The sequence below is a fragment of the Tasmannia lanceolata genome, unplaced genomic scaffold (genome assembly GCF_043159265.1).
Source record: "Tasmannia lanceolata isolate RefF3 unplaced genomic scaffold, GAP_Taslan_0.1 ptg000044l, whole genome shotgun sequence".
NCBI lineage: Eukaryota > Viridiplantae > Streptophyta > Magnoliopsida > Canellales > Winteraceae > Tasmannia > Tasmannia lanceolata.
In genome coordinates, this window is record NW_027518721.1 from 3,281,965 (window position 1) to 3,354,053 (window position 72,089).

General features: G+C 39.1%; 3 protein-coding genes across 4 annotated transcripts; 1 reads left to right on the forward strand and 2 right to left on the reverse strand.

Moving 5' to 3' along the window:
* Positions 1–1,130: 1,130 nt before the first annotated feature.
* Positions 1,131–31,132, forward strand: ALY4 (ALWAYS EARLY 4). 2 transcript variants are annotated; one of them, XM_077374168.1, is made up of 7 exons: positions 1,131–1,671; positions 2,483–2,721; positions 3,300–3,443; positions 3,549–3,617; positions 22,668–22,858; positions 29,941–29,991; positions 30,735–31,132. In XM_077374168.1, the coding sequence occupies exons 2-7, from the start codon at positions 2,506–2,508 to the stop codon at positions 30,907–30,909; spliced, it is 846 nt and encodes a 281-aa protein (XP_077230283.1). In that variant the 5' UTR covers positions 1,131–1,671; positions 2,483–2,505; the 3' UTR covers positions 30,910–31,132. The 2 variants fall into 2 exon arrangements, with proteins under 2 accessions (XP_077230283.1, XP_077230284.1); XM_077374169.1 differs by having other exon boundaries at positions 30,738–31,132.
* A 1,631-nt stretch (positions 31,133–32,763) lies between these two features.
* LOC143863957 (uncharacterized) lies at positions 32,764–45,585 on the reverse strand. Its single transcript, XM_077374765.1, has 5 exons — positions 44,803–45,585; positions 36,221–36,279; positions 35,951–36,079; positions 34,104–34,239; positions 32,764–33,334 (listed from the first exon to the last, which is right to left on the reverse strand). Exons 1-5 carry the CDS (start codon positions 45,499–45,501, stop codon positions 33,020–33,022), a joined length of 1,338 nt encoding a protein of 445 aa, XP_077230880.1. The 5' UTR covers positions 45,502–45,585; the 3' UTR covers positions 32,764–33,019.
* Positions 45,586–56,850: 11,265 nt separating this feature from the next.
* On the reverse strand, positions 56,851–57,750 carry LOC143864031 (uncharacterized). Its single transcript, XM_077374847.1, has one exon. The coding sequence runs from the start codon at positions 57,748–57,750 to the stop codon at positions 56,851–56,853; it is 900 nt and encodes a 299-aa protein (XP_077230962.1).
* Between the last annotated feature and the right edge of the window lie 14,339 nt (positions 57,751–72,089).

Genomic DNA, 72,089 nt, shown 5'->3' on the forward strand with positions numbered 1-72,089 from the left:
AGCTTGTGGAGGCCGACAATGGCATATTGGCATTGAAAGGAGGAAGATAATGGCTGTTTTTGTGTTTTTTTGTTGTGTTGGGGTTCCTTGTGTTTTTTTTTGTCTTGGCATTCCTTGTGAAAGCAAAGCGGAGATAGTTGGAGTCCCGCGCAAAAGAAAATAGTCCCACATCAGATAAGTGAAGTGGATGGGGATGCGTTATAAGGGAATGGGCACCATCCCTCTAACGGCTAGCTTTTATGGATGAGTTCTAGAGGCATTTCGTGGACTAGTGCCTTTGATGGTCGCTAGCGAAGCAAATGGGCCGTTTCCGTCTCCTTTGCTGCCCAAGTAGTGCAACAGAATGGACCTTGTGTTTTTTTTTGGGCCCTGATATCTCCCCCCCCCCCCCCCCCCCCCCCCTAAACGGGTAAAATCCCCCTTGTAACGTTTTTCTTTGCCTTTTGGGCGCTGATATTCCCCCCCTTAAACGGATAAAATCCCCCCCCTTTAACATCTTTCTTTGCCTTTAAAACCTAACGAATAACGTTTCGGAGGAATTTTATCCATCAGAGGGGGATATCATTTCCCTTTTTTTCTTCTTCAATACAATAGCCTCTGAAAAGTAGACAATAGCCCCTGAAAAGTAAGAGGGAGGCTACTTATGGGAGATTTTACATGGTTTAAGCCCTTATAGTCCTATATTTTTTAAAAAGTATTGTATGAACCACATCATAGCATGATCCAAACCGTCCATGTGAAGGAACACAACGTAAATATGTTGTGCCCAAAAGTGATTTCCCATAGGATGATCCTAGCCCTATGATCTATAAGGTTTCCATAATATGCAGTTACTCTACAGATCGGAGGGCTAGGATCATCCTATAGAAATGATTATTTTAGGCGCAACCTATTTACATTGTGGCCATTCACATGGATGGTTCATACCGTACTTTTTGAAAAATACGGACCATAAGGACTTACACGATAAAAAAAAAACTCCTAGATAAGGTTAAGATGATATCAACACCCACCGCATTGTCTCTTTTTTGATATTTTCAACCCTCTGCAGTATGGGCAACTTTTACGCTTTTTGACGTCAAGTCACATTAAAAGGGGGAGAACACCCTTTGTTTTTTCCCCTTCTATACAATAGCCCCTGAAAAGTAAGAGGGCGGCTCCTTTTGGTTAAAGATGATATCAACACCCATCGCATAGTTTCCCTTTCGAGTCACCTTCTAAGCGAGCGGTCGAGACTCAAGAGAAGCTACTATGGAAAAGACGGGTGCACATATCAAATAGATTAGTCCTTTTCTTTAGTTGATTGATTTTTCTACTTCGCATTCCTCTCAATTTTCACATCAAACCCTAGAAAAGCCTTCAGAGTTACATCTCTCCCGTCAAAAACGCTAGAAAAATTCGGTGACTAAAACCCTAGCAAATAAATTTGTCCCTTTTCCAGTGATTCTACTTCGCATTCCTCTCTATTTTTTCAATCGAACCCTAGAAAAATCTCTGCCAAACTTTTTTTTCAAATCCACCTAGGGTTTCTTCCGAATCTTCTCTTTCTCGCAGCTCTCTTCTTTTGGAACTCTAAATCTTTTACCATATTCTCTTATTCGCTTCGAAAAGATCACGTTCGGATGCTTCTTTCTCTCTTTAACCTGTGAAAAAATCTACAATATCAGTCAGGTATATCTTATTTCTTTCCTTTTTCTTTGATCGATCTATGAATGTTGCTCCGTCATAATCAGTTGTGTTTGGATTTTTTTTTTTTGAGGCTTTGATTTCGCAAAAATTGTTGATTCGAGTAAAGGCGGGTTAGGGTTTTACAGCTAGGTTTGGGGGTTTTGATGGAATTAGGGTTTTCTAGTCTTTTTCTTAACCGAAATAAGGTTTTATCGGTCCGTATCTTTAATCTTACTTTTTATTTTACGTTTTTATCCATGCTGTAGTAAAAATTTCTACCACTGGTGCTTTTCAGAGATGGGTTTTTCTTGCTTTTTGATGTCTTTCTTTTGACCCGTACAAAATTTTTAAGCCATTGTCTTCGTGTCTTCATTAACAGGGTTCTTGTACTGTTGCTCTAACAGAATCAGTTGTGGTTGGACTTTCTTTTTTTGCGGTTTTGATTTTGGGAATCAGTTGTGGTTGGATTTTCTTCTTCGCGGTATTGATTTTGGAAAAAAAGAATTGATTCGAGTAACGGTGGGTTAGGGTTAGGGTTTTACAGCTAGGTTAGGGGTTTTTGTTGCTTGAAATGGAATCGAGGCTGAATGGTGGGGTTTTCTAGTCTTTTCTTAACCGAAATAAGGTTTTATCCGTCTTTATCTTTAATTTTATCTCTTATTTCAGTTTTTTATTCATACTGTAGTAAAAATTTCTACCATTAATGCCTTTCAGAGATAGGTTTTTCTTGGTTTTATAGGCTTTTTGATGTCTTTCTTTTTATCCATACAAATTTCTAAGAATGCCCCCTCCGTCTTTGTGCTTTCGTTAACAGGGTTCTTGTAATCTCCCTATTCAATGGCAACTTCTTTGGACATGTCTTTGGATGATATAATAAAGAACAGAAGCAATGGTGATAGTGGTCGAGGCCGCGGCCGGGGTCGTGGCCGGGACAGGGCCTGGCGCCGAGGCCGTGGGCGTGGCAGCACTTTTGGACGTGGAAGGGGGGTGGGAATGCTCCGTCGAGGGCCTCTCAGTGTGAACACTCGGCCATCACCTTTCAGAACTGCCAAGGCAAGCTCAAAACTATTCCTGTTTTTTGCATATGTTCCAGAAACTGAATTGCATTAGAAACCCAAACATGAAAGAGAGGAATTCTTCACTTATTATGTACACGGAGAAGTTCAATCTGAAGTGCCACTTAAGAAGTCTTGGTTACAGACTCCATATTTCAATGGGTTGTTTAAAGGGGGAAATTCCGAGGGATCCTCCTGATAAGTGCGAGATTTTCACAGTGCGGGCCTCCGATTGTATGCTAGTTCATGGTGGTCTTATATGTGGAGGAGCTTCCCCTGTCAAATATCAAAACTGGAGCTCTCACTAGTAGCATATCCCCACCATGTGCATAATGGGTGGAATTTTCTTCTTCCATTTATTATCCGTAATCTTTAGTTGAGAACATTTTAGGGTTTGCTTATTGGATCATATGAGAATTTGAATATTAGTCGCTACTCTATTAGAAGTTTCTCTTTCGTTTTATGGAATTATGCTGATCTCTGATTGACTCGTGAAGAGGGCTGGGTTGTTGTGTTTCCTGGTTGTGTGCTGACACATTCTCCTAATCTGGATTTTTGTTCGCGTACTTTTATCAGTCTTTCAGCAGAGCCAAGGATTTGATTTGGAAACATGATTTGTTTGACGATAGCATGATAGCCGCTGGGCTTACAGGAATAGAAACTGGCACAAAGTTGTATGTTTCCAACCTGGATTATGCAGTTTCCAATAAAGACATAAAGGTGTTCGTTGCAACAGACCTGATTTCTATTTCAGTTGTCTCTGGATGCCTCGCATTTTTCTTGTATAACGGGCTTTATAATTTTAATACTTTGAATTGTATTCAGGAACTTTTCTCTGAGATTGGAGAGCTCAAGCGTTGTGCAGTTCATTATGATAGAAATGGGCGCTCAAGTGTAAGCATTCTTGTTTGATGGATTTAGTGCTTAACCATCTAGTATTTATTTCATTTTAATATAAATACACCTATTGCTTCCGAATTTCCTTCTGAGTTTTCATGAAGTGTGCTCGATTGTTGGCGTTCTTGTTTGATACATTTAATGCCTATTGACTAGTATTAAGTTTATTCCTACCTGAGATAACGATTGTATGGATATTTTTCCAATTGCCTCTGAATTTCCTTGTGACTTTCGAAAAGCTGTTGTTATCATTCGGATTGGTTCTTTGGTGAATGTAGTTACAATTGCATGTTCTTGCTTATTTCAAACCCACTTGGGAGAACTTGTAGGGTTGAAGGGAGAATCTGTTATATATTATAAAATTCTACAGGGAAATGATATCTGCGCCAAGGTGTTTCAATAAACAGGCGCTCCACTCGTTTGTCGTGTAGTATTTAAAGAGCTTTAAATACTACACGAGAAACAATTGGAGCGCCTGTTTATTGAAACACCTTGGCGCAGATATCATTTCCCATTCTATATTGTTAAAAAAGTGTGGTAGGGCACGTGTTTATTTTTTATATTTAAAAATATTTATTAGAAAGACTGGGAAGTAGGAAAAGTAAAGCGTACAAAGCCACAAAGAGAAATGTACCTCAAATGTCAAGTTTTCAGCCCACACAAAAAGAGAAAAAGAAGCCGCTATCTAACAGTAACAATGATCCTACAAAAAAATTGAGCAATTGACCCCGTCTATTACATCATTGATTGCCATGTTAACCTTTCAGTGTAAATAAGTGATATCCATTTGATAGCAGAGATCTAATATGTCAGTTAAATCAATTATTCTCCTTGGAAAAGGATCGACTTTCCGTGCTGGTGCTTATTGTTCACAGATGAATTTCTGAAAATTTTGGAGCAATATATGGTTTTTAACTTTTAACTCAACAAGAAAACAACGTGCTTCCCAAATTAGCATAAACTGATCATAAAATAATCACCTACAACATGATTTTTCAAGAAAATGCTAATATTAAGGGTTCAACCATTAAAGAAATTGAAGTCATCCAAATCTTGTTCCACACAACAATTCCAGTAAGAGAAAACAATTGTCTAATGAATAAAAATCAGATCTCAGTCAAATATGCCCTAGAAAATCTGATACGGAATAAAATACCTAAGGCCCAAACAATGCTAAGATATTAAGAAAGTAATGGGGGTGACGAAAGCATCTAGGGTAGGGTGTATGGGTGATAAGGGTAGTGCTAATTGGGTTAAATCAGGGTGTAAAAAGTGATGTGAAAAGAGTGGGTTATGTGGAAAAGAAAAGGAAAGGATGAGATTGCAAGAGAAATAAGTTATAGATAGTAAAGGAGAAATGGAATTAGTTTCTTGGCGGCATGCCGGGTATGCCTTGATCATCCGTTATAGGCAATGTCTGAGAGGAGGAAGAGCAGGTCACAAAAAATGAAAGAAGGGCTACTCACAACCAAGAAAAAGAGAGAGAAAAGAATAGAGAATTAACATTAAAAATAGAATCAAGGTCAATAAAGAAACTAAGATAAAAAAAGAAATCAAGATCAGGAAAAGAGAAAGATATGTGGCTTTCCTAGCTACAATATGGGTTCTTTGGAATGAGCAAAGCGCTCGCATTTTCAATGGTCAGGCAAAGAGTTCATCGTATCTCCATCTTAGAGAAATAGCCCTAACGATTTCATGGGTGAGGGCCACTCTATCCTTCAAGTTTGGGCTGGCTTTTGACCTCTGGAACGGGTGGAAGGAGATTTGCTTTAGCACTGAGCAAAGATCTAATATAGTGCAGGATTGGAAACCTCCTGCTCAAGGGCTCTTCTTTCACTTCGACGTGCCCAGCTTAGGAAACCCAGGTCCAACAGGAATCGGCGGGGTCCTAGGAGATTAGATGGGGCTAGTAAAATGGGCATTCTTAGGTCCTGTTGGGATTACAAACTCTAGTGAGGTGGAGGTGTGAGTGGTCCACCAAGGTATCAAATTATTGGAGATGAATGCCATGGACAAAGTGCTGGGGGACGGTGACTCAATAAATATTATCCGATGGCTAAAGGGTTCTCATTTCTCCTGAGATTCACTCCTTTCCTTGATTAGAGACAATATCGTGTGAGAGGAAAGCAGTATAGCCGCTTTGCCTCTATCGGTACTCACTTTACATTTTCAATCCGTTTTGTTACAGCCATCGTCATTCTTTATGTAATATTATAGCATTTCCGTTTTGTTGATCTATAGCTGGTTCGTATCATACTTGATAGTGAAAATCCTAAACCAAAAGGTGAAAGGAAGGTTGGGAAGAAAGGAGGGGATGGCATGCAAAAGGAACCTATCATGATTGATAGTCAAGACGCCCCACTTAAAAAGGAGTGAAAGAAGAAAAAGACTACAGAGAAAGAGGAGAATTGGGAGAATGGACAAATTATGAGCATTGGAAAAATGTGAAGCGTGATCTAAGGCAATAAAAACCAAGCAAGGTCAAGAAGTCACCATACGGTCCTACTAGGCAAATGACCAGGAACATTTTGAAGAAAGTCACCGGACCGCAATCCGACAAGATGGATGTATTGAAAGCACTTGAAGCTTCATAAGGATTCTAATAACTTTACCTAATGGACAGTAATATTTCTATGCAACAGAAAATTATTAATTCTGTTGTTTTGTAGTGACAAAGTAATTGTAAGCGATGGTTATTACATGTGTAAAGAAGATTTGCTGACATTTGCGATCCTATAGGATGGTTAAGTTCTCCGGTAAGTGACAAGTGACGCATTAATTTTTGGATGTAGTATATTGAGTATTGAATTTTACTCCACACCAATTGTGTTTTGTAGGTTATTAATGTATATACAGATTATTTGAACTTGCGTGAAGAGACTACCAGAAAAGAAGGAAAATGAGTGTGCGTTTGCATTTGTAGCCATCTATACGCAAGAGTAAATTGATTTCTATTTATTTATTTTTATATCTTAACTTCCATAATGTTTTGACATTTGATTTCATTATTGTATCAAAATATATCTGATATCAGCTATTCGGGTCCCACATCGGTTTCCAAATACGTACATCGTCTAGAGCTGATCCCAACTGCAGATATAAAAATAGTATTTATTTCAATTTGCATCCTGAATCATTGGATTCTTCTTGTCATGGATATGGTTCAGAAATCCTTCGTCCGGTACAATTCTCTTGCAGAATGCACGTTTTTTCCATATGCGCAACCCCTGTAATTGCTTACTGACTTAGCTTAACTCATTAGAACATAGAAAATTAGAACGTACTAATGATTGATCCGTAGGTTCGATACCTTATTCAGTTTTTCGAAAGTGTAAAGAAGGTAGATATAAGTGCGTTCTAATTTAACGAACATGCTATTCAGCCCATACAAGCAAATATGTGATGTTGCTCATCAGCGTACTTGATGTTATTCACCAGTGCGTCTTTGTTATTTATCAATACTCCATGAACTCGTCTTGTTTTACATCAATGACTGTGGGTTGTTTGCTTTAAAGGAAATTGAATGCCTCACCTGTGATGTTGCTCTAAAGATCTCGGAGGAAGATATTACGTCCATGAGAACTACTCTATTATGTGAACTTTTAGAAGGGGTATATGGGAGGGTAAATTTGCGGAAATCAGATGTGTCAACGCTCGATTAGCAATAGATAATGTAGATTCAAGTTTGAAAAACTTGTGGATGGAAAAATTTGAATGTCCTGTGTAATTAAGTTAACAAGTCCTGTGGATGAAAACATTATTTTTTCAATGTCTTGTGTAATTAAGTAATCATGTTCATCAATTTTGACTTTACAGGTTCATTAGTTTTGCATCGAATGAAGAAAATTTGCAGTTTTAGGTTCAATGCTCTGAATGAAATCATCTTACACTCCACTACTGTAATTTTTTTTTGAATGTCGATCGCGAAGTCGACCACAAAGCCTCTAAACCTCATCAGAAGGTAACTGACCTTGTAGGTCGACCTCAGAGTCGACCTCGAGATTTGAAAAAAAAGCACACGAAAAGGTTGACCTCGCGGTCGACCTTTACTCATCTAAACCTCATCAGAAACTGACGAACCTTGTAGGTCGACCACGTTATGTTTTTTTTAAAGGGGGAGAAGGTCGACCTTTATGCCCTAGAACCTCAACAGAGGGTCAGGAACATTGTAGGTTGACCTCGAGGTCGATCACGATTTGTTTTTAAAAAAAATAGGTAGACGACATCGCAGTCGACCTATAAAAGGGAAACCCATGACGCCCTCTCCCTCCCAAAACCCTAAACGAACTCTCCCCCCTAAAAAATTCCTCCTCTCCCAAAACCACCCTACACTTATTGAGATTTCCTAAACCTTCCTCCCCCTTCTCAGAAAAACCCTAAACGTTCTTCCCCCTCTAAAAACCCTAATCCTTCCCCCCTCCCAAAAACATAAGATCCACATTTTGAATCCTCTCCCAAAACCCTAACCCTCCCTTCCCCATAGCTCGCATTCGTCATGGCTCCAAAAACCTCAAAGAGTAGGGAAAAAAGTGGTGAGGGCACATCAAATCCTATGAGGGACGTCGAAGCCGGACGGAAAAAGCGGCCTCTAGGCGAAGCACGATTCTTTGCCACCGAAGAAGCCGAAACACGTTTCTACGAACTAGGGAATCGTGACATCCTATCAGGTCGGTACGTTAACAGTCCCGAATTGCTTCGCTACAAGTTGCTTCTTATTTTGAGTCTCTAAGGTGGAAATCCATCTCAGATTTGAAGTGACCAATTTACTCTGACCTAATCCTTACGTTCTATGCCCATATGAAATTTTCGGATGGCTATCTAAACCTAGAGTCCTATGTTAAATCAATTCCAATTGTACTCACTAGGAATGCCTTTTTTAAAATAATAAGTATTCCTGACAGTGACGAGCCTTTGGGCCGAAGACATCACTGAAGGTTATGGTCTTGATAAAGCCACTATATACTCTGCGATGTATGATGACTGTAATCCCGAATTGTGTCTTTGTTCTCATGACCTCCGCCCCGCACCTCGTGTACTTCATAGAATCGTTGCCCACAACATCACTCCGCGAGCTGGAACTTTGGACTCCGTGCGTCCCTTCGAAGCCTTTATACTCCATTGCCTCATTGTCAAGAGGCCGATTAATCTTCTTCACATAATCTTCCGTTTTATGTCTGAAGCCCCTGTAGATTTAAAGCGGCCCTACCTTTTGGGATGATCCTCACTCGCATCTCTGAACACTTCAAAGTTCCACATGACAGAGAAATAGTTGAGTCACCATCCCCTCCTCTTGGTGCCTCAACTCTCTTGAAGATGAGAATTGGTGGTGAAGCAGCTGCTCCACGACCTCCTCCTGAGGATGGAAATGCCGTGACTCAGGAGTTAATCACCCAGCAGTTCATGGCGCTTCGTAACACTACGGCCACTCAGCACGTTGTGGTGCTCAGACACTTGACCCAGCAAGATGAAAAGATTGACATATTTGAGAAGGAACTCAATGATTTTAGGCGGGAGTGGAACGAGGCTGGCGACGACGACGACTAGTTGATGGAGACAGTTTCAAGAATGCCTATAATTTTATCAAGACCGTAACCTTCTTCAGTAAGGTCTTTGACCTGGAAATAGATAGGCTCGCCACTGTCAGGAATGCCTATGATTTTAGAGAAGGCATTCCTAATGAGTACAATCGGAATTGATTTAACATTGGACTTTAGGGTCAAATAGCTATCCAAAAGTTTCAGATGGACATAGAGCGTAAGGATTATGTCTGGGTAAATGGGTCGCTTCAAATCTAAGATGGATTTCCACCTTAGAGACTCAAAATAAGAAGCAATGTCGTAGCGATGCAATTCATGATTGTTAACGTACTGACCTGATAGGATGTCACGATTTCCTAGTTCGTAGAAACGTGCTTCGGCTTCTTCGGTGAAAAAGGATCATGCTTCGCTTAGATGCTGCTTTTTCCGTCCAGCTTCGACGTCCCTCGTAATAGGATTCGATGTGCCCGCCTCACTTTTCCCCTACTCTTTGTGGTTTTTGGAGCCATGACGAATGAGCTATGAGGAAGGGGGAATGATTAGGGTTTTGGGAGAGGATACAAAACGTGGATCTTATGTTTCTGGGAGGGAATGCTTAGGGTTTTTAGAGGGGGAAAGAACGTTTAAGGTTTTGGGAGAAGGGAGAGTAAGTTTAGGGGTTTTTGAGGGGGGAGGGGAAGTTCGTTTAGGGTTTTGGGAGGGAGAGGGCGTTGTGGGTTTGCCTTTTATAGGTCGATTGCGATGCCGTCTACCCATTTTTTTTTTTTTAAAATCGCGGTGGACCTCAAGAGGTTGACCTACAATGTTCCTGACCATCTGTTGAGATTCTTAGGCATTAAGGTCGTCTTCGAGGTCGACCTTGTCTCTCCCTTTTTTTTAAAAAATACATTGCGGTCGACGTCGAGGTCAACCTACATTGTTTGAGACCTTATGTTGAGCTTCTAAGGTGTTAAGGTCGACCTTATCTCTTAAAAAATTGTGGTCGACCTCCGGGTCGATCTACAAGGTTCCTCAGTTTCTGATGAGGTTTAGGGGAGTAGAGGTCGACCTTTTCGTGTTTTTTTTAAATCTCGAGGTCGATGAGGTTTTTAGAGGCTGTGGTCGACCTTCATTTTTTTTACAGTAGTTGAGGGTAAGATGATTTCATTCAGAACATTGAACCTAAAAATGCAAATTTTACTTCATTCAATGCAAAACTATTGATCGTGTACAGTCAAAATTGATGAACATGTTTACTTAATTACACATGACATAAAATAATGTTCTCTTCCACAGGAATTGTTCACCTTGGATAGGATAGAATGGAAGAAAATGATCCACGTAGAAGAACCCAAGTAGAACCAAGATTAGAGCCGGGTAGATTCCTTCACCTTCTTCTTGAAATTTTTCTAAAGGATTCATATAGCCGACCCCAAAGGCTTTGTTGAGTTGAGTTGAGTTGAGAAATTGTTCACTTAATTACACAGGACATTCAAATTTTCCCATCCACAGAGTTTTTCGAACTTGAATCTACATTATTTATTGCTGATCGGGTGTTAACAAGCTTGATTTCTGTAAATTGACCCTCCCATATACCCCCTCTAAAAGTCCACAGAATAGAGTAGTTCTCATGGACGTAATATATTCCTGCGAGATCTCTAGAGCAGCATCAGCATCACAGGTGAGGCATTCCATTTCCTTTAAAACAAACAGCCCACAGTCATTGGTGCAAAACATGATGAGTTCATAAAGTAAGTACTGATGAATAACAAAGATGCGCAGGTGGATAACATCAAGTACACTGATGAGTAACATCCCCTGTTTGCTTGTATGAGCTGAATAACATGTTCGTCAAATCGGAACGCACTTATATCCACCGTCTTTACACTTTCGAAAAACTGAATAAGGTATCGAACCTATGGATCAGTCATTAGTACGTTCTGATTTTCTATTTTCTAATGAGGTAAAGCTAAGTCGGTAAGCAATTACTAGGGGTTGCGCATATGGGAAAAACGTGCATTATGCAAAAGAGTTGTATAGGACGAAAGATTTATGAATCATATCCACAACAAGAAGAATCCAATGATCCGGGATGCACATTGGAATAATGACTCTTTTTATGTCTGTAGTTGGGATTAGCTCTAGACGATGTACGTATATGGAAATCGATGTGAGAACCGAATAGCTGGCATCAGATATAATTTGCTACAACAATGAAATCAAATGTCAAAACATTATAAAAGTTAAGATATAGAAATAAAGAAGTATAAATCACTTTACTTTTACGTATATATGGCTATAAATGCAAACACACGCTCATTTTTCTTCTTTTCTGGTTGTCTCGTCAACCAAGTTCAAATAATCCGTATATACATTAATAACCTACAAAACAAAACAATTGGTGTGAAGTAAAATTCAATACTCAATAAACTATATCAAAAAATTAATGTGTCACTTGTCACTTACCGGAGAACTTAACCACCCTATAGGATCGCAAATTGTAAGCAAATATTCTTTGCACATGTAGTAACCATCGCTTACAATTATTTTGTCATTGCAAAACAACAGAATCAATAACTTTCTGTTGGATAGAAATATTACATGTCCATTAGGTAAAGTTGTTAGGAACCTTACCAAGCTTCAAGTGCTTTCAATGTATCCATTTTGTCGGATTGCGGTTTAGTGACTTTCTTTAAAATGTTTCTGGTCATTAGCCTAGTAGGAATGTATGGTGACTTCTTGGCCTTGCTTGGTTTTGATTGCCGTCGCCCACACTTCACATTTTTTTTTATGCTCCCAATTTGTCCCTTCTCCCAATTCTCCTCTTTCTCTACAGCCTTCCTCTTCTTTCAATTCTTTTTAAGTGGGGTGTCTTGACTATCAACCATGATAGGTTCCTTCTCCATGCCATCCCCTCCTTTCTCCCCATCCTCCCTTTCACCTTCTGGTTTAGGGTTTTCACTATCAAGTATGATATGAACCAGCTGTAGGTCATCCCCTTCTTTTTCGATACCGTCATTTTCATCATCTGTCTCCAGTCTTCGTCCTCTTTAGCTTCGCTACTTCACTTTCAAGTTTCCATATCGTCATCTTTAGCAAATTAAATTCTGCCTTCGTTGCATCTCTTTTCCTCCCTTTAGCTTATTTATTTCTTTCTTTATCAGAAGCTTCTCTTCCTTACCTCTCATCTGAATACAAAAAATGGAAATGTTATAACATTAAATAAGGAAGGATGATAGTTATAACAAAATGGACTGAAAATGTAAATTGAGTACCTATAGAGGCACAGAGGCTATACTGCCTTTCTCTTCTGGAGCTAGCTTCTTTCTTTCTTTTCCAAAAGCTACTCTTCTTTTCTTACCTCTACTCTAAACAAATAACAAGGAACTGTTATAACATTTTTTTTGATTGGAGTAACATTACATAAAGAAGGACGGTGATTGTGATAAAATGGACTGAAAATGTAAAGTGAGTACCAATAGAGGCACAATGGCCATAGTGCCTTCCTCTGAAATCTGCACTTCTTGGAGCTTTTCCTCTACTACACCTTTTTCCTTAAAACCCTAAGAATTGATGGGATATTTATTGACCAACAATATTAATTGAAGTACATGCACTAAACTGCAAAGTGATTACTCCAGATAGCGGAGTACCAACCTCTGAAGTCTTATCATCATTGACCTGACCCTTTTCGCCATGATCATCTACCTGACTCTCTTCGCCGGGTAATAGCTTCTTTTCTATTGCAACATGTTGTAGCCTCCTCACCACTTGAAATCCAATGGTGGATTTGGGTTAGAAAATATAACTAAAATAAATCAACACTCGAGCAAACTTCTTGGATCTCACCTCTGCCTCTCAAACTACGCCAAAATGGACCATGTCAATCAGGAATGTATGCTCCTTCCGCGTCATATCTATAGGCGCGATCCACTTCAGTAAAAGTGGATGCGCATGAGGAAGAGAAGGATCCCACAAGTTCGTACGCCCACGGAACCATATCTGAAATCATGACATAGTTATTTAAAGAAGATTAAGAAATAACTTACAATCTATTTCAACAATACATAGTATATGTTAAATTTACCTGTAGTAGGATTGAACATCCGATGATGTCCCCTTCCGTTCACAGAATATGAATTCAATGACTCTACGATGTGGTCATGCACGGGATAGGTCCAAGCAAATTTCCCAACAATGTCGATATCTATATAAGGGAAGAGGCAGGACTTGATCCAACAGTGCAAACAACACAGTACTAAACATGAGCAACAACATATGCTTCACCGTGGCCTCTACCGATAATTTCTCATCCGAATTGTATTCAACCTGAATTACTCATCAAATCTGATCAAAGGTTGTCGTGGGAGCTGGGAACCTCCAACCTTCGACCTCATCAGTGGGACCCCAGTCAATTTGCAATCTTTTGCCCAACATGCTTACCCTAATATTAGAGCTACATTCCTAACTTGAATGGGAATTACGACACCACCTATTATGAAAGAATTGATCTTAGGTTCGCAGCATCGCACCAATGTGCTTTGAATTTTTTTGTGCAATTTTACACCTAGGTTTCACAAATGACTAAATGGGGTTTTATTTAACAATTCTACGTGCACATTCCTATGCTTCAGTGATTGGATGCAATCATGAAACTTGGAAGGGCAACATCTATATGTAATATAATTTGCGTGCAGAAAAAGGCAATACCATAAAAACAAACACTACAAAAAAAAAAAAACTATAAATGAATGGAATAACAATGCTTTAAAGTCCAAGTTAGCCAACCATGATGTCACGAGTAGGGTTGCAACTCAAGTCGGGCGGGTCGGGTTTTCAAGAACCCTACCCTACCCGAGAAACTATCTCGGGTAGGGTCGGTCGGGTCGGGTTTTTTTGACATTATCGCCCTTACCATGCTTGTAAACGTCATTTTCTCCATGAATGGGAAGGCCACCAACTGTGAATTTATACAAATGGGAGGAGAAAGCAACTCACACTCAATCATCAATTTCAAAAATTGCTATACAAAACAGGTGAAAGAAATGCTAACATGTGAACTGAGACGTGCTTATGTGGAGATACTATTCAAATCTTTTTGTTCATCCTTTTTGTAGTTTAGAATAGGATGAGCTCTAGTATCAATTACCTCACATTTAGGTGTATTTTCTCCAATTGAATGTGGGTTTCAAGGGTGAAAGAACACAGAAAGTTCAACTAAAAGTTCAACTACCAGACCCTTTGGTAAGACGATTCCTTTAAATCAATTCTGCTATGGAGGGTCTAGTGATCCTTGAATTTGAGTAGTGTGAGATCCAGAACCATTCGGTTGAAATTATCTTCTGAACCATAGGTTTAAAAACTCTATGCATGTAGATCAATAAACACGAACAACAAGAAGCATAGAGGGTTGAAAGGAATGTGAGGAGATGTTGTTTTATGGTCCTAGAACAATGCATTACCCTAGAAGGAAGACGAACATAATTTGGAGAAGGTCAACAATGAGGAGAGCAACACGTAGCAAGAATCTGGGGAAAAGGTAAATTGTGATGAGAGCGACAGCTAGCAAGATTGAGAGCTGACAGCTGGTAGGATTTTTTTGACCGATACGCAAGGGTAGGAAGTGCAAGGAAATGGCGAAAATAACCCCAATCAAGTAGAGGCGGTGGGAAGAACAACCAAAACATTCGAGGACAAGATCGAAAAGAAATGTTAACATTTTGACTCTTAGAATGTGAACGAGTTAAGGATTATATCAACTTTAAAAAATGAGAAAAGCGGGAAAGGAATGCAGGTCTGGTTTTTTCGCTTTAAACCTGACCCTACCCAAGAATCATGCGAGCTTTTAAAACTTAAACCCGACCCTACCCGAGACTCGACCATTTTGAACCCGACCCATACCTTTTTCGGGTCGGGTAGAACCCGGCCCAAGTTGCAACCCTAGTCACGAGATGGTACAAGCTCATTGTTTGTAGAAATTAGTTTTTACAGAAAAAATCATTGTAAAATGTTCAAAGATGTCAAATTATGGAGGACGAGATGCAATTAGAAAGTATCAAAGGCACAAAAATATAAAATCCAGTGTAAGGTAGATGGATCCAATCCAATGAATCCAATCCGGTGTAAGGTAGATGGAATCCAATTCAATGAACCACTATTACAACTATTAAGAATGTTTAAACCTCTATTGACACCCTCTAAACCACTATTATAACCTTTGAACCACTATTACACCCTTTGAACCACTATTACAACTATTAAGAATGTTTAAACCTTTATTGACACCCTTTGAACCAATATGACACACATTGGATCACTATTACACTTCTTAAGAATTTATGAACCACCATTGCCACCCTTTGAACCACTATTACAACTATTAACAATGTTTAAACCACTATTGACACCCTCTGAACCACTATTACAATTGTTAAAAATGTTTAAACCACTATTGGCACCCTCTGAACCACTATTACACCATCTGAACCACTGTTACAACTATTATGAATGAATGAACCACTATTGACACCCTCTGAACCACTATTACACCATCTGAACTACAATTGCAACTATAATGATTGATTGAACTACTGTTGACACTCTGAACTACTAATGCAACCTCTGAACCACTATTTCAACTGTTAACAATGTTTAAACCACTATTGACACCCTCTGAACCACTATTACAACTGTTAAGAATGTTTAAACCACTATTAGCACCCTCTGAACCACTTCCATCTGAACCACTATTACAATTATTATGATTGATTGAACCACTATTACAACTATTAAAAATGTTTAAACCACTACTGGCACCATCTGAACCACCATTACACCATCTGAGCCACTATTACAACTATTATGAATGATTGAACCACTATTGACACCCTTTGAACCACTATTACACCATCTGAACCACTATTACAACTCTTATGATTGATTGAACCACTATTCCAACTCTCTGAATTACTAAAGCAACCTCTGAACCACTGTGAGACTGTTAGAACCACTATTGATAACCACTATTGCAGCCTTCGAATAGTGGTTCAAACTGGAAGGTAGTAGTGGTTCAGAGGTCCTCTATAGTGGTTCTGAACCACTATGACACTGCAGCCTTCAGATAGTGGTTCAAATTGTCAGGTAGTAGTGGTTCAGAGGGCATCTATAGTGGTTCTGAGCCACTATGACACTGCTAGAACCATTATCGCAGCCTTTAGATAGTGGTTTAAATTGCAAGGTAGTAGTGGTTCCGAGGGCCTCTATAGTGGTTTTGAAGCAAAGGGCCTCTAGAGTAGTGGTTTATGTTGTTATCCTGCAAATCAGCCATCAGGACCGTCGTGCTGGTGTACACAAAACCAGTAGTGATTCAATTTTTTCTCTACCACCGGAAACCCCATGACTACAACAAACCCTAGAATGGAATTAGCTTGGAATTGATAAAATCGGTGGCGGTTGGACCGGTTGTCAGTGGCGGTTGATTTCTTCATCGAAGGGAAGGGCGTGGAAGAGAGGAGGAGAAGGTGTTAGCGGGAACACTGTATCGATAAAAGTAAAAACGTAATTCCCAAAAAAAAAAGTTAAAAAAGGACCTAAGGGCATTCTGGTCCAGCTGTGGCAAATCTCCGTACTAACCCCTTCATTTTGGTCATTAGAAAACACCCCTCATGCACGCTATTTGAGGAAAAAAACACATTTTTTAGGTCATTTCCCCTTCTTTTTAAGGTTGCTGTCTTTTCTTTTTTTTTTTTGAAAATGTCTATTTAAGGTTTTTTTAGTTGTATTTTTTGTTTTGTTTGTAATATATATAGTTAGAATTTGGTAGGGTCGATGGTTAGTTTCATTGATGGATTGTGCCAAAATTTGATATTAATTAGGCCCATGAAGTGCAAATATCATGCCTAAGGTAGATGTTTTTAGTAAATTGTGTCATTTTGTTAAATTTGGTTGATATAATAGTTTTTTGTATTTTTATAATATTCTCTCTTTTTTTCTTCAAATTTTCACTTAAAAAAATATCTTGAGTTGTAGCATTTTTTTCCGAAATGGATGAAACACTGAAATGTCCTCCCCTCTAACCAAAATAGAACGCCGAATGATATGAAATTGACTACGAAATTGGCAACTATGCACTGTAGAGCGAATTTAGTAGGCATTGCTAAGCTTGCAGGCATCAGGGTGTTATCTTAGTCAATGATCAGTATAAATTTTGATAAACTAGCAGTCAGTATAGTCTACACATAGTTGACGTGTGCAAGGAGTTGAGAGCTTGCATCTTAACCAGTTTTTCATCGATTCGGTGGTTCTGCAGTGATGCTATACTATTTTATTCTTTTTCAGAATCCTTATACTATATATAAAGCGTGAATCAGGGGTTAAAGTCATCCTCACTTTTGCGTTATTTCCATTCATGTCCCATAGCCCAGCACAATACCTTTTGCATTGACATTTCTGATTTTCCTTAAGGGTAATCTCGGCATTCATGTTGGGCAATAAATACCCTAGCAATTCCCTATTTTGCCCCTCAAAGATTACTCCAAACGTCAGCGTTACTCTTTTAGCATTAACCCCTTTGCTGATATCTAACATTTATCTCTATGAGAAATTATTTGAGGGTAAAATCGTAATCTACATACGAATAGTACCGACACAAGGTATCTGTCTATGACAATTACGGAAAAAAACTACCAAGAAGAGGTAAAGATATATGACAATGACGAAAGAACTACTTTATATTACTCATGCAGAAGACTTGCAAAATATTGACGGATTCCGGGCACCTGAAGAGGAACAACAATTATGGAAACCTCTATCAATTGGAGGGCTAGGATCAACCTATATCGATTGGAGGGCTAGGATCAACCTATGTAAATGATTTTACAGGCACAATCGATTGATGTTGTGTTCCATCACATGGACGATTTGGATCAACTTATAACCCTCTATAGATCAGAGGGTTCGAATCAACCTATGAAATTTTTTTTTGGGGCACAACCTATGGAGGCAGTGGCCCATCTAATGGACGGTTTGGATTATCCTATGGTACGGGCCATACCGTACATTTTAATAAAGTGAGGAGTGCGATCATCAAAATACGGTGAGTAGTGCCATTATAAAATATGGTAGTGAGGACATTAGCACTATATATAATTTCAAACCATCGTTGTTACTTGGATGTTCTCATGCGGGTCGGGTTCAACCCGAATTTGGGTTGTGGGTCGGGTTAAGCTTTTTCGCAAATCGGGTTGGGTTGGGTTGGAAAAAATCAACCCGAATTGGAAATCGTGTTGGGTTAGGCCGTCGGGCAACCCGAAACCCAAATTTGGGTTCCATCTGAAGAAGTTCTGTATGTGTTTTTCTTTTTCAACATTGAAATAGTCTCCATAGCCCACGATGGACGGTTTGGATAATCTTATGGTGCGGGCCATACCGTACTTGTTAACGGTTCAGATCATTTAAATTTAACAATTGAGTTAAAAGTGTATAAAGAGGGGAATGAGGACTTCCGTTATTCATTTGAAAGATGCTAAAAGGTTAGTGGTTGTTAACAACTAATTTTTGGGGCCTGCTTGTGCAACACACATGTAATTTGATCCGTTGATTTGACTCATGGCCTCATATCGGGCAAAATGCCGTTAAGATTACTTTGATCGGATGATCACATTCTCTTGATCTGTCAAGGTAAGTTTAGAGTTCTGCCAAAAGACAATTAACTGTTGATTTTTGATGAATGGGATGACTGTCCGGCAAGGGAGCAAGAGTGTGTGCATTGGATCATGATGTTTTACAAGATCAACCGTCTAGATTGATTGAACATATCATCTCATCTCATCTCTGTGAAAATACCCTATAAAATGAACGTAGTGCATCATCTCGGTGTCATGTGGTGGGCCCAGATCAAGCTTCCCAAATTAATGGTTTTTCATAAAGTGGTTTGCAATCCTTTTTATGTCAAATATCTGAAAATGTTTCATGGGTATCTTATTAAAATTCACCATATTTGGACTCTTTGAACTTTGAAGATTTGGCTTTTATTGAAATTTTTGACAGTGGACAGTAGAAAATTGTACATGTGGGCCCATCCATTTCGATGATCCCAGCCGTTCATGTTTTATCACTCAACAAAGGCGGCTATGGCACAAAATCTCCAACGCTGGATGATTCTAAGAAGGGTAAAAATGCAACGATCCACATTCAAGCACCCCCAGTGGGTTGCAACAGATACAGTTTGGATAAATCCAAGAAGTCAACACTACTTTTTGCCTATGAATATTTGCATTTCTTAGGCTGTTTGGAAGTGTGGAAAACTTATTTTTTATTTTCTTGTCAAAATTGAAAATTTTCTAGAGGTTACATTGCTAGATGTAAAATAGGTGCAAAATAATTTTGAACCACTTTTACTGTTAAAAATAGCAATAAAATTTGTTTTATACCCATTAGACATTTCAAGAAACTGAGCTTTTTTTTTAACGAATTTTGCAAACATGCTACACTGGATTATTTTTCTATGAAAATTTTTGGTTTGAGTTTGTGACCACTTATTGTGAGCCCTCCAACAGACTATTGAAGGCTGGGGGCACACAATCGGTTGTCACAATCTCAAACGAACTGGGCAATAGTAATTGCTTAATTTTAGGGAGAGGTATCATCATTATAAATTCAAGGCCCTCTAAACATAACATTTATGCTGTGGCTTGAGTTATTTTTGGAAAAACAGGAAATTCTGGGAAATGTTTGTCAAAAAATTCCTGCAATATTTGGACCAGAAGTGAAGGGATTTCATTTTTCACATTTTTTTTATATATTGGACCAAAACATGAATTTAGTGCGAAACAAGTTTTCTTGCAATAGAATAATATGAGGAATATCCTACTTTTTTTACTCTAAGTGGGCATTAAGTTTTAAAAGTCTTCTAATAGTCATTTATACTGTCTAATCTTCATTGATGATAAATGCTTAGGCCCTATTTGTTTTGAATTTGAGAATCGATTTTGAGTCCAAAACTGATTACTGGACTTAAAATTGAGCCTAATTTTTTATCCAATAATCAGTTTTGGAGTCAAATTTTTTTGACTTCTTTATAGCCTGAGTATCAACCTAACATGAGTTCTACTGTGGTAGCTCCAATAGCTTAAGTGATGGGCCTTGGGTAACCTGTTTTTTTCATGGTATTATAGGAATCATAACTTACCATGCTGACTGTGACTTTGTTTTCATATAGCGATCTGCATAATTGGGGAATTAAAATTCTTTCAGATAGGAGCCTTGATTGGCTTGCCTTTGCCGAGTTCCTTGTTTTTTGTTATGGACTTCGTACTCTACAATTTTATTTCCAATCCATAAACCAAATTTTAGTTCATTCATCTCCTTATTCTTCTTCAGAAATGTTCTCTTGTACAAAACTTCACCTTAAATCACAAATTTATCTACAGGATTTTGCTAATGATTAAAATGGATATTATATCAGTACAACAATGCGTTAATAATTTCACAAACACAACTAAATGTCGCTTCTCTTTTCTTTGTAATTATTGGCTTGTAAGAGCTTTTTGGGAGCGGTAACAAACCTTGAAAGCTCCTTAAATAGTAAAAGACAAGATGTGTTAGTGCAATTATCAAAATATGGTTGTGCTGATGTCATTTCCCTTCTTTGATTTCATATTTCATGGTTCCTTTCGCTCTCTAATTTTCATTTTCATTTTCTAATTTTTTTCTAATGTGGAACTCAAAGATAGTAGTATAAGAAAGGCATCGTCTCCTGCCATTGAATTGTCCATGTAATTGCTCATTCTAAGCCCGGATTTTCCACTTCCAGTTTTATGTTTGTATTGAAACAACATGTTACTTTTCTGATCATTTATTTTGTAAACTCTCAGGTCACATGATTTAAACATGTAATTTCAAAAGTCAACGGGACTTCCTCATATTGTACTTTTCCAACCCTCTTTGGTGAAAGCTGGGGAAGGAAGGGCAAATATCATTCTCTTTGTTTTTATTGGTGTTGTTTTGCTTAAAATATTGATCATTTACTGTACAGTGGATTTTCTGAATTTGGGTTTGGAGGTATGTATAGTTTTAGGTGCCTCTTAAATTTGTGTACCTGGATTGATAAAAAACAAATTTAGTAAGAGGAACATTATGAGTTGAAGCCTATTTAAAGAGTCATGTTAATCTTTTATTCCTGGTTTCATCGATGAGAACAATATCCTGCATATTAAAGTTCCATAACAATTTGTTTGATAACCATGCAATTATCTAGGGATTGAGTTTTTTTAATCAAGTTATCTTTCTTCACGAAGTTAAAGTTTAAATCTTGTTTAATCTAAATTCCCGCATGGTTCGTTGTTTGGATTTTTTGCAAATAGGTAGAACTTACACAATTTGACAATGATCAGGTATGTATGGTTATGTTGCCGAGCGAGGAAAAGAGCTTTATGAGCTGCTAATGAATGCAGGCTGCATACACTGTCATTTGTGCCATTGGAGGCAGTCATGATTACTCTACGTCTCTCTATATAGAGGCACACTTAAAGTTTATACACTGATGTGAACCATACCACATTTTTGTAGAATAAAACATATAATCTATGTACTTGGATAATCTACAATAATATTCAAGAAAGTTCATCTACTAATATAGATGATTAATGATCACCTTTGAAACAAAATGAAAGAATATATGGCATTCTCATAAACAATCAAGATATATGCATTACAAATTGCAATATGTTGATATAAAAAAACAAACAACATATGTTTCTTATGTAGATAAACCGCACGTGCAACGCACATGCATTTTTACTAGTTATTATAACAGAAGGATGGAAAATGATGGCATCGATCGTCTTCTGATGTAAATTGATTTTCCGTCTTCTGATGTAAATTGATTTTTTTTTGTTATTTGCACAATTATTGTTTTGGGGATCCTACCGTCTTGAGAAATGTTTTAAAGAATATCTTGCTTATTGGGTGGTAATGTTCTTCCTTTTATTGTTTTTTAATTGTTGATTTTGCCTCAGCAGCTGATAAAGGACATGTATTTTAAGGCATCTCCATTTTGAATTCATGATTTGCTAGTGTAGTGGTTGATTCCCAAACGACATTTTGGTAACTTTCTTTTTATTATAAAAGTTGCCATTTTTGAGTAATTTTCTTATTCTTGAAAAAAAGAAGTCTTGTGCATCTAGTTGTTGTGCTTTTATGAAGGTTGTACTTGTTTTAATTTTTCATCATTACTTCATTATTTTTCGTTAAGTTGTAATCTTTTGATGGTTATGCTTCTTTGGTTTGATGCTTGGGATCCAGTAATTTCTTTAAATGCTAGAGATGTTTCTTTTTATCATTTTTTCTGGTAGTTAGTGTTTCCTTTCTATTAGTTTTCTGGTAGCTAGTGCTAATTGTTTTTGCTTTTCCATTAGTCTGTTTACCGTTTGGGTTTCCAGTCTTCGTTTGCAACAAAAGCAATACTTTATGTAGGGTTGTAACGTATTTCTCATATAGGTCTTGCACTCAATCTTGGATGTTTGGTTCACAGGGTTCAGCTGAAGTAGTATTTACTAAGAGAAGTGATGCATTGGCAGCTGTTAAGCGATATAACAATGTTCAACTGGATGGGAAGCCTATGAAGATAGAAGTGATAGGTACCAATCTTGGCGTGCCTGTTTCAGCTCGTGTGAATGTAATTGGAGCAGCAAATGGAAGAGGAAGGAGGACAGTTGTTATGACGTATGTTAAAATACTTATCCTGCCTCACCCAACTATTATCTAGGCTGCGTTTATATTGTTTGCTATGGCAATATCGTTGGTCTAATTTTTCATGTATCTGTCAAATTGATAGGCTGGTACGGAAATAAATTGGTGATTGGGCTTTAAGTAAAATATTCATTTTGGGATATAATATTGGCTATTTATATTTGCACTACCATGTTTTGATAATGAGACAAACTCACCTTGTCTTTTCATTTTTTAATTGGCTGCTGAGAGATTTTTGGGAATTGTTATAGCTTTTTGACGGCTAGTTAAATAAGAAAATACAAGGTGAGTTTGTCTCTGTATTGAAACATGGTAATGGGAATATTTTTTTTTGAAAGGTATGGTAATGGGAATATCATTAGCCATAATTTTTTTAACTTACTTTTGATTGAAGCAAGATTCTGTTCTAAGCTATGATGATTTGATTCTATGTATCAAGCTAGAAATAGCAGTTTAAGGGTCTCTGGATGTATACTCTCTACTCGTCTTGGAGTATGTATCTGCTTGACTTATTAGGTTGTATAAATTCTAGTGATATTTCTCTTAAAAAGACATCTAACTGAAGACCTTGGTTTACAGAAATGGTTTGGAAGTTGAAAAAGATCATAGGCATTCCATAAAATGTGTTACAGAAAATGATACTATAATTTCTTCTAGAAAAAAGCTAACCACCTTTGAGTAACAAAATTTTGTTAGGTTCCGAGTAACATCACCTTTAGTCGTTGTGATTAGATTCCTATGAATCCAGTTATGAAGTCATCATATGGCGCATAAAAGATTAATAAGGATGGCTGTGATCATCAACATGATTACATCTAGAAAGCTATATATACCTTACCCTTTCCCATCAATTTTACACCCTTATTTAACGTAATCAGGCCTACCTTAGTCACCCATAACATCCTGCTCTGATCAGATCATCACCCATAATTCTCTTGCCACAATTGGACATTGTTTGGGCCGTATTTAGGTATTTGTTTTATAGAACTGATTTCTATAACAACATTGGCTGAGATCTGATTTCTTTACTCGATAATTTCTTATCCAAAAAAAAAACATTTCTTCTAGAAAAAAGCTTAAATCACCTTTGAGTAACAAAATTTTGTTAGGTTCCGAGTAATGTCTCCTTTAGTCATTGTGATTTGATTCCTATGAACCTAGTTATGAAGTCATCATCAAGGTTTTAAATTTCGGCTGGATTTCGGTCAGGACCGAAATCGAAACTGCCGAAATTTACCAATTTTGGTTGAAATTCCAGTAATTTTGGCGAATTTTTTGATAAAATATTATTTTTTTAATATTTTTTTACAAAAATTTAGCCGAAATTAATGAAATTTCGGCCCCCAAAATACTGACATTTCGAGCGCTTCTACCAAATTTCAGCTGAAAATTCGGGATTTCGGCTAAAATTTCAGTTACGGCGAGGACCAAAATTACCCCCGAAACTGAAATTTAAAACCTTGTTCATCATATGGTACATAAAAGATTCATAAGAATGGCTGTGATCATCAACATTATTACATCTACAAAGCAATATATATACCTTACCCTCTTCCATCAATTTTACACCCTTATTTAACGTAATCAGCCCTACCCTAGTCACCCATTACATCCTGCCCTGATCAGATCATCACTCATAATTCTCTTGCCACAATTGGACATTGTTTGCGTCGTAGTTAGGTATTTTTTTATAGAACTGATTTCTATAGCAACATTGGCTGAGATCTCAAAAAAAATATATATAACAACATTGGCTGAGATCTGATTTCTTTACTCATCGGTTAGCTGATTTCTTTTTTGGGTTTATTATATGGAACATGTTTTGTTGAATTAATTTCTTTTGATGGTTTACCATTTCAAAAAAAAAATAAAAAAATTCTTTTGATGGTCTAAAGCCTAGATCTCTTTGTAAACCCTTGCTGAGTTTGATTATTTATGTTATGTTTATGCTAATTTGGGAATGCATGTTACTGTTTTTATTGAACCAGAATCTATATCATGCTCTTAAATTCCCACAAAAGTGTCTTCAAACCCTAGGTTTGCACCACGAAACCACGTCCACCATCCTTTCTTGTGCCTCTCTGACCTTCTTGATTTGCAAGGGCCTTTTTCAAAGGGAACCCTATATACATCCTCCTTGGGATTTAGAGGTAATCATCTTTTGGATTTTCCTTTTGATATGAACTCCTGTTACATACCTTCTCCCTTCAATTGCCATTTTAACAAAAGATTAGTGAACAGCCACTTGCTGGCTTTAATCCTCAGTCACCCTTGCCTGACCCGATCTCCAAAAATCTATTGGACCCTCATCCTAACTGAAATTCTTAGAAATCCTGGCGCCACTGCTTTAGAGGTGTCAATATCCCATTCATGTAATGGAATCCTATATGGGCCAATCCATACAGCTCTTACACTTATGAGCAGGCACCTGTGGAGATAGCAACATCAATCTTTTCTCTATAGATCTTCATTTGAGAATCCTCTCTTCCCACTTTTGTGTTCACCTCCACAATCACTTATATCTTCCTTGATCATTTCAACCTATGGCATCGCCTTTCATCATCAAAAACAGTTTCTTTTATTCTGATTCAGAACCTCTTTACATCAGCATGTGTTTATCCTGAGTCTGACCCTGCCCTTTCTTTGGGCTTGTTTGGGTGAGCAATCTAATTGGATTATGGGTGCAAGTTGTCCGTTAAAATTTTCAAACCCAACGTAACCCTTCATTTTCACTATTTCAGTTCCCAGAACCCGGCTTCTAGAGATGTAAAAAATCACTCTAATCACTTGATGTGCCATTAACCCTTCGAGCTGATGTGCCATTAACCACTTGGCCTAAGTTCCTCCCAGGTGACTGGATCTGTCATGGATGCTCATACCATAACTTCCGGCGTCGCACGATGTGCAGAAGGTGTAATAGAACATTGAAAACATTGGTCAAAAACCATGGTGGATCGGAGAAAACAGGAAGAAGCAATCAAACTGGGATGAGTTATCAAAGAGCGACGGAGAATCATATCAAATCCGACCCAAATATGGGCATAGATGAAGCAAGTAGAAGGGATCGAGATAATTCAAAATCAAAGAAGGAGCCAATGAAGGAAGAGGAAACTCAATCAACCACAGTCGAGATTTCTGGATCGCAAGTTAAAGAAAGGGAGGAACTATTGAAAATGTGCCTAATTGGCAAGATGAAGAAGTCTGAATGGGAATTAGATGATGTATGGCGATGGGCGAGGTGGTTCTGGGATTTACCGGATCTATCGGAACCATTTATAATTAGTAAAAACGAGATCCTATTTGGCTTTGATTCGATTGAACAAATGAACAGTGTTTTCCAAAGGGGGGCCGGGGCCTTCGGGGAATACTTGTTATCCTTAAGTCCATGGCACCCCCTGCTTACCAAACCGGTGCAAAGGCCATATGGATTCGATTCTTCGGAATCCTACTACACGCCTGGAATGTCGATACCATTGAAGCTCTGAGAAACATATTCGGGACGGTGTTACAGGTGAAAATGGAAGGTGATGTCCCGCAAAGCCTCGAATATGCTAAAGCCAAAATATTTACCACGGAATGGAACTTCCTAAGATCTGTTGTTCGACTGAAAGTGGTGGATCGTGTGTGTAGCTAACCCCGGTACAACCTAACCGGTCTCCCTACCCTTTTGATCACAAAACGGTACAAATTTCGGGCGTAATGGGCAATCGGGGTGACAGAACCGTGCAGCGATCGGCAACGGATATCCAGAAGAGGAAGACGGAGTTTGTACCGTTGGATCAATTAAGGATGGATGGCCATGATCATGTGGTCTCTGATTGGAGGACTGAACAGATACAAAATGACAAAGGAAAATATCCAATGGCCACGGATGAAAGGTGTCAATCGCTAATTCAAATTTCAAACTGGTATGTGACCGACCTAAAATAGGTGGCGGCTAAGAAGCATGGGTACTCTTCGGAGGCCCATGCACCCGTGTCGGGTGCGGGTGCTATTGGGTACTCTTTTTGGGTGCGTACCGGGTACGCACCCAAAGAGCAAACAAAACGAAAATCCAGTTTGGTGGCTTGGGTACGTATCGGGTGCACACCCGGATCAAATTAGATCGAAAATTACATATTTACGATGGAGGGGTTATCCCCATTAACAAAAGGGGGGTTGAATATATAAAAATATCTAATATATATATATATATATATCTACAGAGAGAGAGGAAAGTGTTGGTGAGCTTAAGCTCACCAAACTTATGGTGAGCTTAAGCGCCCAATCACATTGGGGCCTACTTTGTTAGGATGATCCAAAGCATTCATTTGAATGGCCCTTACATAGATGGGGTGTGTACCAAAAATCAGCTCCATAGGATCATCCTAACCCATCCATTTGTGGAGGTCAAAATGGACAGACATTATTTGTCCACAAATCTGCCCATTTTTGTCCTCCACAAATGGAGGGGTTAGGATGATCCTATGGAGCTGATTTTTGGTACACAGCCTATCTATGATAGGGCCTTGCAAATGAATGGTTTGGATCACCACAGAAAATGTGGGACCCATGTGATTGGGGCGCTTAAGCTCACCATAAGTTTGGTGAGCTTAAGCTCACCAACACTTTCCTCATATATATATATATATATATATATATATATATATATATATATCCCGTAATTAAAAACCTAACAACTTAGAAGTAATATTAGATTTTGGTGATGTTATTGTTACTTGATTGTTCTCCAATTAAATTGTTTGAATTCTTTAACAAAATATTTAATTTTATAAATATATAATAAAATATAAAAATATATTATATTCAGCGTACTCCCCACCGTACCTGTATCCTTTTTTTTTTTTTTAATCACGTATCCGCGTACCCGTATCGTGTCGTACCCGCACCCCGTACCCGTATCCGTGCTTCATTGGGTGGCGGTGTAAGCTACAAAGATGGGGCCACCTATGCGGAGATGGGGCTGCCACCTGCCGATCTTTTCGTTCAAGATGATTGGATGGATTTCCCTACGGTAGAACAAGCGCAACACGACACGCTTATTGGGTATGGTGCACGACAGCTGGACACTAGTGTCCTTATCGTGCAAGGGAAGGGGGCGGATTTCTCAAAGGATAAACACTTGAGTCACAAATTCTTTAATGGGCATTATGCTGGACAGCTGGATCCTCATAAAGGCAAAACTGATGTACCTCCACAGAATATTATAAAGAAATTGGAGAAAGGGCATGATAGAGTTTCTGGGGATATCCAAACGTTGATCTGTAAGTTGGGAACGGGAGACGCCCCGAATCAGATGAGCATCCTGACCGTCGATAAAATACTGATGAGAGGGAATAATTGTCTTCTGAATACACCACCAGATGGCGTCCATGCGAAGGAATGTAATGTCCAAGTGGACTCTTCTGGCTTCATCTCAAATGTGAGGAACAAGATGAACACATCTGGCTGTCGTGGAATAATTCTTTGCAAGAAAGCTGTATAGTTAAACAGAAAAGCAAAACAACAGGGAATCTCGCCTTATACTGCCGGGAGGTGGGAAGTGAAGGAGAAGACGAAACGAGGTAAAGAAACTGTAGGTTTAAGTGGAAGAGTCTTGATGGAAGAATTAAATACTGGAAAAATTAAAAACAGGGACAGACTGGAAAGCCAGAAGGAGAAAACCAAGGGAGGGAGAAAAAAGAAACTTAATCCATTGCAGCAGGCGAGCCAAGGGCTTCTTCGGGCAAAGCCAACATTTTCACAAATGCAGACATTATTTTGGAACATCAGGGGATTGGGGACGGAAAGGAAGGTCCTAGCGACAGAGGAAATATGCAGAAGAAAACCAGACTTCTTTTCAGTAATAGAACACATTAGCGATTATTTTGCAAGCACATTGTGAGATGATACACATTGGCCAACATAATATATCCATCGATCGATATTTCAAAACTTGAACGGATGAGCTAGCTAACGTAACCTACTTTTGGATTGCGTTACCTTGTTCATTTGTTAGCTTTGTGCGGGTCTGGATTGGTGATTTGCAGTTCATATCTTACCTTATAAGAACTAGGTTCATTAGAGGTAGACATTTTTGTTTGCCTCATTTCGCTGGATTTGGTTGTCGAAGGCCGTGGGTTTCAGATTCAATGTCGTGGGAGGTGGCCTGAGGCCGGATTCTGATTTTTGGGTTAGTAGAAGGTAATGGTGAGGACGGTGGAAGAAAGGCCTGATTTAATGGGGTTCACCGGTGCTTGGTGGTGGTGCGAGGCGGAGGCCGCCAGAGATCGGGGTTTTCGAGCGGAATTTTTGACATTCGAATTCGACAGTTGTAATGTGGTGGAGGAGTCTGTGTGGCATGACAGACATGTATCCTGACTTGGTGGAGCCTGCAAATATGGCACTTTTTGTTGGAATCGATTCAGTTTATGCTTTTGAGTAATGTAATGGGGAATGGGGATGGGTAATATATAACCAATATGTAAGCTAACTCTACTACATGTAGGGGTTACTGTTCTAGCCTGTTAGGGGACAACTTGTCCCTTATTTGGCTCTTTCTTGGAATAATAAATGTCACTTTAAAAAAAATAAAAAAATCACTCCAATCACAACAAGTATATTCTGTTCTCCTAGTATCTCTCTTCTTTTCTTACTTCGTTGTTCTCCTAGTCCTGGCCACCTTTCATTCCTCACCTGCACTGGCATCCTAGGCATTGTGTATTTCACTATTTCTTAATGGCACTCACGGGTGTTATTGCATTCTCGTCCCTGATGAGGCAAAGCTTCGGCATAGAAAATTGTTGCCTAAGCAGGACACAGTAAGAAGAGCCCAAAGAAAATCCCCCTGATCAATCCTTGTCTTATTTGTGGACATCCAGAATTCCTTTTGTAGGGCTCCATTGTCTTCAAACATAGCTTCCTTTAGAAGTTTGTGCTGAAGGCCAATGATGGAAGGGATTTGTTTTATTTTGTTTTTATTTTATTTTTATTTTACTTGGTCTTTAGAATGTTACTCTCTTTTCTTGTTTTTTTATCTGTTGCGAGTTACTTTTCTGACACTAGAACTTATGCAGGCCGGGATTTGGTCAGGTTGCTGGCTCTGGTTCGTTCAACCGTGGTTCTGGGTAAGTCGTTTAGAATAAACGATTTATTTCTTCTAATTATGCACAGTTTTGTGTCGCAAGTCTTGTCTGTTTTTTCTTTCCCATTTTAAAAAGTCTATAAAATGACTGAACTACCTTGGATTTCAAATATTTGAATGCATGTAAAGAAATGGACTATCTTGTTCCATGCCCCACTATATCGTAGTTTTTTTACCATTAAAAAAAAGTATATTGATGTTTGTCAAGCAATGCAACAAAGAGTTTCTAGTTGATATTCTGAATACAAATTATTGAGCTTTGACTTTATTTTGAATTTCCCATGTTTCTCTTGTAATTATTGAGATTGCTGAGAGGATATTCGTTTCTCACTCCGTGGTGTCTAGATTATGCACAAAATATAATTTGCTGAAAATGATTATTGAAAATGCATTTATGACATGGAATTTTTTGTTTCTAGTTTTCTTTTTCCCGTCTACACTAAAACAGATTTCTCTTTTATCTTGTGTTGAACTAAAACAAAACCAAGTTTCTATGTGCTATACATTAAGGCCTTGTCTACCCTAATTTCCCCGCTGAACTTTCATATTTAGACAAGCATGGGTTCCCGTTATAATTATCAAGTAATCACAGTTACAGGTAGAACTAGTATGTGCATACAGACTACTACATTTCTCATATTCATTATTCATCTTGTGGGTCCTGGGATTGATGTCTTATTTCAAGAAAATGAAAAACTGATACTTTTTTATATGTTCACATGATAGTAGACGGGGTCGTGGGGGTTTCCAGCGTGGAGGCCGTGGACGTGGTGGTCGAGGTAGTGGTGGTGGGCGTGGCCGAGGTCGTGGTGGTGGGAGGAAGCAACCGGTTGAGAAATCTGCTGAGGAACTGGACAAGGAATTGGAGACTTATCATGTGGAAGCAATGAATACATCCTAGTCTTTTCCAGCCTTTATGAAACACTAGTTACATATTTGGTTATGGCTGTACAAAAAGAGAGTGTGGTCTGGTCGGTCTTTGTTTTTGTTCTGCTATTTTAGTCCATATGTTTCAGCCTCCATTTAGTAGAGATGTAATGAGGTTTCTATGCTTCGTATCAGGTACAATTATTTCGATTTAACCTTGCTTTGCAAATGGAACGTTAACTCCTCTTTGGAAACCATGAACCTGGGTACATTCAAAACTATTATTACCCAGCCTTCGTAAATGATCATATTTTCTTTGGAATGACTGCAAATAATCATATTTAACTTCAAAACAACCTGCATAAAACCCCGGAAGGGTGTGGCTCTTTGGCGTAAAGTCATGGGTTTGCTCCCCAGTGACGAGCGTTCGAATCTCCCCTTGCTTACCCGATGCGCGTGGTTTCCGGGTGTTTGTGCGCATCCGTAGGGAAATAGTTCTACCCCCGAACGGGGTGGGGAGACCCTTCGTTACAAAAAAGAAAGAAAAAAAAAAAACCTGCAATAAATCCTGGCTTATATGGCGAGTTTGGGACCATTTTTGTAGAGGTCTCCTCCTCTGGTTTTCTGCCCCCTGTTGATTACGTTTGTCAAAATCGAGATTGAAAATTTATTTTTGGGAGACCTCGAAACCAGGTTATTTTAATGAAGGCTTCAGCAAGGGTTGGTATCATCCAATCGCAATGAGGCCATCACGTTTGTGGCTGAGTGGTGATGTCAAATAGGTACCCATCACAAACCACAAAAGGTATGGAAATTTTTTTACCTGGGCAGTGCCAGTTTTGTTTTCCTTTCCTCCCGATGTTTAAATGTTCAGTTGCTTTTTTTTTGATAACCCTCCCTTTAGGAGCCTATGTATTTGGGGCACGTATACCCTCAAGACTCTTTAAGGAGTCCAAGGCCTATTTAAGTTGGGGCCCGATAAATGAACGGTTTAGGTCATCGAATTATGTGGGCACTGCGGTATTTTTTTAAATAAAATTAGGGTAATGATATATTCGCGCCCTTTTCTGACAGTCTTGGGCAGCCGGTTGTAGTGAAAATGTTAGTAATAAATACACGAGTGGAGGCTGGCCAAGGGAAGAAAAGGGGGCCATTATATCACTTCCCTAAAATTACTTGCATGTAGAAGTTTCCCAACATTCAGATAAGCATGCAGAGCAAACTAGTTACATGCTCTAATCTTTGCAACGCAAGCGTTTACAAAAATAAAGGCCATTTTTTCTTCTGAATGGTCGGAATTTTCATTAATAAAACAAACAAAAAAAAAAAAAAGGGAAAAAGAAAGACCAAGATGGTCAGACAGCATTACAAGGGAAAAGAAAGATCCGACTGATCAAAGAGGGAGGAAATCAAACATTTCCAACCCCTACTTAACCATGCCATTTATTTTCTTCATGAATCACCTTCTTGAACACAGTTAAAGTTTAAATGAATAAATAACCCCTTCTCCAACAGCTTAAGCTTTTGGTAGTAACTGATAGTTTCACATGGTATCAGATCAAAGGTCCTAAGTTCAAACCTCCTTGATGTCAAAAATCCACATGCATGGTTAACCCAGAAGTGTGCCATGTGTAGGCCAACCCAAAGAAAGAGGGGCCACACGTGATCACCAGGGACACTCAACACCAGTGTACGTGGCAATCAAACCCACTTGATTCTTCTGACGTCAAGTACATTAGCCTCCCTTTAGTCATTGATACACTGACACTTTCGCCGGATGTAACTAGTAATCAAAAGGGGAGTAAATATCACTTCTCAAGAATAAATAACGCCTTCTCCAACAGCTTATAAGCTTTTGGGAGTTACTGGTAGTTTCACAAACACAATGTCAACATCAATGCCTCTGATTTAGCTTACAATACAAATAAAGCAAGAAAAAACCCACTTATAATATTCCAAAGAAGAAAAAGAACTACAGACAAGCTGGGATTAAATGGATAGTAACCCAGCAGTTTTATACAAGTTTACAACCATGGGATACAATCGAAAAATCTGGCGCAACCCAAAAAATCGAAGGAAAAAATAGTGAAAGAAGAAACTGAACAACCACGCATGAGATCATGATAGAAAAATAATCTATACTATCACTTGGAGTCTAGAATGTCTTTTCTTAGTAAAAGGTTTCCATCTTCATTTCTGTTGAACAGCTTCTCAACCAGTTCATCCCAATTAGTCCTTCCGCTGGATTTCGATTCACTGTGGGACACTTCTACATCATGACATTTGGAACCCACCTTGTCCGTGTCCTCTGTTGGTTCCTCTGTGGGTGTCACAGCATGGGGCACGTTCAAGCTAACAGCTCTTTCCAATGCATCTTTGTGTTCTTTCTCGAGTGTTTGTTTCCTCTCGAATCTCTGTATTGTTGGAGGCGTTGTTGCTTCAACACTCTCCTTCATCCTCTGCCAAAACAATCAGTGCCATCAATTTTGAGTGTTTGAGAATATAACACAATCATGCCTATGAATGGAGTTGTATGGTGTAGGAACATATTTTTTGAACAAAATACCGAGGTGTAAGTATTGGTAGGTTCCAGTGGTTTGGTGATCCAAACAGTTCATCTGTTAGGCCCTACAATGGATGGGCTGCATAACAAAAATCTCGTACGGGAGATAATATTAACCCTCCAATTTAAGGAGATTTTCACACAGTTGGCTTCTCACTTTGAGTCATCTGTTTAGCAAACCGAAGTTTTTTTTTGTGGCATGGTCTATCAATGGGTGGGGACAACAAATGAAGGATTTAGATTATTAAACAAGAACAATTTATCAATATAACTTTGAAGTACTTTTTATTCAATAGTGCCTGGAAGTTTAGAGTTCAAGGGCAGTGGATATAACTTGTTTGTAGTTATCTTACAAGGGCAATTTATCATGGAAAATTTTATTTCTGTGTATTCATGGGTCTGCCAACCATGAAATTTGGCTAATGTTTTTTGTTTGTGTTTTTAGGCTTTTCTTACCCTCTCTTCATTCAGTCCCTCTCGTATCTATTCCCCTCTCCCAGCCTCCCTCACCATTGGGTAAGCAAATATTCCAGGAAAAAATATTTTTTATGGGAGACAACGTGCCCGATATGTTAGATAAATAGCATGAACTATAAACCAAATAACCAAGCTCCATATGCTACAGTTAGTATTAGAAATACGTTGAAATTTAATTTTCTGCTTACTTCTAGAGCATTTCGAGATTCTCTTTCTATCCAAATAATTGCATGATCTCTTGTAGCATTGCATGATAGCACAATATGTTCAAATCTTCCTTCAACTGGAATCGCAGTCCTCACATCAGGAGGAAACCTTCCACATCTACAAAAGTAAGTATTTAAGAATTCAGTTTACAATCAAACGTAAGCATTGCCGGCCTAATAAAAGATCAGATCCTACTTACATTCCTATGTATATTTGGTATTTTTTTTTTGAAAAGATTACTGATAAAAAAAGGCCGGCCCAGTGCATGAGGCTCCCGCGATTGCGGGGTTTGGCGAGGGCTAGATGTACGCTGCCTTACCCCTGCTTTGCAGAGAGGCTGTTTCCATGACTCGAACCCGTGAACACCAGGTCACAATGAAGCAACCATACCGTTGCGCCAAGGCTTGCCCTCTCATACAAGGATATTACTAGAAAAAGAATTACAAAGGGAGCAGAGTTGCCCCTCATACAAGGACTCCCAACGCTCACCAGATTGACCCAACAAATTGGCCAGCTCATTGGCTGATCAAGGAATACAAGAAAGAAAAGTAAAATTTCCCAGTTAATTTGACAAGTAGATCATATATCTCCAATAAGAAAAAGGGCAATCATTGCTCTAGTGTTAGCAAATTTATGACATCGTGTGATAAAGAGAAGCATGCCTTATAAAGTCTTGGGACTTTCCAGATGGTAGATGCAATTTTCTGCTAATTATTAACTGCAAATTATAGTAGCCAATAATAAGAAGCATATAGCTTTGAGCAATTCCAAGAGCAAAGTACCATAGCAGCAATTTTGTGAGACATAAGTATAAAATTAGTCAGAATTTCTGTTTGTCATACAAAACTCAACTCAACTCAACTAAGCCTTTGTCCAAAACTAGTTGGGGTCGGCAGAAAAGTTCAAAGTTTATGGCTGGATGCCAACCTGACGCCAACCCTCCTCCTTTATCTTGGCTTGGCACAGGCTTTGAAAAACACAGGCAGAGTTCTGTTAGTCATACATTTTTTTTTATTTTTTTTTTGGCTTAGGAGCACAAGATCTCTCTTGGAAAACATATATCTGAATTTAAAGGTTATATGTGTCGTTTCTTTCTCCGAGTTTAAATGATAATGTCCTGTATTAATTTAACAGTATTATGTAGGGAAGTTTCCTTCTTCGAGCATAAATGATTATGTCCTGTATTAATATAACGGGATTATGGAAGGAGATAAGTTTTTGCACAAACAAATGTAAAAGAAATGAAATCGCCGGAAGCATTTGGTCAGCTGAATACGTGTTTTAAAGGGGTTGGGCATGTAGCTCAATGGTTGAGGCTTTGTGTTCTTGCAAAATACGCTATCCTTCTAATGCACTTTCCTGATAAGTTTTTTCCTTTATGAACAAATGTGTTGTTTTCGATTTTCTTATGGATAATCAGAATCCAGCAACAATCCAACCTTCATAGGGCAATCGAAGCAAAATTCCCCTCAAATTCTTGATACAAAGTATCCAATACCCTTAAATCCATGTGTGTTATCAGTATCTCAACGTGTGATTCGTTGCAACATAAACTTTTACCTATTGCCTTTATTTCTATGAAAGTGGTTGAATGTACTGTATATAACTATATATATTCACCATTTGGGCAAAGAGATACATCAGCCCGAACCATTAGACCATTACATATCAATATCAATATTTGATTTATCCATTTGTAGACATTTTTTTGACAAACGCTGAATTGAATGAAAAGGGAATGGTTCTGTAGAACATAGTTTTTTGGTTTAGGCTGTGTTTGGAAACAGATATTCAACTCAGGCAAAAAAAATTTTAAAGGTTCAGGTACCTGCAAAATTTTCTCTCAACGATATGATACATCCGTCCAGGAGCATATAGCCTTCTCGGATCTCTAAGCTTTCTATCCTCCGGTATAAACGTATCTCTCAGGCAAATGAGAAATATATAGCAGGGCAAGCTGTCCAAAGCAGTAAGACCTGGTTTAAAATAATAGTAATTCACTCCTCTTCAACCTTAACCTAAAACAACTGTTCGCTTGAATACCATAAGATGGAGACAGAAATAGTCTCAAAAGCATTATTTAAAAAACAAATCTCACCAGAAGATCGATGTAAAAATATTCTCCAACGGTGTTGGTGTTCTTGGCAAGAAATCATCCTGGAAAATTCCCATGGTTAAGACATCACAATCAGTACTAGATAGTGTGATGGGAGATTAAAAAAAAACCACAAAAAAAATAATTACTGCATGGCAGAAAGCTAGAAGTTTTACAGAATTGAGTTCATAAGCATAAATTCCTTCAAATCAGATGGTTAACATTGTTCGATCGGCACAACTATGTTAGAATTACAATTTCAATAATCAGAAAGCTAGAGATTTGCACAATTGAATTCATAAGCATTGTTAGAATAAGCCTATATGCCTATGGGCATTTTAGTCATTGTACAGCTTTTAGTATATTAATAAAAGGGTGAGGGGGATATACCCAACTCACACACTTTCTCTCTAATCTCTTTTGCAACATGGTATCAGAGCCCTAGGGTTTCTGATCCCTAGGGAAACCTTTACCCTCCATCTTCTCCATCAACCCTAACCCTAACCCTCCCCTTTCTCCCTCTCTCTCACCTAACCCTAACCTAACCCTAACCTAACCCTAATCCGCTACAGTATCGCTACAGTACCGCTACTTCTCCTCTCTTTTACCCAGCCCTCCCTTCCTGCCCTTCCTAGCACCCCGTCGCCCCCCTCCCTTCAAACCCAACCTGCTCCACCTATTATAGCCTCTAAAACCCTCTTTTAAACCCTAATCTATTTTCTGGTCTTGCGTTTCATTGTTTTTCTTTGCTCAATGTGCTGATCTTCTTTAATCCTCTTCTCCATTTCTCTTTCAGCATCTTCCTGGTTCTTTATGGGTTTCTCTATACTCATGTTCTGCACCTTTGATATCGTCATATGACTCTTTCTATTGATTAGTTTGTTCTGCCTATCTTTCTCTCCTTTCTATTTGCTGTTGCCGTTGGTAGTGGGTTCTTTGTTCGTCTATATTCGTTGTCGTTATGGATCCTCCCGTCATTGTTGATCCCTCCATTGGCATGACCACTGACGCCAATGCCTCTACCACCATGGGTTTAAAATTTCGACCGAAATCCAAAATTTCGGTTTTCGGTGGGGACCGAAACAGTTATTTGGCGAAATTAGAAATTTTGGTAATTTCGGTCCGAAATTTTGAGAAAATGACTTTTATTTTTAAAAAGAAAGCGTTACAAAATTTCGGAATTTTGAACGAGAGTAATTTCGACCGAAATTTTGAAATTTCGGTTTTAGGGAAGACTGAAACCGGTACTGAAATCGGAATTTTAAACCTTGTCTACCACAACCTCGGCCCCTTCTTCTTCTTCTCACTTGGCACATGTGGAAAATTCTTACCCACAGTTGAATATTGCCAAGTTTGATGGAACCAACTATTTACCGTGGAAGGTTGCGATTGAGACTTACCTACTTGGGCGAGGCAAAGTCCGTTTCCTTCGTGAGGATCCTCCTTCGCCTAAGGATCCTACGTATACTTGCTGGGAGCAGGAAGATGCATTGATACAGAGTCTTCTATGGCAGAGTATGACTCCTGATATTTATTCTACTCTGATTCTTCTTCCAAGTACGAAGGAGATCTGGGATCATACTGCAGTGACGTATTCTGGGGTTGAGAACATCACTCGTATATGTTCCTCTTACTCTGAGGGGATACAGTTCTGTCATGACATGTCTCTTGAGACTCATTACGGGAAGTTCATCTCTTTATGTCAGCAGCTTGATGTCTTTCTGCCACTCACTTCTAATATTAATGTTCTCCGGCGTCAACGGGAACAGATTCGAGTGGTGCACTATCTTGAGAGCCTAGGCCCAGAGTTTACTCATCTGCGCCATCAGATTCTTAGTTCTGGGAACATTCATTCGTTGCGCGACTCCCTCCCTCCCTACTTCTGACCGTTCGGCTCTTGCAGCATATGATGGTGGTGGTGGTACTCATCCTTCTCGGGGTGGTGGTTCTTTTTCACGAGCTTGTGGCTACGGTGGCCGTGGTGGTAGTCGTGTTGGGAGTGGGCGTGACCGTCCTTATTGCACCCACTGCCAGCGCGATGGTCATGTCATTGAGACTTGTTATACACTGCACCCCGAGCTCAGGCCGCCTCGATAAGCTCACCTCAGCACTTCTGTCCCATCTGACTCAGTCGTCTCTGCCCCTGCCTTGCCACCTGCTGATGACTCATTCTCCTTTACTTGGGCAGACTATGAGGAGCTCCAGCACCTTCGACAGAGTGCTTCGCAGTCCACTGCTGGCTTTGCTCAGCCAGGTAGTTCACATACTACATTACTTTCTAGCTCCGGGTCCTGGATCATTGGCTCAGGAGCCTCGAACCATATGACTGGTAACTCATCATAGCTCTTTTCTTTTCGCAGTTTTCCACCTGCTTTTCAGTCATTACTTTAGCTGATGGTTGCACTACACTTATCACTGGTATTGGTACCACATGTCCTTCACCTAATCTTCCGCTATCTTCAGTATTGTGTGTCCCTAAATCTCCTTTTAGTTTATTATATGTTAGCCAAATTACGAAAAATCTTTCTTGCTCTATCTCATTCTTTCCATGTTACTGTCTTTTTCAGGATCTTTCAACTGGGAGGACGATTGGATCGGGTCGTGAGGTGGATGGCCTGTACCGTCTTGACTGCATCCCCTCTTCGTCAGCCTTACACAGTTCAGTGGATGCCTTTCAGTGGCACTGTCGACTGGGTCACCCATCACTTCAGCGCCTCCGGGCGACATCCTTAGTTCCCTCTTCTGTCTCTCCATTTCATTGTCAGTCTTGTGAACTTGGGAAGCATCATAGAGTGTCTTTCCCTTCTCGAGTTGTCACTAGAGTAGATAGTTTATTTCAGCTCGTTCATTGTGATGTATGGGGACTTTCTAGGGTTGCGTCGAATAATGGATTTCAGTATTTTGCTGTTGTTATTGATGATTACTCTCGAATGACTTGGCTGTATCTATTGAAAGACCGTTCCCAGGAACGGTCTTCTCTGCATTTCAAAATTTTCAGAATGAAATAAAAAACCAGTTTAGTTGCAGTCTTAAATGCCTGCGTACTGATAATGCACGTGAGTTTTTTTCTGGTACTAGTGGCTTTCAGGATTATCTCTCCTCTCATGGCATTATCCATCAATCTTCTTGTGCATACACCTCGCAGCAAAATGGTGTCGCCGAAAGGAAACTGCGCTATCTACTTGAAGTGACTCGCACTCTCCTCTTCCAGATGCATGTTCCTAAAACCTACTGGTTTGACGTCATTCGCACTGCTTGTTTCCTCTCCAATCGTCTTCCATCTTCGGTGCTTCATGGGGAATCTCCATTTCACATCGTTTATCCACATCAGGATTCATTCCCTCTTACGCCCCGTGTCTTTGGCTGCGTTTGTTTTGTCCATCATTTGGGACTTGGCCGCGACAAGCTTGACCCTCGGTCAGAATGATGTGTTTTTCTGAGTTACTCTCGCACCCAGAAAGGATATCGTTGCTATAGTCCGCGTCTGCGCCGTTGGTATGTATTAGCTGATGTGACATTTTTTGAATCAGAATCATTCTTTGGCTCTACCTCCGTTCCTCATGTTGTCAGAACGGAACCTGAAGTGACCATTTCTCTTCCTGTTCTTCCCCCTCTTCCTCCGACTTCCTTAGCACCTCCTCCTGCTTGCCCCACTGGACAGGTTGATTCGTGTGCTCCTAGGGTGGCTCGTCCCCCTACTAAAGTCCAATATCAACATCGTCAACAACAGGCACAACTTCCTCACACCGACAAATTGTCTTCACAGGCAGAGATCTCTTTACCTTCTCATCAGGTACCTTCATCTCCTGTAGTTGTTTCTGACTCTCCTATTGCTTCACGTACTCATTCTCAATCTACTGCTCACCCCATTTCTAATTTTGTCTCTTATGATCGTCTAACTCTTCTTTTCAAAAGCTTTGTCTTGTCTGTGTCTTCTGCTGTGTTACCCCAGTCTCTGGATGAGGCTCTTCATCACCCAGGATGGCGAGCTGCAATGGATCTTGAAATGGGAGCTCTGCATTATAATCACACATGGGATCAAGTTTCTCCACCTGCTGGTGCTCATCCTGTAGGATGCCGTTGGGAGTTCTCCATTAAATATCTACCTAATGGCACCATTGATCGACTGAAGGCTCGTCTGGTGGCCAAGGGCAACACTCAGACATTCGGTGTCGACTATCATGAGATGTTTTCCCCAGTGACGATGATTCCTTCCGTTCGGGTTCTCCTCTCCCTTGCATTAAATAATGGATGGCATCTTCACCAGTTAGATGTGAAAAATGCTTTTCTGCATGGCGACCTCCTTGAAGATGTGTATATGGAGCAAGCACCAGGTTATGTTGCTCAGGGGGAGTTGTCCTCATCAGTCTGTCACCTCAGAAAAGCAATTTATGGGTTGAAGCAATCGCCGCGTGCATGTTTTGGCAGATTTAGCGAAGCAGTTATGAGGTTTGGCCTCAAGCAGTGTAGTGTGGATCACTCAGTATTTAGTCCTCAGCAGGATGCATTATGTTAATTGTATATGTCGATAACAACATTATTACAGGGAGTGACTCAGGGGGAATTCGGAAACTAAAAGCCTTCCTACAAAAAAAGTTGGCGACAAAGGACTTGGGACGTCTCAGATATTTTCTTAGGATAGAGGTTGCATATTCTTCTAGTGGTTTGTCTCTATCATAGAGGAAATCTTGGTGTGAAACCTGTAGCTGCACCCATGGATCCAAATGTGAAGCTGGTTCCAGAAGATGGTGAGTTGTTGAAGGATCCTGGTAGGTATAGAAGACTTGTGGACAAACTTATATACCTTACGGTTACTCGCCCTGATATATCCTACGCCGTTGGGGTGGTTAGCCAGTACATGACCTCTCATCGTACTTCTCAGCAACTAAATCTAAGATTCAGTACTTTGACATTCTCATCACAAAACTTGGATAAAAGCTCCTTGACACCATCTATAGAGTTTCCTATGTCTAAAAGATGGATGTTTCATAAAGTTTATAAAATCAGAAACTTTCTATTTTTTCAATCTCCATCCTTGATCAACTAAATCTAAGATTCAATACCATCTAATCCTCATCTCAAAACTTGGCTAAAAGCTCATTGACACCATCAAGAGGGTTTCCTATGTTTAAAAGATGGATCTTTTAAAAAGTTTCTAAAATAAGAAACTTTCTATTTTTTTAATCTCCTTCCTTTATCAACTAAATGTAAGATTCAATACAAACTCATCCTCATCTCAAAACTTCGCTAAAAGTTCCTTAACAACATTTCGAGGGTTTCCTATGTCTAAAAGATGGATGTTTTATAAAGTTTCTAAAATAAGAAACTTTCTATTTTTTCAATCTCCATCCTTAATCAACAAAATCTAAGATTCAATACCATCTAATCCTCATCTCAAAACTTGGCTAAAAGCTCTTCCACAACATCTCTAGGGTTTACTTAGTGTAAAAGATTGATGTTTTATAAAGTTTCTATAATAAGAAACTTTTTATTTTTCAATCTTCATCCGTCAGCAACTAAATCTAAGATCTAATACCCTCTCATTCTCAACTAAAAACTCAGCTGAAAGCCCCTTGACACCATCTCTAGGGTTCGGTCACTCAAGGACCTACTCCACTCCACCAAGACCTCTTGGTGCTTTCACTACGGATTCCCTTAATGGCGGGGAATCAACCAAATTATAATGGTCCGGCTCCGCCTTGCAAGACTCGCCACGAATTGGAGAAAGTTCTGCGTCTCCAACACTCGCTCTTGAGATGGCTACACATCTCTTCGCACTCGCAAAAAATACAATGTTCTTCAAAGAAAGAAAGCTAAAAATCCCTCTACAAGGGTTACAAAGGATGGATGTAGATGTACAAATTTAAGCCTAATCAACTTCCTTGGTTAGAGATGAGAGAGGCACTAAGAAAACTTTGGTTTGATCTTTAGAATGTTCAAAATAATGTTCAAAGATGGTATAGAAAGGTTTAGATAGTGTATATAAAGCCCATTTGAAAATATGACCGTTTGGGGGTAAAACTGTAAAAAACGGAGTTGAAAAAGTCAACAAGAAAAAGCCCCAACGACACTTTTGCCTGGCCGCTACGGTCGATCGGGCCACAGCGGTCGCCCGTCCTTATCGGGCACCTTTTTTTATTTTCAAATTCTCTATCGTCGCGGTCGACCAACCCAATGGCGGTCGTCTGGCGAGGACTACCTATTCGCTCAAAAAATTCGGCTCAAAACCTTTACGTGGTCGACCGACTCTTGGCGGTCGTCCACCCCAACCATACTGGATTGTTTCTGTATGAAACAATAACACATCCGCGGTCGGCAAGGACTACCTCGGTCGAACGGCCCCGATAAGTTTCGAGATGCTTGGAATTCCAGGTTCCATCTCGCACTCACCCGGCATAGCCCAGTCGACCGGCCCTATATGACATTCCTTTTTTACTTTAAAAACTTTTGGGACTTTTGGGCCATGGATTTTCGGATTTAATCCTACATTTTCAAATACAATTTCAAATAAATTTTATCCTATGTTTAATGCCTTTGACATCTCTAAAAACAAAGAGAGGAGTACTGTAGACACCCCATTTTGACTGGACCATTTTTTCCGAAGTCGAATAAATTACCGAAAATCGAATAAGAGTCCCGAAACCGAATAAAATTTCGAAACCGAATCCCAAAAGTTCCCGAAGGAGTAGGTCCTAAATGCCAAGAAAATCTAAAACTTTGTTAGCTTGTTGTGTTCATGGAGGAGTACAAGGTTCCCAGAAGATGGCCATTGTTCTAAGCTCCAAGCAGAATGCTTGCAAATTTTCAGCAAAATCGGAGAAGAATTGCCAAATATAACGAACGGAGTAAGTGCAAGAATCAAAATATGGTTGTATGAATGTTATTTTTTCTAGTCATGGCAGTAGGGGAGTGAAAGGGATAGGGATTATTATTCAAACAACATGGTCATACACTAATTGAGGGGTTCTCAGATGTTGATTGGGCAGGATCCCCCTGCGGATAGGAGATCAACTACTGGGTATTGTACCTTTGTTGGAGGTAACCTAGTTTCATGGAAAAGTAAGAAACAGGATGTCATTGCAAAATCAAGCGCAGAGGCAGAATACAGAGCCATGTCGCACACTACGACTGAGATTATTTGGTTGAGATCACTCCTAGCTGAGATTGGTATTGTGTTTCCTTCGCTATCACAATTGTATTGTGACAACAGAGCAGCTATCTATATTGCGATGAATCCGGTCTTTCATGAGAGAATAAAGCATATTGAAGTTGACTGTAATTTCATTCGTCAGAGAATCCAGAAAGGGGACGCGCTGTATTTACTCGTTTTGCAGAACAGTTGGCTGACATGTTTACCAAATCATTAAATAAATCAAAACTGAGTGACATATGTAAAAGCTAGGAATGTACAATTTATACATTCCAGCTTGAGGGGGAGTGTTAGAATAAGCCTATATGCCTACGGGCATTTTAGTCATTGTAGTTATTGTACAGCTTTTATTATATTAATAAAAGGGTGAGGGGGAGATACCCAACTCACACACTTTCTCTCTAATCTCTTTTGCAACAAGCATAAATTCTATTTCAATAATCAGAAAGCTAGATATTTTACAGAATTGAGTTCATAAGCATAAATTCCTTGGAATCAAATGACTCGGATTGTTTGATCGACACAATTAGATTAGAATTACAATTTCAATAACCAGAAAGCTAGAGATTTTACAGAATTGAGCCCATGAGTATAAATTCATTCGAATCGGATGGTTAGGATCTTTCAATCGGCACAGTTAGATTAGAATTACAATTACAGTAATCAGAAAGCTAGAAATTTTACAGAATTGAGTTCATAAGTATAAATTCCTTTAAATCAGCTGGTTAGGATCGTTCAATCCGCACAATTAGATTAGAATTACACTTCGAATCAGATGGTTAGGATCATTCAATCGGCACAATTAGATTCGAATTACAATTTCAAGCATAATTTCCTTGGAATCAGATGATTAGGATTGTTCGATCGGCACAATGACATTAGAATTACAATTTCAATAATTAGAAAGCTAGAGATTTTACAGAATTGAGTTCATAAGCGTAAATTCTCTTCTAATAACCAGAAAGCTGGAGATTTAACAGAATTGAGTTCATAAGCATAAATTCCTTGGAATCAGATGGCTAGGATTGTTTGATCGGCACAATTAGATTAAAATTGCAGTTTCAATAACCAGATAGCTAGAGATTTTACATAATTTAGTTCATCAGAAATATGAAAATCATACATTTAGTGAAAAAATGAAACTAGACAAAATAAAAAAATTAATTTTTTTCAAAATCTTAAATTCAAATTACTATACTTTTAAATAATATTTTAAACTTATATGAATGGTGTAGTGTACACTTTTACATTCGTTTTAGTTATTTTGCTATTTTTAAATTTAATAACCAAATAGAAAAATAAAATTTAATAGAAACAGTTAAAACTAATAATATTAAAATTTAACTTTGTTTAATCGTCACAATCAGATTAGAATTACAATTTCAACAATAAAACTCTAATATAAACCCTAAACTAATTTTTTTTTTTTACTTACCTGCAAAATAACAGAGTTTATGACATCAGCATACTTCACAGCAAGATTCAACGACATACACCTCGCCGGAGCAATCGCATAACATCGGATTTTACTCCTCGGAATCCCTCCGAGCCGATCTAAATGATTCACCACCAAAATCGTCAAAAGCGCGGCGATTCCTGACCCCAGAGAATGTCCCACAAAGACCATCTTATAGTGGGACCCATTCTCTCTCCACAAATCTTTCAACGTTTCTGATTCCCGATTTAATAACCAAATCGCCGATTTTAAAAGTCCGTGGTGAACGTACCCTCCATCGAACATTTGCATTCCTAATCGATTGTCTAATAAGAGCTTGTAATCGGTCTCTTTGGAGAGATTAAGACCACGAATGGCTAGGATGATTTCTTGATTATCATGGTCGGTGTAGATTATGTAAGGTGGGGCCTGGCCTTGGGTTTGGTCATAGGTGGCGCGTTTAATGAGCCAGTTAGGGTTCATTTGGTAGCCAACGGGTGGGGGGTTTTTAGGGTTTTGGAGGTCGTCTTCATAGATTGCGAGGATGGCTCGGCACGTGCGAGGGACTGGATCAAACTCGTGTGGGGTGGCTGTGGGCCAGGTTTCGCTGTCGTATGAGCCGATGTAGGTGCAGCGTTTCCAGAGCCAGCGGGTGCAGCCGAAGCAGAAAACGTATTCTAGTCCACAGGCTACGGACATTTTTTTTATTTTTTTTTTGTGGAGAGGAAGAGAAGGGAGGAATGAGATTTTTTGGGGGATTTGTGGTGTTAGAGAGGGTTTTTGTCTTTTGAGGAGGAAAGGAAAGGGGGGATGAATTATAAATTTTGTGGGTGGTGGGCCCTACTGTGATGTGGATTACAGGGTGGCGTTATCAAAAAGTACAAAAAAAGGAAAGGAAAGCAGGGGAAATGCAGGACTCTGATGATTCTGATTGGATGACAGCCAGCCGTCAGCGGCGGTATTAAAGCATCCTGTCTTTTAGTGTTTAAAGAGGCGTCCAAAAGTGTTAAAGTTCCCAAAAGACAAGCTTCATCTTTGCAATTATTAAAACACGAGTGGTAAGCCCCAGGGGTGCAACTTCGGTCTGGCTCAACCTCAACTTCGATGGGTTCAACCTGATTTTGGCTCAAGTTGGGTTGGCATTTCCTTGGGTTGGGTTGGGTTGGGTTGGGAAAAGCCAACCCTACGTCACCCGAACCCGACCCTCGTTCTCTAATTTTATCTTAATTTTCTTTCGATTATTATATTTGTCTGTTTTGCCCGAGGTGAACCCAAACCAGCCCGAACTGATTTCGAGTAGATGGGTTGGGTTAGGCTTGGGAGATTTAGATGTGGGTTGGTTTAGGGTTGATCATCCTCAACCCAAGGCTCAATCCGATGCAACCCGGGTTGCATAGGTTTGGCCTCAATTTGATCCAACCTGACCCGAGTTGCACCCCTACATGTTTTGATATTTCTACTAAAGCTTTTTGTCTTCTGGCATTTAAGGATGTTAAAAGGTTATTACAGTTCCCAAAAAGCACTCACAAGCCGATTAAACAAAGAAATTGCGACCGTGCAAGTAAACATGGTTGAGCTGATATAATCACCCTTTTGGAGAAATGCTACGGTAGGGTGTGACCTCATTGTATCGTAATGAGGGAGGCACGCCTGGGATTACGTAAGGCCCCACCTGTGATTGTGATTGATCTGGACTGTCCATCTCATAGGCTCTATGTTAGATTTTTTTACTTTGCGCTAAATTCGTTGCATCCGACGGTCAACATTCAATGACCAAACTTAGATGTTAGAATGTTGGATTGGGATGATATTTGGGCCTTAAGACATCCTACAAAGGGCGTTAAAGCAACACCAAATGGGAAAATCAATCCTTGAGCTTCTCATGGAATAAAATATAAATGGCGTCATATTGATCAAAGGGCTGGGATCATCTCAATAAAGTGGGACCAGTAGCAATGGGCCTTCTGCGATGGACGCTAGCAAATCCCTCCTTGGAATAAAAGGGAAATGATATTTTTGCACCCGAATAAAATGAATCATAGATTTTTTACAAAACATTTTCCTTAGTCTCTATTTCTTTTACTCAAACCAGACTAAGACAAATTTTACACCACATATGCATACTCAAGCCAGACTGTTCGTTTGATGACCCTATACGGATGATCTATAAGCCCGAAAACTTGGCCCAATAATTAGACAATCCTCACTGCCCGAAGAATAAACTGATCCATTGAAAGTCTAGATTGAAAGAAGGTTTTCGTTGGGAAATGATAAATGCGCCTCTTTTCATCACGTAGAACACCCAACTGCAGTGTACGTGGCAATCAAATCGGTTGAATCCTTCTGACGTGAAGTACATCAGCCCCTCTGTAGTCATTGATACACTACTGCTGGTGTCCATAGTAATGAGAAGGGGCGCATTTATCATTACCCTTATTGTTTTTAGTTTCTAACCATTGTATATAGAAAATTTAGACAAATGGGTTTGGTCAACTAACTTAATATTATATTTTAAATGAAAAGGACCAGTTCTAGAGAAATAATTCTTGCCATCTACTCTAATAACAAATTATTGATTTAGCTGAATAACTACATAAAATTGGTAGACGAATTTCTTAGGTGGATCTTCTTCGTCAAAGGATATAGATGTATAGAAAATGCACATCCCATTTGACCAAGCCTAATTTTAAACGTGTTACGCCAAAACTAAGACATCCGCGAATGAGATTTGTCTTATTAAGACAGGGATTGAGCCTCTAGCTTAATAGTTAGGCATTGTTCTTTAACTTAGAGATCGGAGGTTCAATCCCGGCTTACCTAACAAAATAAAAATCCTCATCAGGTAGGTAGGTCTTAGAGAGGATGTTTGAAAGGTATTTATCTATCTATGTATATAAGTACTATATGCCCTAATAATTAAGTAATTTTTATTTGGATATTTTTTACATGAATAAATGATAATTTATTTTATAGCTTGCAATATCATAATTGTTTATGCGTACTATATTTTAATATCATATTTGATATTTATATAATATCCCTCGGAGGGTGTTGGGATGAAGGAAAAAGAAAATTATGGAAAATATTGAAAATAAAATTCTAAGGTCTTTTAGGCTTGCAATTTTTCTTTTAAAGCAAGGATATGTATTGATTTTGGAAAAAAAAAACTATGAAAAATAAGTTGACCATACATTAGAAAATTCATTTTTCTTAGAAATAATACATCCAAACAACCCCTTAGATAACATTGGAGACACAATGATTATGATTGGAGGATCATTGGGCGATACAGGCCATGTTTGGCACCCATGAATTTTTTTTTTCATGATAAATTTAGTTTCTCAAGTGGTGAGAGAGGGGTAGGACGGGGTGGGAGGAGTGATCCAAATTTATATTTGTTGATTTTTAAAATAAATTTTCGGAATTTATATGGCCAAACATCCGATCTGACCGATGGGGCATTCAATCGCACCTTCTATGCATGCATGTAATTTCTAAATAAAAATGAATCAAAATACCACAAATATAATAGAGTGGGCAAAACAAACACTACTCACAAACCTATCTTTGAATTCCTAGAAAGATAAAATAAAAGAAATACTTCCTCTATTTATCTATAGGGAATGAACAATGATCTAAGAAGAGAAAAAGAAACAAAACAGAAAACGAGTTTGAGATATTCTTCAAACTCACAATTCTACATCCCAGTGCATAGTTTCTCCTTTTCAGACGAAGGAGATCTTCTTCTTCAAAGCCATAAGATGTGTGTTTCTGAGGCCTCTTCATTTCTTTATCGTTCTATTTTTATTCTTGATTGATATGCATGCCCCTATTTATAATAGTAACAGTTTCCTTCAATCCCATAATTATAATAAATAGTATGTCTCAGGCTTACTACTAATTGTAAATTGCATGTTTGTTATAAATATTAAATTGTGGACTTACTAAAAATAGTAAGTTTACTTGGAGCTCTTAGGGATATTTTCTCCTAGAGATATTCTCTCTTTCCTTCTTAAGAGAAACTCTTTCCGATAAAATAGACTAGAGAACTGTCAGCTCATCATATCTTTGATATTTATCTTATTATTTACAAATGTGCAAATCTACCCATGTGAAATATTATCTGGTGTGTAAGACCCCTGATCTGGGCCCACATATCTCTAAGATCCACTTGGATAAGGACAGATTTGAGAGGGCACGAATGATTAGAGGGTGAGAAGTTCCTAAAAAACAAGGAAACAAAAAACTCTACTCAAAATATGATTGATTTTTTCCTTGCTTTTAGGCACTTATCATCCTCTACTCATTTGTGCCCTCTCAAATCTCTCCCCCCACCCCCACTACCCCTCTCTCACTATATATAACAAAATGAACAATCAAAATACAGCTATCGGTCACTTTCTAGCACTCTCTTTCCATCATGGGTATTGTTGGGGTCAAAATCGGGCTCCAATTGTTGGGACCCGGGTAGAACTCGCCCTCAAAAGCTAGCTGTTAAGGGGAGGGAACCCATTCCCTTATAAGCCCATCCACATCGTTACACTCTGACGTGGGACTATTTTGCTTTCACGTGGAACCCCCCAACAATCTCCCCCTCCACGTGGAAACACGGTGGACAATCTCACCACTCCACGCGGCAGGAACGTGGGAACTACGAGATCTTCCCCGACGAATTTTCCCGTCCTCGGAGGCATACCGGGGTTACCGAGCTCTTCCCCGAGGGATATTTCCATCCTCGGAGGCTAAACTGGGGTTACCACGTGCCCGACTCTGATACTACTGTTGGGAATTTAATCGGGTAGAACCCGCCCTCAAAAGCTAGATGTTAAGGGGAGGGTGCCATAATCCTTTTAAGCCCATCCACATCCACTCACTTATCCGATGTGGGATTAATTGCTTTCACGTGGAACCCCCCAACAATCTCCTCCTCCACGTGGAAGCACCATGGACAATCTCGTCCCTCCACACGGCAGGAACGTGAGAACTACGAGATCTTCCCTGATGGATTTTTCCGTCCTCGGAGGCTGTGGACCCCGATCCGAGAGAGAGGTGGGAGACGAGCCCCTAGCGGCCTATGGATCATCCACATGTGAAGGAGAGCTCTACTAAGGAACTCTCGAAACGGATGCCACCCTCATAGCATAGCACGAGTGGCGATAAACGAGGAGATACCTCTTGATCAAAGGATAAATCCTCAAACCAAGACGTACCTAAAACAAACTCAGAGTCACCATCCATGAATAGGCCATGGAACCCAAAAAACAAATATGCTCTGTATACCGTGGATAACTAGAAATATATATGGGCTCGAACTTGATTACGAATGGAGAAGGTCCGAAGAGCACCCCCAATCCGTCCGAGTGCAAGCACTTGGTCTCTTATGTCATTTATTATTAACCTTGAAGAGTCTTGAGCGAAAATCATGTAAAATAGGAACAAATATCCCCGAGTGGACGTCTACCTAAACATGCATGACCCGGAGATAAAATAATAAACATGCACAAAATAAATGGAAGAAGTGTCGCCTAATCACAGCTAGGTTATGAGTGACATGTCTAACTGGTGTCTAAGTTCTGGTGGACAAACACATGCATGCTACAGCTAAATATATAAGGTCTGCACAGGAAAGTAAGAAAACACAACAAAACATACAACACAACTCGACATCACATACAATACAACAAGACAAAACTCTAAACTCTAAACGTACTATCTAGGACAAATTCCTAATTCTAAAGGAATATCTTTTTGAAAAACAAGGTTTTAAAGTTGTTTGAATGATTTTTGAAAGATTTACAAAGTCTATTTACAAAGTTTGGCTGGATTTGGGATAAAGATCCCAAGCTGCACTACGTACCTCGTGGAAGAGGATCAAGCCAACGTAGTTTGAAAACAAACTTTCCTAGTACGCTCCTAAAATAATTTACTTTATGACGTTTCAAATATTTTATTGTTTTAAAATGTTTTAATGTTTTTGAATCTCCAAAGATTTTCAAGTGTTTTTGGATTTAAATTTTTTTAACTCTTTTAGCCAAAAGGAACAACATAAGAAAACACACTATGTAATCCAAATTGCGGAAGAGTACAAACACCATAAGGTAAAACCCCTAGGGCTAAAAGGAAGAAACTAAAAGGTAAACTAGTGTTTCAACTATGAAAGCTAGATCCTAAATAGGCAAGCTTTAACAAGACTGAATAACTCTCTATAAAAAAGGAAACTACGAGTCTATAAGATAGACTCCTAAATGAACAACACTAAAGATAGGGTGCAAATGAAACAAAGATTCTCTAATAACGGTACCGAAATGGTAAATGAGTCAAAGACTCTCTAATAACGCTGCCAAAGAAAAAATGAGCCAAAGACTTTCTAACACTCTATAAAGGGTACCAATAAGCTAAGGTATGACTCCTAAAGAAAAGAGTGACTAAAACAAATGAGACAAATCATCTCTCCTATAGGGCTCCGAGTAACCTTATCATTGCCCTAGCATTGATAAATAAGAGACGAGGCAACTAAAAGACTAAATTAGTCTTCAACTAGTAGGAGTGCAACTTATGAGACTTAAGGTAGTCTCTTAGTGTCGACATATTTATGGTCATCTTAGAATAACGCAAACCAATCTCTAGATGGAATTCACATTTTTAATACTAATGAAGCCAGGACAAACCTCTATCAGATTTTATGACAACCAATCCTACATAACGAGAAAGAATAAATCAATTATAAAGAGAACACTATATAAACCAAACATTAAGTCAACCAATTCCCATACTACAAAATAGAAATTTAATCTCGGGTGAGTAGCACGTTTATATAGCACGTTAACCTATATCATGAGAAATAAACACACACACAGATATATATATATATATATATATATATATATGAGGAAAGTGTTTCTAGTCCGGCCGACTAGAGATCATTCTCTAGTCTGCCACCCAAAAACACATGGGTCCCACATATTTGGGTGATGCAAAGCATTCATTTGATGAGGCCTGACATAGACGGTGTCCACAAGAAATTAGCTTCATAGGATCATCCCAACCCTATGATTTGTGGAGCTTAAAATGGACGGCTATAAACTGCCACAAATCTGTCCATTTTTTAACTCCACAAATCGAAGGGTTAAGAAGATCCTATGAAGCTGAATTTTTGTGGACATCCTATCTATGATGAGGCCTATCAAATGAATGCTTTAGATCACCACAAAATATGTGGGACCCATGTGTTTTTGGGTGGCAGACTAGAGAATGATCTCTAGTCGGCCGGACTAGAAACACTTTCCTCTCTCTCTATATATATATATATCACAAAGAAAACAGAGTCTGTTATATTCAGTACCAATGAGAATTCGCACTACTAAAGAGCAAAATCCTTATTTCATGTTCTGTTATCAATGATTTAATGGGATGATTTCGACGGATCTTGCTTAACCTGCCTTGATCCGTGACTTTTCACTAGTTTTTTGCTTAGTTAAGTAACCCAATGTTTAATCCGGATTTTAGATTAACCTTGATTGATATTATTTTGACTAAATGATCACAAATCCTTGGTAAAGAAATACACCCAGCTCAAGGTCTGCCCTCGCTCTGAAGATTTATGAAAATCGGGTCTCGGAATGGAATCAGGGCCCGGGCTGTGAAGTGACCCTAGCTTATTTTGTCCCGATTGATGATCTGTAAAGTCAGATTGAGATATTAATGACCTAAAACATATAAATCCATGATAGAGGGACTCTCAAATGGATTTAACACACTAAATTCACCAATCAGGGTATTTTTTCAATTTTTCGGATCTAATCATCTCACCAGGTACATCTCTTTATTATTTTGGTTTTCAGAAAATTTGAGGATGCATATTTTACCAATGAAATTCCATGGATCAATATATTAGGTTATTGTTGGTTAAAGTGTAGCAAAATGAGGGTGTCTACAGATGCCCCTCTTTGGCAAAGGTTACTTAGTAACCGCATGCCAAAGCTAAAGTGACATTCTCATTTTGCAGAACTTTAACTGACAGTAGCCCAATTCAGATGGGCGATGTGATGTATCAATTTGTATTTCTATAGCAATTTTAATGAAATATTCCAAACAAAACAACCTGATACCCCCGAATGCAATGCAATCCTAAATGCAGACTAATGCAGTATTTTTGTGATTTTTAATATTTTTTCATGCAGCATGCTTTTCTATCCTAATGATGCAAGATGATAGAAGTGTGGGTGAAGGTTACAGATGATTGAAAAGATGATGATAGGAGACCTAATCTAGAGACCATAACTTGGTAATCTAGGATAGAATTTTTCTGGAAATCTGATAGTCCTAATCTAGACACCATAGTCACGTAATATAGAATATGATTTTTTTTTTTTTTTGAAAACTGGTAGACCTAATCTAGACACCATAGCCAGGTAATCTAGAGTATGATTTTTCTGGAAGCTGGTAGACCTAATCTAAACACCATAGCCAGGTAATTTAGAATAGGATTTTTCTGGAAGCTGGAAGACCTAATCTAAACACCATAGCCTGATAATTTAGAATAGGATTTTTCTGGAAGCTGGTAGACCTAATCTAAACACCATAGCCTGGTAATTTGGAATAGGATTTTTCTGGAAGCTGGTAGACCTAATCTAAATACCATAGCCTGATAATTTAGAATATGATTTTTTTGGAAGCTGGTAGACCTAATCTAAACACCATAGCCTGATAATTTAGAATAGGATTTTTCTGGAAGCTGGTAGACCTAATCTAAACACCATAACCTGGTTAATTTAGAATAGGATTTTTCTGGAAGCGACCAACAAGGCCCCACATAATGTGAGACAGTCTTGACCATGATTTTCTCAGCTGGATGCATGAAGAGTATTTGAATGAAATGAGTATAGATTGTAAACTTGAAAGCTCTGGGTAGCTGGAATGATTTATGAATGAAATAGGATAATGGATTTTTGAACTTTTTGAAAAAAAAATGTGATTGTGATGGAGATGAAAATCGAGATGGATTGAGATTAGGATGGATTGAAACTGATGGAAGAAATATTAGGATGTAAGGATATTGATGGGGCTTGATGGAATTGAGACTAGGTGTTTGGAAAACCTGGGAGTTGAAAAACTTTTTATTATAAAGGAGCTTTGTCTGTGGGGATACGGATATTTCATTTTCTTTGACAAGAAAGGACAATCAGCAAACTGGACCTGATAAACTTATGAGTAAAGGAAGGTTTGAATTGAATGTAATGCTCACAACTCCTGAGGGTAGCTCTCTTTAACCATTACATCTGAGATTCTTCCAAGCCTGAGATGAGTTTTGGTTGCATGGTATTCTTCTAAAAGTCTTCACTTCTGAATTCTCTTTTAAACTAGCTTTGCTTAAACTGGCTTCTCTCACTTGTCTTTTGAAGTCTTCGGAATCAATCTGGCTCTGATGCATTCGCAAGTAAAAGTGATACCTTACCTCTTCACCGAAACAGTTGCAACCTTATGACACGAGGACGGAAATCAACTTGCATTAAAGTGAAGAATTGGCAAAAGACACTATTTGAGAAACTGAGAGATTCTGAAAAAGAATAGACTTGAATGGACTGATCGGAATAAAAGACAGTGATGCTTCTGACTTTTTTAATGTTTTTATTTTTGTTTTTGCTAAGTCTTGCCTTTCAGAGAATAATTTATCGATTGGTAAACATTTGAACATTTTCTTTAAAACAGTAGTACTTCATGGACATTATCACCGCTCCTTGGATTGCTTGATTTTCATGCCCCCTAGTTCCAAGAATTACATGTATTCTTGCCTGACTCTCTTGAAATTCCGAGTTATTTTCAATTGATGGATCACTCTGTGAAAATGTCGAAGGTAGCCTTCGTGGATAACCCTTACCATGACCAAGTTGCCCTTTTCGGGTTTTCAACTTGACGGACCGTCTGCCCTAGCTTTTGCCTGAACTACCCTTTTCAGGTTTTCATTTCAGCGGGCTTGTACCTTGATTTTTGCCTAAGCCGTCCTTTTGGATTTTCAACTTAGCAGGTGAATGACCTTAACTTTTGTCTAGACAGCCCTCACGGGTTTTCAGCCTAGCAGGTCTTCAAACTCCATTTTTTTTATTTATTTATTTGCCTGGAACCTTTGCATTGTACGCCGGAAGGACTTTATGGGTAGGATAAGGGTTCATTGAAGAAAAAACTTGAGGTTTATGCAAATTTCGACCGAACCTGTGTATACAGGTTGCCTACGTATCCCGGCATAGGAATCAGGTCGAGCATAGTTCAGGGTAGGTGCTCCTAGTTTAGAAGCTTTCATTGATGGTTTTGCTTTTTTCTCCTTTTCATTTTTTTTTTGTTTCGACCGAACCTAGTTTTGCCAGGCTGCCTACGTACCCCAGTGTAGGGATCAGGTCGCGTGTAGTTTAAGGCAGATGCCCCTAGTGTGATGGGTTTTGAAAGAAAATTTTATTCAGGCTCAAAGGGGTTTGAAAAGGGATTTGATTTTTTCCTTTTTAGGGTTTTAATTTTCTGGGATTTGCTCGGCCAAAGAAGGCCTTCCGGTGTTCAATGATAGAATTTTTTTTTTTTTTTTTGAGTTTGACGGCATTTCCAGGTAAGGGTCTTGTTGAAGGTTTTATCTGGTTCTTGACCCCTTCTGTTTGAATTTGAACATCGATTCTTCATCTCCAAAGGGATCGCGATATTAGATCTTGAACTCTTTTGCAATGAATTTTGTGTCCGCACACTAGTTCTGATAGATTTGACCATTGGAAGCATAAGAGGTGGCCTTAACTGATGCCCCTTGTGTACGTGTCTTCATTCTTTGATTTCATATCTTTGTAAGACCAAGCGAGGCTTTTCCCGTATTCTTGTAGTAGGTTTATTGATTTCTTGCATTCCTTAGAGGGTAATGTGTTCCCAATTCATATTTTCTGAATTAAAGTTTAAGTCCAAATGTTTATAATTCTAATTTCTTCTCTGAAAAGCTAGGCCTGATGCTCCTCTTCTTGTTTAAGTATTTGCTGTAACTCAAGTGGAGTTTCGTCAACCTTTTTATCCTCTTCCGAGGAGGGATTTTTTTTATTGTAATTTAAGTCAGAAGCATACACTCGAAGATACTGAGAAATAAATTTTATTGAATGAGAAGAAATTACATTTGCTGACTCTTCCTGAACAGGCTCAGGATTCACAATTCTGGACTCAAAATAAATGCAGGAAATAATGACTCGCCCGGACTAGGCACTTATTGTAACTGAATATAAGAACTGGACTCGGCATCACGACTGGACTAAACATGAATTGATAAAGACATAAACTTTAATCGGAAAGACCTTCTTCGGTTGCAACTGTATGGATCTGAGATTCAGCGAAACTTCCTTTGTCTTGGATAGCTGCAATAAGTGTCACTTCAGCTTCTGGTGCATCATCCACAACAAGAACAGTATCTGAACCAGCTTCTGATTTTTTAACAAAATAAACTTCTGACTGCAATTCTGGTAGGGCTGCCTTTCTGTGCTTCTTCTCCTCATCTTCTACTCCTACCCAGTTAAGGATATGGGGGTGATGTTGGGAATCAAATGTATGAATTAAGGTAGAATGATCAAACTCGGGATTGTCCAAAAATATGGCATTGACATCGGCTGGAGGTGGAGCAGCATGGTTTGGCAGGGGATTGTTGACTACATTTGGCTTTGGTGGAAAGACGAGTAGGTCATTATCAATAAGCTTTTGGATTACAAACTTCAGGCTTAAGCATCGATCAGTAATATGGCCTGGTCCTTGATGATAGTTGCAGTGATCCTGCGCTCTCCATGTCTTTGGAAGAGGGTTGGGAGGTGGCTTAATGGGTGGTAAGGTAATGTGGTCAGAGGCCAAACATTGTTTGAGCACAGCTGATGGTGGAACTGGGATAGGAGTAAATTCTGTTCTTGGCCTTTCCTGAGGCATGGCACCCTGTTGACTGTAATCAAACACTACAGCCTTCTGGGGCTGAGTGGTTCTAGAAACATTACTGATTTGGGCTGGTGTTTGTCTCTTAACTTCTTTTGAACCTGAGCTATTCTTGTTCTAAATTCCCAATGCCATAGCATCTTCAATTTGCGTGCCGGCTATAATAAAATGTTCAAAATCTGGATAGAATTGCAGTGACATATGCTGTAACATGTGAGATGAGAGGTTCTTCAAAACTATCTGTACTTGTTCTCTCTCAGACGGGCGATCCATCATATGTGCAACCTTCTTCCTCCACCTCTTTACAAAGGTCATGAATGACTCATTGGAATCCTGCTTTGTAGTTTCTAAGTCACGACGGGTAATCTCTGTTCCATCCTCATAACCAAACTGCTTAATGAACTGCTCCCCAATATCTTTCCATCTTTTATATCGGGTCTTGTTTAGACTTAGAAACCATTTTCTTGCAATTCCCGTCAAGGAGATTGGAAATAGCTGAGCCATCTGCTCAGGAGTTAGGCCTTGAGGTTGACACATTATGATAAACATCTGAAGGTGAGAAGTGGGGCAACCTACACCATTGTATTTGTCAAAGTCCGGCATTTGGAAGTTAGCCGGAAGATGGACTTCTGGAAAGAGAGTAAGATTATCAGGGTTAAAGCTGTCAGGTTCACGAATCTTGATATTGTCGACCTTCTTGGACAATTGTTCAAATTTTTCAGCCAGAGACTTGTCCCCTTGAGTGGTAACTGGATTATGATTCTCCTCTGCGTACTGCTCTGAATCTGGAACTTCAATATGAAGAGGAGTAATTTTAGCCTGTGGTTGAATCTCAGATGCAACTGGATATTTAGGTTCTTTTCCTTTTGAAGGTGAGGAAGAGGATGGACCAAACTTTTCTACAAATTGGGCTTTCAGAAACTGATTGTCCTCTTTGAGTTCTTTCATCTGCTGAAGGATATTGGCTAATACCGCATCAAGGTTAGTGGGTTGCAGATTCTCAGTAGGTTCTGTCATGGCTACTGGAGATGGAGATGACTTTCTGACCAGACGAGAGTCTATTCGAACCCAAGATGCTTGAAGGTAATCAATGGTTGACACAAGAACTCCTAACAAAGAAATGATTAAAAGTTTAGATACACTGGTGTTCTTGGTTGAAAACATGCATTGGCTAGAATGACTCATTTTGCAAACACATTTGAGACTGACGGATCTTTCATTCAAAAGATATTCCTTTTTGAAAGAATGTAATCAATGAATTAGTAAGGAATGACCTTCAAAAGGGGATGCCCCTAGTTTGAATGGAATGACATTTTAGGGGTTTTAAAGATGAACTCGACGAGGATGCCCCTAGTCTAAAGGAAGCTGAAATCCTAAGTTGTGGTTAGGAGATGAGACCTCAAAAGGGAACCCTAAGCAATATGGCATTACCCCATGATCCACAGAAAAGGAATAGAGGGTGATGATTTTGCAAAATTGTTGATCAAGAGGAGATGATTGGTAGGAATTGATGGGATTTCCTAGATCCAAGAACAATGAGATTATTATCCCAACCTCAAAGGCATTTTATGTTTGTGCTTTACTTGGAGGGCGCAATTCCTAACCCCTAATCTAGCGGAACCATTGTGATCGGTTCATGACTTTGTTTGTGTTCCTAAGACATCGGATGTAGCCCCAAGAGATCGGCTACCTATTCTAAAGATGGGAAAGGATTTCCTAGTCTAGGCTCACATGCGTGAAGTACACATGTCCGATCTACATGAATGTGTGGGGTAATCTAGGGGTAAGGCTAAGCGCTCCCTTAGCGCGAATCCGTGTTCAATATACTCTACCGGTATCCAGAATAACAGTACGTGAACCAACAGATCCGTTTACGCACCATAAAGGTACTAGGCTAAGAGTGGAATGCTTCTCTAACACAGAGGCACCGGGTCATGACCTCCCAGTCAACCATGCTAAATAACATTCCGGGTTCCTAAAATAGGATGTGTGTGAATGTGATATGCAAGGGTGTAAATGATAGTGATGTAAGTGTGTGCAATTTGGGGATTCGAATCTAATGCCCTCAAGTCCTTTAATTAATCTTCTAAAGGTTTTGGGTGATTACATTTTATGAACATGCATTATTGTTTTCACTTTTTCCTTTTTGTTCATTAATGAAGCAACACCAAGGTTTTTTTCTTTTCACACACAAGTAAGCACACAACATCTTCTGGTTCTTTTTTCTTTTCTTTTTGAATCTTTTTTGAATTTTTGAGTTTTTTAAGTTTTTTTGGATTTTTTTTTGACTATTTGGATTTTTGATTTTTTTTGTTTTTTGTTCCACATTTATCCCCTTTAATTACGACTTAAATGACTAAAGCTTTTAAAAGTTATAAAGTTATGTAATTTGTCCCCAGCAGAGTCGCCAATCTGTGGATCCCATCCCGGAGGGGGTGGCCCCACGAGGGTGTGTGTCTTGTGATGATGATAGCGCCTTTGTCCATTGGATTTGAATATGATTGCTTTTTCCAGAAATTTAGGATAAAAATCCTAACTTCACGAAAGAAGCAACTGACCAAAGTCGCCACCTAGATTAGGGATCTAGGACCCATGATTAACTCTGTTAATTTGGTCTACGCTTTGAGTTCTGGGTAAGTTACCTGGTTACGAAGTCGGAAGGTGTACCGCATGAAGTGTACAGCACCGACCTTGCCTAACTTTTGAAAGCTTTAATTATTTAGGTTTAACAAAAGGGGTGAATGTGAACTTTATTAACCTAGATGCATTCTAATTTTTTTTTAGCCGTTCACAGTTTAGACTCATGCGGGCCAGGAGTGATGATCCTAAATGCCTAGTTAGAATGCTTAGATGCCTATATGAGTGATTTGACATTTTATGAGATTTGATGAGATTTAGTTTAAGTTGAATTTGATTAATTGATTTGACTTAGAATGACCTATGCTATATGAACCTAGATCTAATGCAATGGACCTAAGTTGCATTTTCAGTATATTTATGAAGTTTGGGCTCTAAGATTCTATTGGGGAACCTAAAGTGCAACCTCTAAGTTTAGAACCTAAAATATTTTTACAATTGATCTTGAATTGTAATTTTCCAATTAGGTGAAAGTTCTTAGGTTCTTTAAGGATTTCAAATTTCAAAGAGTTCCCAATTCAAATAAAATAACTAAACATGCAATTTCTGTCAAAGACAAGTAACATGCCATTTTTAAAACATGGAAAGCAAAGTAACTAATCATGCAAAATGACCAAAGAACTAAACATGCAATCAATGATTTGAGAATGGGAGAAGGGATAGAAAGAGGGATGGAAGAGACGAAGAAGGGTGTGAGGGAACGGGAAGGATGGAGAAAGGTGCAGCTGAACTTGGTTTTGCCAAATTGCCTACGTATCCCGTCGCGGGGATCAAGCCACACGTAGTTCCGATTGGTGGTTGAGATTGAGAATTGGAACTGAGATTTGGGATTAGCTTTAGAAGCTAGGATTGAGAAGTGGAAACTTGGATGGGGAATTTAGATTGGGAGTGGGATTTTAGGAACTTGGAAGGAGGAATCGTCTGTAAGATTCGGCCAAAAGTTGTTCGGCTAATTAATTAGGCTCGGGGACATGACCAATTGGGTTTGGGAATGAGCATAGGACAAGTTGAGTTGGGTGGGCTCGGACATGGATGAAGGTCCACTTGGGTTGGGTAGAGTTAGGTTGGATTGGGTTGACTCGGGTTAACTCGGGTTGGTTTGGGTTGGACCTGGGTACATGGAACCCGCATGGGTTTGGGTGGAAATAGTTATGTTGGGATGGCGTTGATTGTGCACATTACATGCATGATTAACATCCCATGATTTGATTTCCAACTTAAGTTCGGTTGGGATGAATCCAAGCATGTTTGAGGTCAGCCTAAGCTCGGTTAGGGGTGGAACCCATATGGGTTCGGTTGTGCTGGACCAATTAGGTCCGGTTGAAATAGTTTGGGTTGGGTTTAATTCTTATTCGGCTGTGAGATGGGATACTAACTATGGGTATAGGGGTAATAGGCCTACGGCCATGGGGATGGGGTAATGGACCTGTAGTTAGATGATTTACTGTTGAGGATGGAGGGGGAGAGCATATGTATCATGAATGGGTATACGAATCACAGGGTGCTGCATGGGTTTGATGAAGTACACGGACGGGTGTTGGGTCATTGGATGAGAGATAGGGCTGGAGGTAGATGACCATGGGATATTATGATGATCATGTGGTGGTGGGGTGCGAGCTGCAAATCCGAGTTCGGGTCGGGTTAACCTTGGACCGGGTGGGTTGAATCGAGTTTGAGGGGCTGGTATGAGCTGGGTTGGGTTGAACCAGTTCGAACTGAGTCCGGGTTGAACCGGGATGGCTCGGATTGGGTCCGGCTTGGACCGGGCTGACCTGTATTGGGTCCGGATTAGACGGGTTGAACCGGGTTGACTTGGATTGGACCGAGGTAGTGGGCGAGGTGAGGCCGATTAGGGCTATGGATAACGTACTACGGGATGGGGATGGGCTATGTGGCTGTAAAATATATGGTTGTGGAACATGGGACGGGGATGAGGGCTGCTCGGTTGGGGTTGAGATCGGGTTCTGGGTTTGAGTTGAACCGGTTGGGTTGGGGCTGAACTGGGTTGGGGCTGAACCGGGTTGGTTCAGGTTGGCTTGGGTTGGACCGGGTTGGGTCCGGGATAACTCGGGTTGGGTTGGATTGGCTTGGTTGAGGGATTGGGTTTGGGTTTGGTGTAACTTGGATCCGGTTGGGTGCGGCTCGGGTTAGACTTGGCTTGGGTGCAGCTTGGGTAAGACCGAGTTGGGATTGGCTAGGTGTGGTTCGGGTTGAACCGGGGTGAGTCGGGGTTGGATGTGTGTGACTCGGGTTGAGTAGGGATTAGACTGGTTGGATTCGATTGGGATTTTTGGTGGTTAAATGTGCACAGCACATGTAATTTGGGGAATCACACGGTGTACTTGAATATTTCAATTTGGTTTGCTTGGGTTTGGATAGGGTGGTGGGGTACAGTGCTAGAATTAATGGGTGGGGGGCATGTGAATTATGGATGTATGGATATGGGTGTGGATATTAGGATTAATGGTCATGAGTGTGGATGTGTTCTGATGGAATTAATGGGTAGGTAATAGATGTGGAGGTGGGAATAGATAATGGATGTAGATTGATGTTCGACTATGGATATAGAGGATGGGGGATGATGGGATTAATAGACATGGCATAGTCTGATGGGGTAGGTGTTGGGGTTGGGTTGATAGCCATAGGCCAGTTGTTGGCCGAGACCACTGGGATGGCAAGTTTGGTGGCTTATGGCCATGGGGGGGTAGGGCGCATACTCGAATTGGTTGCTACAGGGATGTGACATTAATGAAGGAATGCATGTGCTGTTTGGTTATGGGTGGGGGACATGGGGTATGATTTAAATGATAAGAGGGCTGACGGCACATGGTTAGGTGAGATGGCGCTATGGATGGGTTGATGGTATGAATGGGATGAGAACATGGGCCATGGGTGAATGAGGTGGCTGAAGTTAGCTATGAAGTTGTAGCTGCAGGCATGTGATGGTTATGGGATTGGGCGATGGAGATTGTGTGGGGTTGGGATTTAATCTAAGCGGAGGGGGGCTGTTTGGTTGGATGTGGGACCCTAAAGCATAGTCGAATGGGGACGGGACCCTAAGAGGTTTTGGATTGGATTTGGCTCGGGTTTAACTCGAGTTGGGGTGCAGATTACGGGTGAGAGTTAGGGGTGCAGCCTAGGGGTGCAGTCTTAGGGTGTGGCTTTAGGGGTGCGGCATACGGTGTGGGTTGGGGTATTTGATAAAAAAAAAATAGACAGAAGAGGGATGGAGAGAGACATGAACTAAGAGAGATATGCATGAATACCAGCCTTATATGCCATGAATTTTTAATTGAAAAATAAAAGACCTACCTCTTTTGCCGTTTGATGTCGATCCTTGATTTTTAGATGATTCCTTGAAGATACTTCGAACTGATTCCTTAGTGATTCCACGACCAAAGAGGGCGAATGAGAAGAAATGAAGGAGTGAGGGGGTTTGGACGAATTTTTGGAGGGAAGAGTGGCTAAGAGAGTTCTTCGTCGGCTCTCTTGGAGTATTGAATTGTGTCTTGGGATGGAGCAATGGAGGGGTATTTATAGGGGAGGGATGAGCCAGGTTGCCATCTTTAGGGCCTAGAGGTGTAGGGTGGAGATTGAGTGATGGAAAAAGGAAGGGAAAAGAATGGCCAAGATCAAATTTTTCTAGAATATTCTCCCTCTTCTTTGGCATCTTCCATTTAAGCCATGGCTATGTTCAAAATGGCAAGTATTTATGTGGCTAGGATCAAGCACTAAAGATTTAGGAACAAATCAAGGTCCAGGATGATGCCACTTGTCCTTGGAATCTTTGTGGATTTGGAAGCAAATTTCAAGACAAGGGAAATGTCCAATTTGGTTGCCTTTGTTGAGAATGGCAACAGCTTGGGTGGCTTAGATTAACTGCAATCTCCATGTGATCGAAAGAACGGGCGAGATCGGGTCTCCAAATATCATGAAATCTTTGCAAAGATATGGAATAAGATTGGGTGGTTGAGATCAATTGCAATCCTTAGGGGATCAAAAGAATGGATGAGATGATGCCACCAAATCTCCTAGAATCTTTGTCAAAGATTTTCCAAATATTTTGAATGTGAAAATCGAAAAATGCAGTTTTCAGGAGATTTTAAAGTCCGATTTCGATAATTCTTTCGCCGTTGGAATCGTTCATTTTTCCTCTTTCATTTGAGCCCAATATTTCCGTAGAAATACTATTTTCAGAATTTTCGACCAATGCGAGCCTCCGATCTCCGTCGGTAGATTGTTTTTCCAAAGATCGAGCAAATCGGTGGTCCGAAGAAACAACTGATTCGATCAACTTTGGGCCAACGGTTAAAACTATTAAACCATGATATTGAAAATGATTGAGACATAAACAAGTTCTGTTATCAATGATTTAATGGGATGATTTCGACGGATCTCGCTTAACCCGCCTTGATCCGTGACTTTTCACTAGTTTTTTGCTTAGTTAAGTAACCCAATGTTTAATCCGGATTTGAGTTTAACCTTGATTGATATTATTTTGACTAAATGATCACAAATCCTTGGTAAAGAAATACACCCAGGTCAAGGTCTGCCCTCGCTCTGAAGATTTACGGAAATCGGGTCTCGGAATGGAATCAGGGCCCGGGCTGTGAAGTGACCCTAACTTATTTTGTCCTGATTGATGATCTGTCAAGTCAGATCGAGATATTAATGACCTAAAACATATAAATCCATGATAGAGGGACTCTCAAATGGATTTAACACACTAAATTCACCAATCAGGGTATTTTTTCAATTTTTCGGATCTAATCATCTCACCAGGTACATCTCTTTATTATTTTGGTTTTCAGAAAATTTGAGGATGCATATTTTACCAATGAAATTTCATGGATCAATATATTAGGTTATTGTTGGTTAAAGTGTAGCAAAATGAGGGTGTCTACACTATCATTCACATTCAACATATATTTACAAAGTCGCTTTCACGCCGGTTGGTCTACTACTGATAGTATTTTCTGAGGCCTTCGGCGGGTTCAGTCACCTGTGCTTCGTCTCTCAGATCAAGTAGTTCAATCAGCAAGGATTCCGATGCACCTTTGCCTTTTGAGTGCCATGACATAGCACTCCCTGGACTGGGGCTGGTCTCTTCGTACTTCTCCCACGCCGTTTGGCGTTATGAACTTCATTTTCTAGTGATACGCTGAAGCGACTGCGCGGATTAAGTTCTGCCCGGGTCGTCTCAAGATAGCGTTATAGACCGAAGTGGCCCTCACTACCTGGAAGTTGACCCTCGCGAAGGCTTGACAGGGCAGCTCTCCGACGAGGACTGGGAGTTCAATCTGTCCTTCCATTTTCACGACTTCCCCTGAGAAACCGAGCAGATCTAAGTTCGCCGGCCTTAAGCGGTCGTCACCTATCATCATTCTCTCGAAAGCGTGATAGTACAAAATATCGGCCGAACTCCCATTATCGACCAGGATTTTCTTCAACTCCCATGAAATTTAGAAGAGGAGGGGTGAATTGAATTTTAACACTAAATTATCCCTTTTGACAATTACTTGTGAACCTAGTTAGAATTTTTCTTCTTTAAATTAGGTTTTTGGTTAGTGCAAGTAAGATTGAAAACAAAAGATATACCAAACCAAAAACAAGAATGAAAGTACAAAAATGAGAGATGACACACCGATATATAGTGGCTCGGGCAAAGCCCTACTCCACTCTTCTTAAGATCGTCCTTAAGGATTTCCACTATTGGAGACCTCCACGATGCCCGGCTCCGAGGCGGGTACACTTCCAAGGGATATTAAATAAGGATGCCCTTACACCTTTACAAAAGACTCTCCTTCTCCGCCGAGTTCTAAGCGGTGCTCCCTAGGGTATTAAGGTAGGATGCCCTAGCCACCTTTGCAAGAAATGAAGATTGAATAGCTTGGCTTCTTCTTGAAAGCTTGATGCTCTTTGTAGACCCTTGATTGCTCTTCAATGATGGTAGTTGCAAGTGAAAGCTCTAAATATCCCAACTCAAGAAATTTGCAAGTGCAAGGCAAGTTTGAGAAGAAAATAAAATCTTTTGCACAAATGGATTGGAAGTTTTCTTTAATGCTCAAGGAGGTTTTCAAATCATCAAGAGAGAGGAAATGAATCATCTAGATGTTGTATATATAGCCTCTCTATAGAATATGACCGTTTGGGGGTGGCAATAACAAAAATCACAAATTTATTCAAATCCCAACGGCTATATTCTCACCTGTCGCGAGGTTCTCGGAGTTCTGAGAGAACGGTCAGAAGAAATAAAATTTCTACTGGACCATTTCTCGGAGTTCTGAGAAATTTTTCGGAGTTCCGAGAAAATGTCCAGAAGCTACTGGACCTTTTCTCGGAGTTCCGAGCTCGGAGCTTCGAGAAAAATCTCAGAGTTCCAAGAAGCCTAAAAAATCAGTCAATTTGAGATTTTATTGCTTGTTTGATTTTTGGCTTTTGGAACTCAACTCCTATGATAATTATAGAATGTTTATGAGGGTCCCAACATGTTAGTCCACCACATAATCATTCACTAAACCTTTAAAGTTCTTTAAGTGTTCTTTGAAAAACATTTTGAAAATACTTTACCTTGACTTGAAAATCTAAAGAGAGGAGATGTACAATGATACCTATGCAACCTTCAATTTCTCTTTAGCTTTGGTCTTCAAGTTGATCTTCCATCTTTGTATGCTTGCTTGAGAGATGATGTGAGCTCCACTTAGCTCCTTGGACTCTTGTTGGGTACATCTTCAAGCATGACCATGTTGTGTGTTGGTTTCTTCAATGATCAATCATATCTTAAACACAACACTTCAAAGCAAATTGATTAGTATTCAAAAATACAATCAATTATGTTTAGAATCATCAAAACAAGATAGGAGAGTAGACCCTTGGGCTTACAATCTCCCCCTTTTTGATGATGACAAACAAAATTGATTATGAGGTGTGTGTGGAGTGACATAGTAGGCAAGTGAATAGTGGAACTCCCCCTCAATATATGCACACAGATAAATGATAACAATTAAAAGCATATGGTGCATAAAGTCAATTGAATAGATAATCAATTTCAAACTTCTCCCCCTTTTGTCATCGACAGAAAAGGGTGTAAAAAATAAAGCAATTTAGGAGTAGATAAAGATTGAGTTAGGTACTCCCTCTAAATCAATGCTTATGGTATAAAAATATATAAAAATATATATAGCCAAGTGATGCACATATACCTGTTCATGATCGAGATGTTGACATATGTCAAAATGTTAGGTATTTTAATTAAAGTGAAAGTACCTCTCCAACTTAGAAAACTAAGAAGGCTAAGAGTACCAATTGAGTGATTTTTAAGATTAATATTTGACATCTCATTCATGCAGATACTACCAAACAAAGATGATATATATAAATACTATATAGATAAGCTGGTGAAAGGCACAAAGTATTTATTTGGCAATTTCTTTGACTTGATCCGCACTCCAAATGTTTAAGGCAAGGCACTTCGGATATAACAAATTCTATCATCACTAAGGGGTTTTGTAAAGATATCCGCTAATTGATCTTTAGTGTTGATATACTTTAAGCAAATATCCCCTTTTGTGAGTGATCTCTAATGAAGTGGTGCCTAATCTCAATGTGTTTTGTTCTTGAGTGCTGTATGGGGTTCTTTGTTAAGCTTATAGCACTAGTGTTGTCATATTGGATGAGAATATTTTCCATTTTAATGCAATAGTCCTTCAATGTGCTTTTCATCCATAGGACTTGAGCACAACAAGCTCCAGCTGCCACATATTCTGCTTCTGTTGTGGACAGAGCTACGGAATTTTGCTTCTTGCTAAACCATGAAACAAGTGATTTACCCAAGAATTGGCAAGTCCCACTAGTGCTTTTCCTATTTACTCTACATCCGGCGAAGTCTGCATCTGAATATCCGATGAGAGTAAATGAAGATGATCTTTCATACCATAGTCCTAGACTTTGTGTTCCTCTTAAATACTTGAAGATCTTCTTGACTGCTGATAGGTGAGACTCTTTTGGATCCGATTGAAATCGAGCACAGAGACAGACAGTAAACATAATGTCTGGTCTGCTGGCTGTCAAATAGAGTAAACTACCTATCATACCTCTATACATCTTCTGGTCCACAGATTTGCCGAATTCATCATTTTCTAGCTTAGAAGTAGTACTCATGGGAATTCTTGATGTCTTACTGCTATCCATGCCATACTTCTTTAATAACTCATTTGTATATTTTTCTTGATTTAAAAATATTCCATTTTTGTATTGTTTAATTTGGAGTCCTAAGAAATAGGTTAACTCACCCATCATGCTCATTTCAAATTCATTTTTCATTAAAGTTGCAAATTCATCACACAATTTTTGATTAGTTGAGCCACATATGGTATCATCTACATATATCTGGACAAGGAGGATATCTTGATTTTCTCTTTTGATAAATAATGTTTTATCCACCTTTCGCATCTCAAATTCTTTTTCAACCAAGAAAGTGCAAAGCCTCTCATACCAAGCTCTAGGAGCTTGCTTTAACCCATACAAAGCTTTATCAAGCCTGAAGACATGATTTGGATGTTTGAAGTCTTCAAAACCTGGAGGTTGCTCAACATACACTTCCTCTTGGACATAGCCATTTAGGAAAGCACTTTTGACATCCATTTGATATAATTTAAATCCTTTATGAGATGCATATGCCAAGAGTATCCTAATAGCCTCCATACGGGTAACAGGAGCAAATGTCTCATCATAGTCTATTCCCTCCTCCTGATTGTACCCTTGGGCTACCAGCCTAGCTTTATTTCTAGTGATAATTCAATTTTCATCCAATTTATTTCTATACACCCATCTCGTGCCAATGACTGGATGATCACTAGGTCTAGGCACTAGCCTCCACACCTTGTTCCTTTCGAATTGACTTAACTCTTCTTGCATAGCCATCAACCAATATTCATCCTTTTCAGCTTCTTTGATGGATTTAGGTTCTAATTCGGATAGGAACGCCAAATTGTTACTCACACTACGATAGTATGATCTAGTTCTCACTGGCGATGTGGCATCACCTAAAATTTGGGATTCAGGATGATCTACCAATGTTCTCCTATCCCTAGGTGGTGAGTTATCATCTACATTTTCTGCTTCCTCACTAGGTAATGTATGACTTGTAGATGCATGAGGAGGAGCACTTAACTTAGGTAAGAGATGTTCATTAGGTTCATCCTCATCATGTGGCATTTCTTGAGGTGTTGGCTCTCTCTCATCAAATGTCACATGCATGGATTCTTCGACAACTAGGGTTCTTCTATTAAATACTCTATATGCCTTGCTATGTGAAGAGTACCCTAAGAATATTCCATCATCCGACTTCTTATCAAATTTGTGTAAATTATCTTTAATGTTTAAAATGAAGCATTTACATCCAAACACTTTAAAATAGCTTATATTTGGTTTAGAGTTTTTCCAAAGCTCATAAGGTGTTTTCTTAGAAATTGGCCTTAAATATACCCTGTTTATGATATAGCAAGCGGTACTAACCGCTTCCGCCCAAAAATATCTAGGGAGATCATTTTCATGCAACATAGTTCTAGCCATTTCTTGGAGAGTTCGATTCTTTTTTTCTACAACTCCATTTTGTTGAGGTGTTCTAGGTGCGGAAAAATTATGTTTTATGCCATGTTCATTACAGTAAGTGTCAAAATGTACATTTTCAAATTCCGTTCCATGATCACTTCTAATGTAGGAGATAACAATATCTTTTTCATTTTGTATTTGATTGCACAGTATAAGGAAGTTTTCATAAGTTTCATCTTTGTGTGCTAAAAATATGACCCATGTAAATCGCGAGTAGTCATCCACAACTACAAACACGTACATCTTTCCACCTAGGCTACTTGTCTTCATTGGTCCAAAAAGATCCATGTGAAGTAGTTTCAAGGGGTAGGAAGTTGAAATCATATTTTTAGGTGCAAATGAGCTCTTCAATTGTTTTCCTAATTGACAAGTTCTACAAATGTGATCTTTGGTGTATTTGTTAGGCAATCCTCTAACAATTTCTTTTGAGGAGAGGGTCGAAATGAGTTCCATTTCGGCATGACCCAACCTCCTATGCCATAGCCAAGAATCCTCACTAATGGCATTAAGACAAGTCACATTTTGGAGTCTAAGATCATCTAGTCCAATTGTGTAAATGTTATTGTCTCTAGAACCTATGAATTTTACTTTTCCATCTATCTTATTTTTAACAATGCATTTGTCGGGATTGAAGACTACTTCAAACCCATTATCACATAATTGACTAATGCTAATAAGATTATGGGACAAGCCATCAACAGATAGTACATCATGTATGGGAGATGTAGAGTTACCTATGGTGCCTTCACCTTTGAACTTTTCCTTTCTTATCATCTCCAAAGGTAACGTCTCCACCATCCTTGAGTGATAGGGATGCGAATTGAGTAAGGTCTCCTGTCATGTGTCTAGAGCATCCACTATCAAGGTACCATGTGTTCTTCTTGTTATGGCTTTTAAGGCATACCTACATATGAATAGGCAAGTGAGATCCCTTAGGTACCCAAATCTTCCTAATCTTGCTATGTTCATTTATTTTTACTTTAGAGTTCAATTTGATTTTATCTTGTTTAGCATGCAAGCAAGAAACCTTGTAATGACCTTCTAGACCACAATAAAAACAAATCTTGGTACTACTAGAAGAAGCCTTTTCAAGTTTGTTTTTATAGTTAGATATTGTAGTATTCCACTTATGTCCAAGTCCACTTTTGTCACTTAACATTCTTTGTATATTAACAAGCTTATCCAATTTCAATAAACTATTTTCAAATTTTTCAAAAAGTTTCTTTAGTTCATCATATTCAAAAGATAGTTTACCATTTTCATGATTTAGCTTGTTGTTTTCATTAGAAAGTTCTTGTCGGTTTTCATTTAAGATTTTGATAGAAGCATTTAACTCATGAATTTCTACTTTGTATTTTTTATTTTTATCATCTAAAAATTCATGATCTTTCTTTAACCAACCAAATTCTTTTGTCATGTTAGCAAGAGAATTTTCAAGTGATGCAATTTTGTCAAATTGAATTTCAAGTTCATCATTTGCATTTTGTAAGGAATCTAGAACTTCTTTTAAGACAATGACATCATTTAAAGTGTTTACCTCGTTATTGTCGTTTGTTGAGGCCATGAAGCACACGTTCCTTGCTATCAAGCAATCTTCGCCATCATTTTGTTCGCCTTCGCTTTCAATTTCCTCATCCCAAGTGGCGGTCATTCCTTTCTTGCCTTCTCTTCTCTTGAAGCGGTTGGTTGAAGAAGGCTCATTGTTGAGTGGACAATCCGGGCGAATGTGTCCAAGCTTCTTGCAACTGTAGCATCGGGGTTGAGAAGATCCATCACCAAGTTCTTCTTTCTTCTTGAATGGAGGATTGGTCCTTCTATTTCTCATGCCTCTCATATTCCTTTGCAAGAATTTGATCCTTCTTGTTAGGAGGGCAACTTCATCTTCCATGTCTTCCTTTGCATCTTCATTTTCACCTATATTACAAGCAAAAGTAATTCCTTTTCTTTTTTCAGTTTTAGTTTCAATTTCGGGTGCTTTTGTTTTGAAAATCATCTCATGGGTGATCAAGGACCCTATTAGTTCATCTAGGTTTAATGTATTCATGTCCTTGGCTTCCGTGATTGCGGAGGTTTTGGATTCCCATGACAAAGGTAGGGACCTAAGGATTTTGGTCACTAAATCTCTATTAGAAAATTGTTTTCCAAGACCCCTTAGTCCATTTACAAGATTGGTGAATCTAGTGTACATGTAGGCAATTGTTTCATCGGGTGTCATTTGAAAGAGTTCATATTGCCGAAAAAGATGATTCATTTTAGATTCTTTGACTTGATTGGTTCCTTCATGAGTGACCTCTAAGGTATCCCAAATTTCCTTAGCCGAATTCAAATTTGATACTCTATTGAATTCTCCGGGAGATAGAGCACAAATAAGGGAATTCATAGCTTTGGCATTATAATTTGAAGCTTGTTGTTCGGCTTCGGTCCAATCATTTAGATTTCTTGTGGGTAATGTGTATTCATTATTAATTGCTCTCCACATTTGATAATCTTGGGTTAAAAAGATTTTCATTTTAGTTTTCCAAGAACCATAGTTTGTTCCATCAAAATAGGGTGGCCTAGTGTTTGAGTAACCTTCATGGTGTTGCGGATGGTTTGCCATTTTAGAATCTTTACTCTAGACCGGTTAGGGTTTTAAAAAATTAGAGACGAGGCTTTGATACCAATTGAAATTTAGAAGAGGGGGGTGAATTGAATTTTAACACTAAATTATCCCTTTTGACAATTACTTGTGAACCTAGTTAGAATTTTTTTTCTTTAAATTAGGTTTTTGGTTAGTGCAAGTAAGATTGAAAACAAAAGATATACCAAACCAAAAACAAGAATGAAAGTACAAAAATGAGAGATGACACACCGATATATAGTGGTTCGGGCAAAGCCCTACTCCACTCTTCTTAAGATCGTCCTTAAGGATTTCCACTATTGGAGACCTCCACGATGCCCGGCTCCGAGGCGGGTACACTTCCAAGGGATATTAAATAAGGATGCCCTTACACCTTTACAAAAGACTCTCCTTCTCCGCCGAGTTCTAAGCGGTGCTCCCTAGGGTATTAAGGTAGGATGCCCTAGCCACCTTTGCAAGAAATGAAGATTGAATAGCTTGGCTTCTT

What these genes read in the sequence shown, in the direction of transcription:
- LOC143863957 (XM_077374765.1), bottom strand. Translation starts at nt 45,501, where the DNA reads ATGTCCGTAGCCTGTGGACTAGAATACGTTTTCTGCTTCGGCTGCACC. An exon ending in GTTGAGAGAAAATTTTGCAG is followed by an intron (nt 34,240 to 35,950) that starts GTACCTGAACCT and finishes TTACTTTTGTAG; the next exon opens with ATGTGGAAGGTTTCCTCCTG. An exon ending in AATCTCGAAATGCTCTAGAA is followed by an intron (nt 33,335 to 34,103) that starts GTAAGCAGAAAA and finishes TTGTTTTGGCAG; the next exon opens with AGGATGAAGGAGAGTGTTGA.
- LOC143864031 (XM_077374847.1), bottom strand. Translation starts at nt 57,750, where the DNA reads ATGACAGAACCTACTGAGAATCTGCAACCCACTAACCTTGATGCGGTA.
- ALY4 (XM_077374168.1), top strand. Translation starts at nt 2,506, where the DNA reads ATGGCAACTTCTTTGGACATGTCTTTGGATGATATAATAAAGAACAGA. An exon ending in TTTCCAATAAAGACATAAAG is followed by an intron (nt 3,444 to 3,548) that starts GTGTTCGTTGCA and finishes AATTGTATTCAG; the next exon opens with GAACTTTTCTCTGAGATTGG. An exon ending in AGGAGGACAGTTGTTATGAC is followed by an intron (nt 22,859 to 29,940) that starts GTATGTTAAAAT and finishes GAACTTATGCAG; the next exon opens with GCCGGGATTTGGTCAGGTTG.